Below are 63178 nucleotides of genomic sequence, written 5' to 3'. Positions count from 1 at the left end.
GAACCCACCTGAAGGAGTGGTGGACCAGCACAGAGGGGAATGGGGATGCAGGGAAGCAGCCAGATGTGGGGCTGGGACCTCTCCTTTCGGCAACAGCAAGGTAAAAGATTGTCATAGCTGGTCATTGAACAGCACTCCAAATTGTATTCATTGCTTACTATGCTGTCTGCATTCACACAAAGAAAAGCAGACATGAGGCAGGGCCATTTAAAATACTATGGCTGTATAGCTCTGCACCCAAAAGCAGCTGTTATCATATGGCAGCTATCCTCTTTGCTTTCAACTAAGTGTTTTGTCAATAGGCTGCTTCCTGCGTCCCAAGGCTCGGGGGCTGTGCAGTCAGAGGGGAGAGATGTAGGAAAAACAGCTGGCAAATTTTTTAATAAGCCCTTTTTAAGATTTAGGAAACTTTTTTCTCACTGACTTTTGCACAGCTGCTGATAGGATGCCACAGCTCATCCGTAGCTTTTGGCTTCCCCTCCCAGAGGCTGTATCGCCTCAGTGCTTGAGCAGCAGCTGACGTTTATGGAGTGGCAGGTGAGTACTGTGGCGGGCGAGCGCTGGGTGCTGTCTTGCCAACGTGTTTGGCAGCATGAGCAGGGAAAATTCACAGCTGAGGCAGCCTGCATGACTCTGAGATACATGAGTCCTTGCTTTCTCATTGCATGTACATCCAAGAGAGGACTTGCCTCCTTGTGCTGACTCAGAAGACATTAGCAGCTTTTAGGGTTCAAACTAATGGGTTCTCAGTTGTGGTTTTAGAGATTATAGGATGTGAACAGGAACTGGTTTATGGCTTGAAGGTAAGGTTCAATATGTTTGCAGACTGTGTCTTCAGTGGACACAGTGGAGATTTGTCAGCAATAGACACAGTGCTGATTTAAGTAGGGTGAGCTGAAGAAACTCTCCCAACATCCAGGCTAATAGTCCCTCACCACAGAATTGTTTGTCCTCTGACAGTGTAATTCTTACTATGCTATGAGATCTATCCCCAGCTTCTATCTTTTTAACAGATTTGCCAAATTTTAACTGGGAATTTTGCCATTTCTTATTTTTATACGGTTGAAATTCCATCTGGAAATGTCATGTCAGTTTTGTTTAGAAGTTTGGACTTTTGGAAAGAAGTAAGAGAAGAATACTCAACATAGGCATATAAACAACTGTAATTAACTGTACAAACAACTGCAAATTAAGTCAAAGGAAGCTTGAACTGACTAAACTCATACACACTATGATTTCACTTCCAAAATTTATAGAAGAACCTGTGAATCTCTTCTCTCCCACTTCCTCCTCCCTCATGTTGTTTCTAAATTCTCTGCTGTCTGACTTGTCATGCCAAAGAAGCCAGATGGAGTATAAAGGTCTTGGACATACCAGTTATGAAAGAAGCTGCTATGTTTTTTCATTTAAATGGGATGGAGTGATAGTTCAAGACAGCAGGTTCTGGCATGAAAGGAACAATAACCGCACAACAAAAGACCCAAGCCCTTTATACCACTATATGGGCTGGAATCTGTATTGTTAGCTGTGCATACAAAGAAGCAGTCAGGCAAGACAATTCAGCAGAGCCTCACATGCTCATCATCTGAATATTCCCAAGGGATAACTGCCCATGTTATGAATGAGAATCAGTGGATTAGCTTTACAGAAACTGACCATATTCTGGATAATGCTGGGGCACTGTGCTGCACTTTCTAGATTTTTTAACTTACCTACTGGATGCACGTTCTTCTATTTTTTTAAATAGTTTTGTGGAAAAGTAGGTTTAGGAATAAACTGTTTTTACCTCTCTTCACTTACAAGGAAAGAAAAGTAGGTCCATTAAATATAGCTGCTATTCAGATACTCAAAGAAACTAAAGAACATTTACTGAAAATGAAAAACTTTCCATCTGTCACTGTAAGATAGTATTTTGAGAGTACTGAAACAGAGTCTTAAGTAGGTATTGACCTAAATTCCACACACCTGTATATTTTGCCTGTATATCCACATAGTTTCATTAATTAGTGGAATCTGATCATCCTAGTCCTGTAACATACAGCTGCTGTTCTTATATGAATAAGTTTCTACTTCATCTGGGCATTTAGTCCAGGTTCTGTTGTAAACTGAAAGATAGCATGTAAAGAAAGCATCAGTGGCTGATTTTAATTAAATAGGAATTCAGTTGTTTTTTTTGATGTCCTCTCCATGAGTATTATCAACAATAACAAAGCTGAAATCACTTCCGTACTCTTATTTAGCTGATATGTATAAACAAGTTTCTTAAGCTGCATGTCATTTCCTGGTAACAGTGTCTGACTTCATAGTTTTTTTTTGCGAAGACATGGTCACAAAGAGCTTTGCAGTGCATTGATGTTATATCATTTGTCATCAAACAAGAAGTAGGCCGGAATTCAGAGCCCCAGAATTTCAAAGTTTGCAGGAATTAAACTGGACTACAGACTTTGAAATTTTCACCCCTTACAGAAGTCTTCTTATTTCATAAGTGGCAATATATTGGGGCTACACTGTGAAGTTAGACGTAGCCCTGAGCAATGGGTGAGGCAGGAAGCATTGCGGTTGTGAGACACAATTAATTCACTATTTCCTCTTTATCGTTCTGGCCCCTGCTAGCTTCAGTTTATGTCACTGTCCCAAAATATGAAACGTGGGCATGAGCCCACCTTTCTCACTGAAGAAGAAGGGTCAGTTAAATGCTGAACTGCTCCCCGCTACATTCACAGGCAGAGACCTAAAACTGTGTAATTCCTATTGCATTACAAAATGTATCAAGAAGTTTCCAGATCTCTGGATTGATAGCTAAGGTGATAGTATTTTAGTCTCAAGAACATACAGTGTAGTTTCTTGGTTCTGTAGAACAGAAAACATGTCAACAGTAAATGCTTTTCCCTATGCAACTGAACATCTCATCTCTTCATGGCTGCTTAGACATCGGAGTCATTTAGTTAGACACTTCCATAAACCACAGTTAGTATCATACAGTAAATGTTATACGAGCCTGATTGCAAAGCCATTGAGTATTAAGAAGAGAGGAAGAGTTTAATAACTGAAAGACGCTCCAAACTTCTCTGGAATGCCTTTTGGTGTGGAATAAGAAAAGCCTACAGCTTTGATAATTTGCCAAAGAAGCCCTGAATTAGATATTCAGCCAGCCAAGATGGTATACCCGCTACACAAAGATCAAGAGGCCTCCTTTGGAGGTCTGAACTCTGACACTTTTGAACATCAGCAAGGAAAGCAGGGAAATTCTCTAGAAAACCACCTCTCATTCTACTATTATATTTAACAGTCATCATTTGAAAATTTAGGCAAGCAGCTACTGGCCATTTTGATCTTCAACTCATGTTGCAAGTTGTAGTGTTGGTATCCAATAAAACATCCGCTATCTTTAATGCATGAATCATCCATACGGTCTCTGAATCAATATTTCTTAAGTAGAAAGTCTTCCAGTATACAGATGACTTGTAATGGATGCACCATATTTATTTACTCTAGGTGCAGAGACTAGAAAAGCCATTGCAGATATTGAATAATGAACTTGACCAGTGATTGACACAGTCTTAAGCTCTGTGTGGCTGTGGTGGTAGGGCTCAATTTTTCTTTTGAGGAGAGTATTGTATACAGATAAAGTTGGAATTATGAAGATATCTTCACATTTCCTTGACCCCTTTTTTTGTCTGGTTGTGATCACTACTTTGTGTAGTAATCTACAAAGGCCCTTAAGTAGCTGTCAGTAGATCATGGCCACTAAATATGAGTTTTACCTACCTTTCTTATCTCCTTAGCTGGAGGGCAGCATCGTTTGTGCAACCAACGATTTTTTTTACTTTGAAGGATTGTATTATAGACCATATAGTACTATAGCTCTCCTTCTGTAATAACACCTGTAATAACGTATGTGCGGCCACCAGATGTATTGAAGACATTTTAGGCTTAGGAGTTATTGATATGTATGTGACAGTTGTTCATGTCTGTGTCTTGTCTTTACCACACCTCCCTCCTGCATTGACTCTGACTTCTGAGCCTGTCCCTAGCCAAAGAGGAAGTTGAAGATGGTAGGAAAACAAATAAGACGGTGGAAGATACCATGATCTGGTTAAAGATTTCTGATGTGTCCACCACTGATAAAAAAAATATATATTTTTAATGGCCCATACTTCTGAATCAAATGGCTTCTTTTCTTTCAGATGGTACCGGAATCATGACCCGGTAATAACCACCTGGTGGCCACTCACCTGGTCAGAAATGCCGATGATCACCTGTCGCACACCAGGAGAGGAAGTCCCCTCACAGGTGCGATGACAGCACAACTTAAATGCCATTATTGTTGATATAGTCACCTGTATATCAGGTATGGAACCTGTATATGCATATATATGTGTGTGTGTGTGTGTACATATATATGTATGTATATATATATGTATTTGCTCCCTTGAAAGGTTCCTATGTCTGGCAGTTCGTATGTGGCAGGTGGGATTGTTGGGATTGTAGTTAACTAGAAAGGAATTCACACGCCCTGTCAAGGTCAAACGATTTAACGACAACTGAACAGCGTAACAGCAATGCGAATACTATTATATCTTATTATCCTACTATAGACAATACTCTATATTGTACAGTAAGAAAGGGAGACAATATTCCACAGTAACAAAGTAGTTACAGAAGTACACAGCAAGCTATTATAGTACCCCGATGTTACAATGCATACACAACCAATTCCAGTACACCTTACTACCCCCCGCCTGAAAGGGAGGCGACCCACCCCGTGTGAAAGTGAGGAGGGAGAAAGGAGGGGTGAGTCACCGCCTACCGTCACAAGGCAGAGGTCAGCGCCTCGAGGCCGGCTATGTCACACACCCTTGGGGGGAAAAGAGCCACCAGACCCGGCCACCAACGGCGCGCCGGCCAGGGATACGTCAAGCTAGCACAGGTTGAGGCTGGCACTGGTGAAGCGGGACCGCCGGAGGGGCACCAGCTGGTAAACCCTCAAGGGTGAGTGAAGTCCTGTTGACACGGAGAAGTGGCCATGGCTTAATCCTACCCCTGGTTTTCTGGTGGCTTCTCCGGAGGGTATGCTGGAAATGGCGTCCCACTTCCAGGGGCTTGAGGGTGGCGCTGACGGTCTTGCTCCTGCGCTGCTGGTGGCGGCTGCCCCACAGCTCCTCTCGACAGCATGGTGGTGCTCTTCAGCTGGCTTAGTGACAGCGCTGCCCCACGAGCACGGAGAAGTGCCGCGCTTGACTCTTCTCAGCCAGCTCGTGATTTCATCTCCTCTGTTCCCTCCACAAGTGCCACCCGACTGCTTACAACGTTGCCCTATATGCAGCCCCTCCTAGGTGACGCAGTCATTTTCTGAATGACCGCTGGCCACGCTCACGGGCTTCGCCTCTAGCTGTCTCTCTACTGGTTCCCCCCGACCCCAAGTGCTCCATAGAGGATAACGGGTCTCAGAGACTCAAGCTCCAGCGCTCGGGAGGAGAACTTAATGGAATCCCAGTGCTGGTGCCACTGGGGCCCACGTGGTACTGTCCCACCAATCATTTTTAAACCTCGGTTGGTGGTTGAGAACTCCTGCCTTTATCCCCTCACACTTAGACATCAGACCAACATCATAACAATTACGGGTAAACGCATCGCAACATATACGTTTACTAAGCACAATACTGGCCAACTGGGTTGCCACACCACCGTAGTGTCCTATCTGTTCCAAGCAACCCTACACCTACGAAGAACTCACAGAGCAGAAGGATGTCTTTGCACAAAGTGAGGAAGAGAGAAACCTTTAGATGCTACTACAGGAAGCGCCTAAGCTCATGTCACTGCTCTGTAGCCAAGCAGTTCATCTGCTTTATAGTAACCTTGGCAATTAAGCTGTTCTAAGGCTGTACTTCTTAGACAGTAAGCCACAGCCCATAGGATATTTGCCAAAGGTAAGCAGGATAGCCAAAATTATTGAATATTCATTCTCTGTCTAATAGAAGTAAGATGTAATTTAGTTTAAATTCCCAGAGGAAAAAAAAAAAAGATAAGGCTGGTCAATTTTCCGAAAACACTTTTTTATAGATGCTTCCTACAGTGAAGCTGCTATCCTTATGCATCTGTGGCAATGCTAAGTTAAAAAAAAAGAAAAGATCAGCTTTTCACATTTCTATTAAACCTAGATACCAAGGAAAATGTTTATTCTGAATACCAGTTTAAATAACCAAACAGCAAGGTTAACATTTATTACAGTGCTGTGAAACGCAGTTCCAGGAATGTTTCTTGACTAAACCAAAGGCTGACTTTTAGTAAATACTAAAAATATTAAATTTGAAATTTATATAATTTACATAAAAATTACTTTCAGAATATGTTTCTTGTAGTTAATGGAGACACTCCCCCTCCCTCCCCTTCAATTTTCTCAGGAATACAGATGCAGGCCAGAGCAAAGAAGTGTAAAGCTCTTATTAACAGAGAGCTTTCTGACAGTAGCTTCTTCCAAGTCACCGCTAGCTGTCTACACAAAGGTTACTGCCCTCTCAGAGTTGAGATATTCATATTTTGGTCAAAATAAGTTGGACTATTAAACCCCTATAATGTTAATTGTTTAACCAAACTCAGGTAATTTGCAGGTCGGAGAGGCAACAGCTCTGTTGTATAGCAGAGTAAGCAGTTTAGAGCAAGTTTCTTTACTACCTGGCACTGCTGATAATTGTGCGTGAGCCAACATTGTGTATGCAATCATAAATAAGAGCAGGAATTAGTGTTCAGATGTTAAATCAAATTACATTTTCATGCTGATAGTGTTCTCAAGTAATGTGGCACACATGACTCGGTTGGAAGGGCTCAGCCACTGCTTCATTGACATACAGTGGCCTCCAGCTAATTAAAAAAATACAAGCAGGGCTCATCAGGATGTTGCTTCACTATGGTTTTGTAAGATCTGATCACAATCTTTTATCTCAAAAATCCCTTAGGATGATGCTTCACTTCTTAAAGACCCAGTAAACTGGTCCTAGAGTTGTGAGAAGTAGCTCAGGTGACAGTAGACAGGAGGAAGTGCTTTGGGTAGTCACGGAGTTCTAAAAATGAAGTTATAGGTAACTGCATTAATGAAGTTATAGGCAGCATTATGAACTCATAATGACTGATTTTTCCCTAGATCGTGCATTTACAAGACACAAAGCCTGTTGACACACTTCTACTCTCCCTACAGTAAACACCTCATAACGAAATTATAATAATCTCTAAATCATGCATGCACTTCTTGCACTGGAAGACATTTCGTCAGGTGTACCATGTGCTCTCTTGCAGGGCAAACTAAATAGCCATTCCCCATCCCTGTCTCTCAAGTCCCAGTCACCAAGGAAGACTTACAAAACACCTTTCAAAGATGAGACAGGAACTAAATCATATGTTGGTGCTGAATACCAAAAAACACAATGTCAACAAAAGTATTGGCTTTATGGCACATAATCTCCCTCCTCGTCACTAATCTCTTTACTGTCCATAGGTCATAAATTGTCTTTCCCTTTCCCCTAGATATAACTAGGGAAATTTTTATTTTCTTAGGGAAATTTTTGTTAGCCTTCTCTGTCTCTTAATAGCTTTTCAGCTCCACAGATACAGCTCTCTCTTCTTACAGAGATGTTTAACTGATACACTTGTAAATAAACTGTAAATAAATGATATCGTCTTGTATTTGATTCTGGAGACATTTGCCTCTATATCATACCTGAAGAAAACTTTGAAAGCTCAAAAGTTTTTCTACTTTTTCCAGCTATTTCAGTTTATCTAATAATAAACCTTACTTTTATGTGTGGCATTTAACAAAAGGATACTGAAAACAGAAAAATATAGCAATCATTGGACTCACTTTGATTTGGATTAAAGTATATATAAAGTCCAAAGGGAATAGGTTGTGATCTGTTTTGTACATATTTTGTATCATTTGCTCAGATCATTAGTTGCTGATCTTTGGATTTGTACTGCAAAGTATAAAATCACAATTGCCTCAGGTGAGAGGTGCAATATCCTTTCAGACACCAGTATTCTCAAATTTGTTACACTATGGAGAATTTATATGTTTGTAATATCCAAATTTTGTTCTGTTAGAGTCGAGATGCTGTGTAAAATGGATCATTGGCTCATTCTTCTAACATCTATGCCATATATTCACTTTTCATCTTACCGGAGAATACATAAAATATTTGAGAAGCAATAAGAATGAAACATAAGAGAAAGCAGTATTATTATATTCACACTATATAGAAGAAGAATAGAATAAGGTGAATTATTTATTAGTTGTGCAGGTATTACTGTTAGTCAGGGACATGCAGTAAAATAAGATTAGGGTCATTAAAAAGTTTGATTTCTTTATATTTTCCATCTGAAAAACCTCATTCATATCACATACCAAAACTGTGTAAGAAACAGGTCTGTCTTCCCTTATATACTGGCGAAAACATATGTAGAGATGCGGAAAAGAAAATTCAGAGATATATTCTCAAACACATTCATCTCACTATATCTGAGAACAATTTCTAATACAATATCTAGCAATTATTTTCGTGATTTGTTCAGAGCTTATTTCCAAACAGGTGTTTTGTATTGTTCTTTTCTGAGTCCTGCAGTGAAAATATTTCTTTTCTCCTTTGATGAATATTTGAGAACATATTTACATGTTATTGTGGGGTAAAATTTGGAATAATTTAATGGAAATTACAGACTGATCATTTAATTTAAAATGAGTAAGAATCATGTCTGAATTCCCTTTTACTTTTATAGCAATCTCACTGATGGAAGAGGGAAAAAATTCCCTGAAGTTTTATTGATGCAATAAGGGCTCAACTATGATTTAATTTTAATAACAATCATAGCTGGACAGATGATGAAGGAAATTGCTAGCCGTTTGAGAAATATCATGTAATATGTATTAGTCACTGAATATGTGTTAAAAGTACACACTGTTAAACTGTTATTAGAGAATTTGTCATTCTTTGTCGAGCTTTCTTCTTTTCACGCCTATTCAGAGGCACTGTAATATGCTTGGCATCGCCTTACTTTACTTTCCTCTACCAATAAAGTTTCTCCTTCCTTTAGAAAAAGTACTAGTCAAATATGCTCAGATTTCCCCACATTATATTTTTGCCATTCCAGTCTTTTACACCATTTGTTACCTCATGGATTTAGAAAACAATTTCCTGGTCAAAGCTGACAAAAAAAAGGAAAAAAATTATTTATAACAGATTTTGAAAACACTTGAAGATCAGAGGTTATTTAGAGCTAAGAGCGTTGAAAACAGTCGAGGTTATTTTTTCTCCTGAACTCGGCAATTCTTGATTTCTGGTTTTACACTTTTTTTTTATTTTATTTTCTTTTTTAACAGAATTAGAAGTAAGGCATTAAGTTCTTTTAAGTAAATATTGCTTGTAAAACACATTTGAACGGGAAAAATCTTTTAAACTTTTTTTTCTTAAAACATGGTACGGAAAAGGATATCTAACATTCAGCTAAGTGCACAGAAATGGACGGCCCCAGCCTTTAGAAGAATGAGGTGGTGACACACAAGGCATACACACCCATCCACGATGTTTACCCACGAACACACTTCATACACAGAGCTATGCAGTAAATGTAAACCCAGGCAGACAGATTGTTAATTACTGAGAAAGAATAAAATACAAAGCAGAAACTAGCATCATGTCACAGAATAAATTTCATAATGTGCTTACATCTTTCATGCTGCCTGCAAATGAAGTTTCCTTTCCTCAAAATGGGCGCTAATTTCTATCACTGGAGAAATTCTGGAACTAGTAATCAGAAAAATTGTAAGCTTTTGGAAGAAAACACGAAAAAAGTGTGCAAGTATAACACAATATATAAGTAACACATGTAGCTTTAAAAAAATGTGCCACAGGGAAGTTAAAAAGGTGTTGGACAGATCTACAGAGAAAAATTCATTATCTCCTATTAAACATGATGGTTCAGATGCAGCTTCTTTCCCACAGTGTGCCTAAATCAGAGCTTGCAGATGGTAGGGGAATATAGTACCAGAAGATTCATGTTACGTGTACCCTACTTCTTATATTAATCTGTAGCAGAGTCACTACTGCACACAGTCTGGAGACGAAGCATTAGGCTGGCTAGTTCTTGCTCCCATTCAATATGGCAGTTTTTATATTCTTACCAAGAAGTTTCCTTCCTCTTTATTCATTAACTCTTGATGCATTCGCCTTTTCACACTATTTTTCTTTTCTTCAGGTCTCTATTTGGTAAGAAGGTTAAATATGCTTTTCTTTGGGCTACTCGTCTGAAGTTCAGACTCATTTGAAGAAGGTCACTGGAGAATTATGTGATATATTCTTTTACTGATGCAGTATCCGACTACCAAAATATCAGACCTGAAAATCAACACAGATGAACAAGCACAAAAAATACATGACTAAAACACAACTAAACCAAAAATACGGAAGCTGCTTGCTTTGAAAAAGCTACCTTGTGTGTTCTAGACTTAAATAATCACATCCATCAGAGTAGGGGGAGACAAAAGCTTAAAATGATACTAATGATTTAATCTATAAAGAACTCATAGCTAATGGAGAAAACTTTAACACATTCTGTATGCATGAAGGCAGATTAAGAATAAGAAGGTCTGGACAACTACGATAGCTACTCACGTATGTTGGCTTGGATCCTGCCTATCTCTAATTTTTTCTTTAAAGATATTAATACGATCTCAGGTGGATGCACAGTAGTCCTTGGAGAAGAGATAAAGTACAGGTGAAGGGATTAGAGCGGGAGATTCCTCCACTGCACAAGTAGAACCTGAATGGGGAAGGATACAAAGGGAGGTCTTTGTACCCACAGGCAAACTGCTCTGAAGAACTGGTTAAAGAAGTTGCAGCTATGCCCTTTGTTAGCACTAAAAAGCGAGCACATTAAGGATGAAGCTAGCACTTAAACTACCTCTGCCTGTATAAAGTCAGATATCCAGTTTGTTAATAGCGTCGAGTCCAATTGCTGTCAAGGGAGTGTAAGAGCCACCTGGGAAAGGCAATGCATTAGAGCTATCTTAGGAAACTCCTCTAGGATGGGCTGAGCCAACTCTTGAAGAGTTTCCTCTGTTTCTTCATTGGCTATAGAAGGAGTTTTATATTAAATTTTAAAAGCTGAAGTGAAGTGAGATGAATCCTTCCACAAGGGACAACATTTTGGTGCAGCTGTACAAATAATTCTGCATTTTCCTTTTAATAGAAGAGATAGTGCCAAGAACAACTCTCTACCAGCTTAACTACTGAATCATTATCATGGAGAATGGCAAACAGACGAGAGTATATTCTGCTCGCAAACAGTTTCTGGGGGACTTTATCTGGTAAATTAAAGACAAAAGCTATCTGTTATAGGTACAAGATGCATAGTGCAAATAAAAGGCAAAAACATCATGTGTGATGTCAAACGAAAAGTGCAAAGTGCAACAGGATTTTCATCATCCTATAGCATCTTGTCACTATGGCAAAAAAGAGACGTACTTGGTTAATTTCCTTAGAGAGGTCACTAAGGGAGAAAAAAAATCTCCAGTGTAATAACTAGTACCAAAGTCTGATTGTGGAATTAACCGGTGTGTGCCACTATTTGAATTCTTCGCAGCAGGCATTTCAGGAAAGGATCATTTAACCTAAAACGTATTGTTGGAAAATGAGTTTGATTCAGTAATCCATACCATATTTCTTGAAGCTATTTCTTTCTTAAGAGCATTATAATAGCACATGACTAAGGTGTTTATGGTTTATTTAGCACAGTGATTCAATTAGTAGTATCTGCTTGAGGCTAAGTTCTTCAGCAAAGACTACAGACAAGTATTTGCATTTCCCTGCAACAGTCACGTACCTACTTTCCACACCAGGTAGAACTATTCTAATGGCAACTGAACAAATGCCCAGAAGACACAGGTCTATGGGAATGAGGAAACACAATTAGAATGGTGGAATATTCTGAAAGTCACATATGCTTTAATAAAGAGCTAAGCATTTATCCTTCTTGAGCAGTATCTAAGGCTAGCAGTTATTCCAAGGAATTTCCTTGAACGAATAAATCCAATTACAGCTCCACAGAGTCTGACATCTGATGAGGCTGGTCCCAACAACAATGCAGGCTGGAAGCACAGACCTTACCGGCAGAAATCTATGTTAATTGCTATGTAGATAAATTCTATGCATCTATAGCGAAAGAGTGGTAACAAGCTCCTGGTGACATCTATCCGTAAGAGGACCCAGAACCGTTCTCTCTTCCTGAACTGCATGGTGAGCCTCATGACCTCATGAAACCAAGGTCTCTGTCCCTCCCTGCCCCACAACAGAGCCTTTTCATTTGCGCTGCCGACTAAGCGGCAGCTTTTGGCCGGAGCTGTGCCCTGCACCCTGCCATCAGGGCCCTGAGGGCACCAACAGGCTTTGGTGGCCCTGACCAGCCTCACCCTGGGCCTCCACCCACACCCAGCTGCACACCAAGACCCCATTTCAGCTTGGAGTGGTGGGAGAGAAAAAACTACCATTTGCTTGTCTGTAAATCCGGAGTTACTACCTGTACAAAACTGGCCTGTCTAGGCTATTTCCTTGCATTGCAACAGCAACAGCAAAAGCTGTATGGGAAAGGGAGAGAAAACTGAAAGAGATGGACTACAGTAATGCCTCTCTGGACATCTACCTTTTGTTCTTTCCTTCCCTGTTCTCAACACCAAGCAAGAATTTGGATTCTCTCTCTCTTTTCCCACGCTTTCATATTGTTTGTCTGAGAGCATTGTTGACCACAGAGGCTTCCTGAATCTTTCTGCATCATCAGTTTTTTATGCCCTTAAATGTAATTTAAAAATGTGTACATTGGATATTCACTTATTCAAAACAATTACTTACAAGCAAACATATTGGCTTTTTCATTTTTGTTATTTCACGTTATTTATTTTATACTTTCTCACCAACCCTTATTCATCTTTTTTTCTGTTGCAGAAGATTTCTGAATTTTAAGAACTAAATTTTCTAATTCAGGCTTATCTTTAATTTTTGAATGTAGAAAAAGTTTCAGAATGTATTAGGTGATAGATAGTATCTGAAAACAGGAATCCAAAGACAGGGATAGCAATAACATGACAGAACAACAAGTATAACTGGAACATAAGTACTAAAGTGTGTGTACTGTGGGCAGAGGGAAGAAAAGGAAGGTAAATTAGCCTTAAACATTATGATGCGACAGAACAAAAAGAAATAAGTCACTTCAAAGAATAAGCAATCTATCTGGATCAAAACTATGCTCAGTTAACAAATTGATTGAGATCCATTTGTAATGCTTTTAGAGAAATGAAAACTATAAAAATTGTCATAGAAGAGACTTTAGGAAAGAAATTCATCTGCAGGCTCCAGATGAACGTTGATATTATAGTCAACACAGTGTTCATCAGTAGTCTTTGACCCCATATGAAGTACTGCTATTTTATCTCCGGCTTTGGAAAGTATCAAGGACATTAAAGAAGGACTGAGTGTCCAGAAATATATTCAGTTTATAAGGGTGTAAATAATGATCTTAGTTTCCAATGTGCAAAATTAGGGAACAGATCAGTGAAGTCACCTGGAGTAAAAAGCTGAGGTACTAGAATGAGAGGAGATCTAAATTTCATGTGACACAAGTGTAAAAGCAAATTGGATATCCAAACAAAAAATAAAATCTCTCAGAAAAAGACTTCAGTATATCAGAATATTAATAATTTGATTTAGGAAAAAGCAGAAGGGATACCTACAAGGGAGAGAAAGAGTAGAGTGTAGACACTTGATCGATTTGTCTAGTTTAGGAGAATGGTCATCTTTATTGCAGTCAGGGGAGAGATACAGATATCTTCAGGCAGATGTTCAGATATTAGTGTGCTGAATCACTTTCCAGCAGTGCCCATCTCTCTCCATTGATTATATGGGAAGCACAGAATAACTGTACATCTCAGCATTTCGTTTAGACGACGCCTCAAATTAAGTGAAAAAATGCAGGCATTCAAAGCAGACTGTAATTTGGAGGTTAGGATATGTAGGGGTAAAGTGAAAGCTGTCAAACCAAATTAGACCTTGAAAAGAAAATTAAACAGCAAAAGGCTTGTCAGTCATGTTGAGAGAGAGGGGGGAAAAGAAAGAAAAAAAGAGAGACAGAAGAAATAAAGATGCTCTGTGTAAAGAGTGGTAGAGATTTAAGATATTCTGGATATGGCCTGAAAGCAAAAATTGTCATCTCAGTTTTCAGTTGGAACACTGGCATTGGATGTATGACCAAATACCAGATGAGTAAGAGGATGTGGGCATACAGTGGAAAGCACCATTTTTAAGATGAAACATACTTCTGAGTGAAATGTACGAACTGACAATTCTGAATAAATCAGGCAGCAATGTTTGGAAGAAGTTTACCAAATTGGAGTGGCATAGAATTACTAGAATATAGTATATAAACCATCCATATTTACATACGGTAGAGCAATTGTGCAGAAAAAAGAAAGCCCATTAATCTAACCATAGTAGTATGTAAGGCTTTACGTTAATTTGAAGGTAAGAATAATTAGATCTGGAAGTTAACAAAGTATAAGACAAATACTTCATGAGGTTGCCAAAAAATATGATAAATTAACTTTCTCTAATTAGCTATTTTAATAGACAATGAAAATGCTGCAGATTGCATCTTCCTGGACTCCAGTAAAGCATTTAAGGCGATAGCTAAGTAAAATTAGTTAAAGTGGAGAAGATGATTAGAAGAATTGTATAACAAGCAAAGAGCTAACCATAGGGAAGATAGCTCCACGATATGCTAAAAGAGGAACTGAACGGCTTCAGGGACCAGCTGGGTCTTGGGACTATTTTTCTTTATCAGCTTTATTAAAGGCTTGGGCACAGAAGATTAGCAAAGAGTTAGGAGGCACACTGAATACAATGATGCAGGATGACCTTGAGAGCTGGTGTGAAAGAAAGAGAGTGAAGCTACAAAATTGAAATTATGTATTCAAGATCAAGAGGAAACTGGTATCCATCACTCAGTCATAATCCTTCTAATATCCCTCAGACAGCTTGCCAAAAAGATGCTTTCATTTTCTATCAGTATCCAGATTCCCCAATGCAGTTAAGTGCAGCACCGCACAAAACACGTATTTGAGCTCTAGAAGTCTTCCACATATTGTATTAGGTGCAAGATACCAGCGACGTGTGTCTGTCTCTCTGTCTGGCTTTTCACTCTTGTGAGAATAGAGCTTCTGCTGGACAAGCCAGCTCCACTTAGAGAACACACTTGTTGTCCAGAGAGCCGAATACTTGATATTAAAGGTAAGAATAAAGCAAAGACTGCAATTTACAGAGTTGCAAAAGATAAAATGATAATCCATACCACTCCTTTCTAGCTGATATTTTGAGCCTGTTGCTCACAGTTCTTTCTGAAACCTCAGCTCATTATTTTTTGCCAGAAGCAGAACTGAAGAGAGAATTCAGTATTTTGACAGGCGTCCTGCCAAGTGGTGCTTGTTAGAAGTGATCATTAGCACATTATGTAGCCCCTGATGTGGGTCTGATTCCCACAATGTCCCTCAACTCCTAGGCAAGCATGGAAAAAATGAATAGTGAGGTTTATTATTTATAGATTGGAAAACTTACGGGATATGCATGAGAAAAATGAATTTTGCTTATTAGCTTCAGATAATGTTATTGTCTATTTACCTATGTTAGGATGGGCTGAATGACCTTCTAGAGATATAAATTTTTCTCCCTTAACTACAGAGAAAGCCTGGACAGTTTGACCTTTGCATGACTAAAGTCATCTAGTCCCAGCATAAAGGTATTAAAGCTAGACATCTAAAACGTATGCTGTTTCTAGGGCTATCTCAAACAATGGCCATTGGCATAACTTCAGCTTCTCCTCTCCAGATTAGTCTGACTTCTCACTCATTTGTGCATATGCTGCTAAAAAATTCTAAAACAATTCTGATTTCACTATTTGCTCCCTTTTTATTTTCTTTATTATTTTAGCTTCTTAGAAAGCAAAAAAAGGGAGAAGAAAATGCACAAATTAATTGTAAAATCAAAATTTCAAATAACTTACAAAACTTGAAAAGGTCATTTAATATACCTTTAATGCAGCCACATTCATCAACATTTTATATTTTTCAACTTTACCATGTTACCGAAAATTAAAAAAAAAAAAGATTATTACAGTAAAATGGCAGATATCATATTGCTTGTAATAAAAATGCCTTTTTAAATAGTTGTGCTCACTTGAAACATTAGTATACCTGTCATTTGCTTTTTGATGAGAGCAAGTAATATGAAAGAGTAGATTTCATTCCTTTAAAAGGAAACACTAAGAATCAGGAAACTATTTCAAACCTATATTCAACATCATTTCTGATGTTATTACTTCACATCCCCAGAATGAATTAGTTTCTTCATAACGTGACCTGACAACACTTGCCAGTGCTGGAACAAGGAGGCTTTAAGTGTGGATCTGCTTGCATGCGGAGTGTGTTACCTACCTGGGTGCTAAATCTTGACAGAGCCTAACATATGTATGTGATCATATGTGTGACCTACATATATTTAAAGATCTATATGGGAAACCAGCTGGTTATACTGACAGACTGACTTGTCTTTGACAGGTGGGATTATACTTGTGAGGCAAAATACAAAGGCAGAACGTTAGACAATCAGTAGACTTAAATCAGCCTGGTCTTGGGCTGTGGAACTGTGTGGAGGACTCTGCTCATAACTGCCAATGAAACTTTCTTTGGAAGTTTCCTGCGAGAAATTTGCAGTGATGCAGTGAGTTAATGCTAGCGTTTGAGTAGGGCTGTAACTATGCCCGGGCTCACAGCAGGCGGGCAGGAAGGGGTGAACAGAGGGCAAAGGCAGAGTCTCTGATGCACCACCGTGCTGGAGTCCCAGAAGAGCTGGACCCAGGGCTCTGGGCAGGGACAGCTTGCGGCGACACCAGGGCAGACTGCGGAGAAGGGCCCTGGGTGACGTCTTGGAGCAGCCTGTGCTTAAATACTGTTCAGTGTCTCTGCAAGCCCTTTCTCAGGTAGCAACATGAAGATATAAGGAGTCACCTTGCTGCAGGTGGGATTGGAGCTTACAGTTGGTGATCTTAGTAAGGAAATGAAAGAACAAACAACTATTATTTCCTTTACCTGTGATTTCCTCTAACAATAATTTTTCTTTTAACTGACTCACTTTTACAACTTCATAATAAGCAGTGAAAAAGTACTATTTTTAGTCACAAAAACCATCCTTGATAGAGAATCTATTAACCTTGACAAAATGAGCTCATAAATGGACATCTTTTTATAGCGTTCTACATAGATAAAAGAATAACAGCTGAAGTCTTGACTAAATCCAGTTACAGAAATTAGCTCCATAAGCATCGATAAAATGAAATAAAACTGTACAGTTTAAGTTTTTCTGTATTGACTTGGACTATGAGTGGATATTACTGCAAGCGGACAATTAGTTTGAACTATTACAATGACAATACATTAAATGAACTGACAATACATTCTTAGCTCGTTATATATGGTGTATTATATTATTGCTTATAGTAAGATTTTGAGTGTAACCATCCAAATTCATCCAGATCAAGATTTGCTAGTTTAGACCCTGTCATTATTGCTAATACAAAATACAGGAAATTTATTTGCTGTGGGATGTGTTTACTAGCCACTCCTGTTTTCACTATGCCAATCACTCAGTTTCATCCTACAATTTCTTTTTGTTTCAGATGACAACGTCCTGGCAGATAAACCATTCTCTGACAAAGGAGTTAAGGAGTTGTTGTACTGGCTCGATCTTCATGGAGGAAGATGGTACTGACCCTCTCAATTTCAAGGTTAAAAAACATTAAGTGTCCACAGGACTGGACTGAACCATACATTGTCAAATACTGGGGGGAAAAAAACTGTTTGGTGTTTGAAACTGGTGGTTGTAGGCATTCTCCTGCACTAAGATAAAAAGATATAAGGAAGATCTTTGTTCTTAATACTACATTCAGTTGGCCATGATGGCTTCAGCATTTTCACTCTGCTATGACTGGAGCCTCAACTTGCTGAAAAGGATACACACAAAAAGTGTGCTGAGAGAAAAAACTCTGTGGACCAAGGGAGACGATTAGACAGAATGTGCTTCTCATATGGGGGAAGCTCCCATATGAAGCAAAGAGGCAGTAAGAATGAAAACTAGCCAGAGTTCCTTACATGACATAAATCAGAGTTAGCTTATTAAATGGAGCAATTCTAAGAATCACAGAATCACAGAATGGCCAAGGTTGGAAGGGACCTCTGGAGATCATCTAGTCCAACCTCCCTGCTCAAGCAGGGTCCTCTAGAGCATGTTGCCTAGGATCACATCCAGACGGGTTTTGAATGTCTCCAGCGAAGGAGACTCCACCACCTCTCTGGGCAACCGGTTCCAGTGCTCTGTCACCCTCACAGGAAAGACGTTTTTTCTCAGGTTTAGGTGGAACTGCCTGTGGTTCAGTTTGTGCCCATTGCCTCTTGTCAGGCTATATCCCATTTTGCATAATACAGAAGAAGTATCTTAATATGTTTTCCTTTTTAGAGCATTCATCCACCTCCAGTGACAAGCGAAGCTTTCCCTTTTCTTGACGCATTTGACCATAAAATTATCCTTTTTTTTTGTGGTAAAGGTGAAAAATGTTTTATTCACATAACACATAGTGCCAATATGATATAAACTGTAAGAGGCTTACTTCACCTCTTCCCATTTATTTAAAAAACTTTTAATGTGTTAACACTGTAAGGACAGAGTTCATGCTGCATTGGTATTGTCTGTTCTCTGAACAAGTGTATAAAGCCAGCCAAAATCCACATAAATTCTGTATTGTCTGCTCTAGCTTATACACTAGAAATGTGATTGTGTGTCTGTTTCTAATCTGGACATAATCTGTAGTATTGGGCAACCTGGTATTCCACCACTGTGGTATTAACGATCATAGAACCCTTGACCTGTCAGGTTAGCCACTGAACAGAAATAGCAGTTAATTAAGCAGCTCTATTCAAACTATTCTCATAAGGAAACTATACAGAACTCACAGTGATATACCTGAGGAAGGTGGAGGGTTAACCTACCTTCTGGAGGTATATGCTTAACAGTCCAGCCAACCTATGCATATAGAAACTAAATGCCAAACCATTGGGTTCTCCCCCAGATCAAAAAATAATCACTATAAACCAATTCATTCTTTAACCAAAGTAATTTCTGTCTTTCTGAAAGAGTACTCTATTAATTAGTATTCATTAATTAATCAGTCCTACTTTTGAGTCATTTCTTAAAGCTCACATTAAAATTAGGTGCATGATGTTTCAGCTACTTGGCTTCAAGTGAACCCTCATTCAATCAATACAAAGAAGAGAAATGAAGTTCATTCAGAATTGGTTACGTGGACAGAACATGTACTCATTACTAATAAAAAAGTAATTACTCCAGTCTGCTGTCTTTGCCATTTCTGTCTGTTGAGTATGAAAAAGGAATTTTGCAGTTTGCCCTGTAGTTCTGCGACACACACTGCTTTGTTTATTTCTATTATATATGTAGCTTATTTTTTCATTTTTCTGTAACATCCAAGAAGCATTTCCTCCGGTCTACTGAAGAAAATCTCAATGTACATGCATGTTATTCTCCGGATTTGTACTTTCTCTTACAGCCCTGAAGGCTCTCCTGTACCTTGCTTCACTGCATAACACCTCTTTTGCAATTTTACATTCTAAGAAACAAATCCCTTCAGTTCCATTCTGCCACCACATATTACAACCTCTTCTTTGCTAGATGATTTGGAACCAAGACTGTAACTGAGAAATGTTTGGTAAAGTCCCAGGACACTTGTAGAATATCTCCTTACCTGCAGGGCGCATTCCAGGGAATAATACTTGAATTCTAGGCCCTTTGGAACTGAATGGCAAGAATGATTTTAAGGCATCAGGGCTGTCTTCAAGCAAGAGAAGAGTAAAATGGGATGCCTGCTTTGTATTGTTTATATGACAGCAGAGCTCAGGGGTTCTAATCACAGCTGGGGTCCTGCTTGCTTGAATGATATTCAAATGCAGACACTGCAACAAAAGTCTCACATAAATACATTTGCATGATGTGAAGTAGAGTTGTTTTTTCAACACTGATCTGTACACTCTTACTCCTCATGCGAGTTCTAGCAAGTAATGTTTCCTGTTACATAACATACTACTAGCCTTGTGCGTTTGTTCTTTGGCTGGGAGCAGAAAGGCCCTCAAGGTCTTAGCCGTTTACTCCACTCAAGCATGAAAATGTGTGCAGCTGAGAAGGCTGGCCTATTTTCTCTCTATCTTACTCCAGAGCTCTCTAAACGGAAACTTAAAGGAGGTCATTAGAAAGAAGAGTGGCTGATTTACAGTCCATCTGAAGCAATTACGGCTGACAGAAAATTACAAGATTTGTAGGCTAACGTAGGGACCTGAGAACTGAAGGAAAATCGAATCAGTGCAAGCTGCTTGATGGAAATATCTAATGATTGAAAATGAGGAAGTAGACTAGTCAACAGGATCATTCTGGACAAGTATTACACCCACATATTAAAACTAGCATATTCCTAAAAGAAAAAGCAACAACATCCATTTATGATGATCTCCAGCATCAGAAATAACCAGAAAGACTACCTGAGCACCGTATAGCGAAGAGTCACTTTGTCAGACCTCCCCAGAAAAACTGTTTGCATTTGGATAAGTTCAGGACAACTAAGAAAGGGGCCACAGTCCCCTGCTGTCAGATGGTTTCCCTAAACCCAGGCACAATATCACTGTCTTCTGTCAAGCTGAATGAATATTTGGTTATTTAAACAAGAAAAAGCTCCAGTGGAAGGGCTCAAGTACATCTCTGTATAAGAAGCTCAATAATCTAGATTCTCAGGAAGCAGACAGCAGGTGTTCAGATCTCTTAGGAAAAGAGGATTCTGGATCTGGATCTCTTGTATTCTACATAAGTGATCTAACAAAAATCAGGTGAGCTAAATAGTTCTGCCCTCTCACCAGCCTTGAAGGGTTTTTATGAGGATAGACTTGCTTAGACCACAACTAATACATAAGGTGACCAAGACAGAACAGGTTGAAGAATGTGGAGCTTAGTTGCTGTGCTTTAATTTCATGACGTTTATTAAGCTTGTTGTAAGTCTAAGCTCTTACTCCATTCTGTCCATGTTCAGGATCAGAAATGTCAGGTGCCTTATGAACTCATGGAGTTAGCTGGAAGTTTTGCAAATGCAGCTGACGTTTAATTGTGTAACTAGAGCACTAAAAGAGTCACTCAGCTGTGTAAGTGCCACTTAAACCCAGTCACAAGTGCTTAAGAAATGCAGAATTTCTGTGTTAATAAAAGTTGTGGGAGTAACTGAAGCGATTCAGCCTGTGAACACACATCCTTGGCAGCAGCATTCTACTGCTGAGTTACGTACTCTTTCCTTGGTCACCGTTGTAACAGGAAGGAGTGAAGACAATGTGGCAGCCCAGAGCTGCTTCTTAGTTAATCCTACAGAAAAGTTTCCTTAGCGTTATTTGTGTCGAATAGCAACAGAAAGATTGAGGGAAAGATAGGTCATTGTAAACTTAGCAAGAAGTTCCGTTAAATATCTTCTTTTGTTAAGATGGGTAATGCAGGATTTGGTAAACCAACTCGTAGAAAATGTTTGCTATTTACATAGAACAAACCATCCTTCCTCCTCTGAATCTTCACCCAGGAGTGGGTCAGCTTTATTCAGAAAAACACTCTGAGAGAGTAACAGGCAGACTTGGAAATCTTTTCTCTGGTGCTGGAGATAAGCCTGCTATCTTCTTAACAAAAGATCCGGTAGACCTTACCCTACTGAAAAAGCTCTGTTAACAAGCACTTTAACATGAAAATTTGAAGATATAGTGTTGAATGTGACCTATTTAATGTGACCTATAAGAAAATCAGGGCACTCAAGCATCTCCCCTATATCTAAGCAAAGGGTTGCAGGAGCACGTCTCAGCATGTAGGCCTGAGTGTGTTCCCTGGATATGCCTCTCTTGGCTCCAGGGGTGGTATCAGGACCCATATTTTCTCCCACACAGTTAGATTTCCGTAGAACAGAAACTGGGGCTGCAAAGGATCGGCTGCAGTGTTTCCCCATTGCAGATGACAGGGTGACCAGGCTGTGTGACAGCATTTACCAGCCCTGCGGTCCAGATGTAGTCACTGAGTCACAGAATGGTTGGGGCTGGAGGGGACCTCTGGAGATCATCTGGTCCAATTCCCCCATTCAAGCAGCGTCACCTAGAACAGATTTTCCTGGGCCACATCCAGATGGCTTTGGAATATCCCCAAGACTAGAGACTCTGCAGCCTCCCTGGGCTACCCGTTCCTCAGTCACCCTCACAGTCTTAGTCTCAGTCTTAGCTAATCATCCCACTTATCCTACTCATCACTCCCCTCCTTCTCTCACTCCCTCCCCTTTCTTGCTCCCTTTACAGCTCCTCTTTTTGATGGTCATTCTTTCTTTCTTTGTCATTCTGTGTAGTTAATTCTCTAGCCAACAGAATGTCATCCAAAAGTGGGTAAAGTAAATGAGCCATGGAAGCACTCTTTCTCCGGCATGCTATGGCTCTGCTCACACTGTATTGTGGGTTATACCTGCAAGCTCTCTGTGTATTATATCTATTTGGAGTATAAGCTATTTGGCTGAAGAATTGAATCTTATCCCAGATTGGAGTTATGAATACTGCTCTTATGTGGTCCACAGGCACCATTGCAAGAAGCGGCACGCCTCTGCTAGGGCCGAAAGCGTTTCACCTTGTGTTCTTCGGGCTCTAAAGCCTGCCTGTGTCCCTGTCCCAGTATGTCAGAAAAAGCAGCAAACCCTTTTGGTCATTGTCGACGTAAGTCATTAACAATACAGTAATTCTCATACCATATAGGCTTTTCTCTTACGTCTTGATTAGAAAGACATGGAGTTTGTTATTGTTTAGTCATCAGACACAGAGGAAGTAAGGCTAATTATGTCATTGATATTTTAAAAAATAGATACTTTACATGTGCACTATATTCAGTAACAAATTACATTTCTGGAAATACTGGGGATAGTTTTCATTACATCATCATACCAAAACCTAAGTGCAATTCAGAGCCTAAGCACATTTGGGCCACTTAAAGAGCTGTGGTTGTTGTAAGGTAGGGGCGAGGGTGGCAGAGTTGCACCTCACTAACCTTGTAGCCTGATCTACAGGGCAATGATAACTGATTTAACCTGCCTGTGAATTTCCTCATAGTATCAGATCTTGGAGTTTCACATATTTGTCAAGGCTCGGCATTTCTTCCTCCTAAGAGTTTTGCTTTTATACGTCCTCCCATTTAAGGATAATAGCAATGTCTCATTGATTAATTGGTAATTTTAAACTTCCCATTTTTCCTGATGCCACAATTTGTTCCTATGCTGCACCCCAAAGTATGATTAGCACAACAAACTGAGCTGTAAGTACCCTGACAGGGGTTTATTTATAGTGGGATACATTTAGGGAAGTCATAGTTTTATACAAGTCCCTGACTTTGTCTAAAGCTAATATCTATCTATTACCTCAATTCTGAGCGGTTCCATTATAATAGGATGGCTGTGCTTTTTTTGTGACTCTTTACTGGCGGATAGCATTGACCACATTGACCCTTACTAAGGGTCTATGTTGATCCATGCTGACTCCTGGGGCATGTATAACTCAGGACGTGTCAGCTTCCTGTTGAAACTCCTGAAAAATGCTGCGGAGCCAAGAAGAAGGAATATCCTCCTTTACAGCAAAGTGAATAGGGCAATCAGCTACGAAAGAAAGTCCTTGTATCCTGGCCATGTTCTGCTAGGTGGTCAATGAATAAAAAACAAAAATTGTCCTTGAAATAGAAAGCAGTGCATTCTTTCCATGACCTGTATAAAAAGTCTCCTAAATTTGAGACTTTTCATTTCTCCCAGAGACTTAAGTGCTGTTTAGATATTGCAATACCCTTTATTAAAGGTTATATACTCAAAAGTATATAACCTTTGCTGATATTTTAGTTTTCCTCTTAGCAAGAATGAGATCTTGCTAAAGATGGCTGATGATCTCTGAAGTATTTAAATTCAGAGAACTCAGACAATTACAATCTGGATCCACTGTTATTTGTGGATAAAAATCATTTGCAAAATTTAGTTAAGATATATAAATCAAAATTGTCTTAAAAAATGCATTAAAATGTTTAGATGTATTCAGAGTTATTATTTAAGCAAATTCATCTTCTGGAACACGAGTTCTGGATGCCGTTAGAGCTTTTGCCATGAAAGAAGCGGTATTCCATCATTACTACCCAAAGCAGCTGTAAATAGAATTTTTGAGAACTAATTTTTCTGCTGACAAATTGTGATTTGATTCATCCTTTTGCCATCCGCTTTAAAATTTGATGATTAGTGTTTCAGTTAAGCTTGTGATTTTTTCCATTTAGTTGCTATCTCTTCAAACGGATTACATAAATCTCTGACCTTTAATAAACACAAAGTTAATGGTAAATAGCAGATAAATAATCACTGAAATAATACAAAGCATGTTCCTGGCTCTTACTTATTTGTCTGTTATTTTGGATGAATTCGTAAGTTTGTCTTTCCTTGGCTTATTTTTCCTCATTAGGTGGTATCTCCGATAACAGCGGTTAAAATAAACCTCTTAAAATGTAGCTGTCTATGAGCAATAAGGTTACAAAGTATAGAGAAAGAGATTGATGATAATATTAGAAACATAAGACCTGATTCACTCTGACCTGAATAGTGTGTCTAATTCTGGTCACATAGTCTTAACAAGTAGATAGCAAGAATAAAAGTCAAAACTGTTACGAAAATCACAAAATATTGTTCACATCAGGTGGCAGAAAATTGTCCCATTAATTCTACTTTTAAAACAAATAACATTAGACACACTTACAGAAAGAAGGTGGTCTTATTTGTTCTGTTTCTTAACGGAAGAACAATGACACATTCAATGAAATAGGACATTAATTTAAAAATAGATAATAGGGAAGTACTCTTTCAAAAAGAGCACAAAAATCTGGGGAGTTTACTGTATCATTTTAAATCTGGGATTCATGTAAGAGTGTGAATATCAAGGACACTGGTATTTATGCAGGACAGAAATAAAGAAAAAATAATGAAAAATCAGCAAACAGAATCTGAGGATATATTTTACTTGATGCAACATGATGCATCAAGCCATTGCTTGGATTGCCATGAAAAATCCCATGCAGAGAGCTGTGAAAGGAGCAAGACAATGCTTGGAGATTATAACAAATAAAATTTCCGGTGTTTATTTAAGGGTGCATGAACAGTACCGTGTGCGTTTCGGCCTGAGCTTTCAACAAGTATTTTTTCTCTGCAGTCGAGGCTTTTGCAGCCTCACATGGGGATAGTAAGCCCACTTCCGATATTTACTTTGTGCATCAAGTGACTCATTTTCAGAGTGTGTAACTCATACTCTAAGTCCTAGGAACATAACGCTGAAAATTCCCGAATGCGAAGTTGCGAGCTGTGTGCTTCCTGGTTGGCACCCATAAGAAAGCTACTAAAGTCCTTCTGCTTTCATCTGCTTGAACACCACGCTGGCAGAGCCAGGTGCTCTTCCAGCAGCATGCGCATATGTTGACAGCATTTTCTCACAAGTTATTAGTAAATTTGAGACTGCCTACATGTAACAAATAAGTATCCCAAGTAGAGTCAGCAAAACAGCTACTTTCTGGGCAATTACTGCCTGAATTAAAGTCAATTTCTGTTATTATTTCTGTTATTTTGAATGATTTTGGGACAAACCCTGGAAGGTCTCCTCACTGATTATTTCTTTCTCAGTTCTCACACTTCACATGCTCATAGCAGTGATAATAGTTAATTAACTGGAAATAAACTAGTGTATTTTCCACCACATCCTGATTACAATATCTCCCTGTTATATTGCTACCTCGTCATCCACTGCTTTGTGTTACTGGAGTTGGAGCTGGGTGTATTTTGTTTCCAGAAAATCCTGAGATCCCGTCACTTCCTTATGACTGACATGAATTTGCATCAGGATTTCCAATAAAAGGGTAGTTAGGACACTTCTGTGGTATAAATGACAGCCTCATTTAATTTTTGTTCCTCTTAATCTGGAATTGGCCTCAGTCGGAAATCTCTACTCTGGATTCTCATATACCAGTTAATTTTTACACTGCTGAATTTTTGGAGCTTCTTTCCCCTTGTTTTGGAGCAGAACCCCCATGTTGGAACTATAAAAATGTTTTGTCGAAAGCAATTTCTGCAAGATTATTAGTGCAGCACATCAATATTTTCCATGAGGAAGATTCCACTGAATATTCCTGGAAACTACCGCTGGACTCACTTGTTTTTGGAATTAAAAAAGTGAAAAGTATTGAGTTCAGTAAAGCAGGAAAAACTCACTGCCATGACAGGACACCAGCTTGTGGCTAAGAAACCTACATTCTTTTTCTTGCTTTATCATGCATATCATGGATTATTTGAGTCAAATCCCTGAAGACTAAAGCCATGGAGGCACCTAAATTGAACATCAAACTGAGTTTCTTAAAGCTTTCAGTGCCCTAGTTAAAATTTAAGCCTGTTTATTCCTTGCCCAGCCATCAGCTAAGTTTCTGCTACTAAAATCCTAAGTGGCTGCAAACCAGCTTACCACCTTATGTCTAGACCTGACAATCATAAAACTACAGATTTGCTTTACTGCTCTGCCTGCAGGGTCTAACCTAATAGACTGAAACTAATATACCAAAGCATGTAGCTGAAAGGAGAGCACGCATTTTACCAAGGAGTTAGTTCAGTTATTCCAGTTACCTCGCCACATCCTTACTGCGCTGGTCAGTCGCCTTGTAGGGTTGCCCCTTGTTGAAGCTGCACTCCACAGCACTGCAGGCATCTTCTGATTGTCCTGGGATACCCATACAGCAGTCTATCTTAGCAGCCTTCAAATATGACATATTACCCCATGGCTCCTTGCAGCTTCCCATGGCCAAATTCTTCTGGCATTTGTCTTGGCCTGACTTCCCCGCACCACTGATGTCTTTTGACCACACTGAGAGTCATTTACTTGTCATTATTCACTCATTTGCTATAGCGAAAAGATACCTTCTATGGCTAGGACAGTCTTAGGCTAGAACCTGGAGGCCCACCCAGGATTAGACATCTGGGTTTGGCCTCTGTGAGTGGTGACACCTTCTCTTCCCCAGTACTCTGTGGCCAACGCTTAACAGCATGACCGAAGAATTCTGTATTTCTTACACCTGTTCAAGGGCCTGCATATCATCTTCTATCATCTTCTACTGAGGTACCCTACAGGCCCAGGCCAGAGTCAAATGATATCAAGAGTATCCCGAGCCACGGCCAGTGGTAAATGTGTGGTGAGAGATAATTCTCCAGACCATGCAAGTGGAGAAGAACTTTTGCAGCTAAGGCTCTTCCCTATATCCATAGTCATAAAACTAGGAGCATGCCCAGTGGCATGATCTCAGCCCTGATAACAACAAATCTGTACTGCTAATGTCCACGTTAAAATGCTACTGCTCTTCATGTGAGTAAAGAATAAGACCTCAGCCAGCCCCCTAAGGAACAGCACTTCCTGCACCTTCATGTCTTGGACAGCAGAGACATGAAGGTCAGAGACATGTGTTCAGAGAGGACTTGAACTCCTGATCCACCTTTGAAAACTCTGGAATCATGTGTTTAGCGTACGCAGAATCCACTTCAATTAACGTTGTCCCTCCACCAACAGCAGTGAATCCACTAACCAAAGCTACACTTCTCCAAAACTGTGGGCTGTCTGCATAGACCCTTCAGAGGACACCAACAAACAATATAAGGAAGAGCACTTCCTAAACGGACCCCTCTTCCCAGCTGTACCCACTCTCAAGCCCTCCTTAATGCTAGCTAGGTTAGATCAGGCTACTGTTCTTGCCTAGCAGTCATTTACAATACTTGAACTCTTTATTCCTCTCAGGATAGGGCCTAACAGTGGCCATAACTCTGGAGACAGCCTAAGCCAGATCTGCAGAGGAGGTTTGTTATACAGACGTGTGGTAGGGACACTGTGAACTCCAGCTGGTTCCAGATAGACTCAGATTCCTCTTGGGAGGATGAGTGCTTAGGAGGGCTAGATCATTTTACATTGCTGTGAAGATTATAATGTGTAAAAAGGAATGTTTCTTGCTCTCTTCCTGGGGTGGCGGCCCATGCAGTGATGAATTTGCAGAACACCATAACAGTGTCTTACGGGCTGGATAAAACAATATTGACCCTGTAGATGGCACATCTGTCTCTTTTAAGAAGAATTGAACAAAATCACATGTGATCCAGAAGACACTATGCAGTATGGATATGACCTTTCTCAGGACACTACTCCTAAGCAAAGTGGATGTGAGCCAGTCCTGTCAAATGGTAATAGGACTCTGGTGTAGTCCATGAGAAAAGTAAAGATACAACTTGAATGGCTTGCTCAGATACACACAGAACTGCATCATATTTTGTTGTTATGGCAATAGAAAATTTATTATATAACAAATAAATAAGATGCATGATTCTTTGCTGCCTGGAAAGATTTTTCTCAGAGGAAAATGTTGCCTCATCCATTTTCTATGTGGAAGACAGACTGCCAATTCACTGAGACAGAGTGTGGAGGTGATAACGGCATAAGACATTGTCAGGATAGCTGAACTGAATGCTAGAGATATTCCTAATACACTAACTGGAAATTTGAACTGCATCATGTAGTTGAAAGGCTGTGACTAAAAAGGATGTGTCCACCGCATGAAGGTTAGGCAGAAAAGGTGAAGATTCTTGACCCGATTGAAATCTCTGTGGGCTCAGTAACTTCTGCAGAACTGGTGGAGTCTCTTCTGAAAATGCCATTTTTTCATCAGAAAAAGCAGAATCATCACAACCGAAAAACAGTGTACACCCACATTGCATGTAGACGCATCACTTTGTACAAAAAAATGAATCATGACTGGCACAAAGACATGATCCTGCACCCCAAATGGGCTTACTGATTAGTGGGCAGTCAGTCTTTCTTTGACTACTGATTATTTGTGTTTGCGCAAAAAAGAAACATCTTTGGCAGAATGGATGGAAAGATATTCACCATAAAATAAGTGATTAGTCAGTTCATTCATCTAAAAGGTAAGAGACTGTCTGGACCCTCTTCAAAACTAGGCTGAGCAAAAAACTCAGATGGCATACTCTTTCCCCCAAAATGCAATAAGTATCCTAATTAACAATATGGCTACAGACAATCCCAGAGGACAAACGCTAGAGTCTTCTTATGTTTCCTTTCCTTAAATTAAAAGTTTCCAAGTTTCTTAACTATTTTTTTATTGCAAACAGAAAGCATGTTTGAAAGTTTCAAAAATATTTCCAGGATAGGGAAATCATTCTATGCCTAGACACAAATCCTCAGTATTCTTACTGATCTTGGCAGTATCAGGGATTCAAAGATCAAGGTCACATTCTCCATCTGTTATGTATTCACAAAACTGGAAATGCTAGCAGAGAATAACTGAGAAAGCCTCTCTCTAAATTGTCCTTTGCGCTTCTGAGCAGATGTGGTCTAATACTTGATACTATAGACAATTTTGGTTGTATTTGTACTGTTTTACTTGGGTTCTTTGAAAACTGAAAAGTTTTTCTCTCCTTTTGCCTTACTTTCATATTGTCATTTTTACATTTTTATCCTTCTTGGAAATACAGGTTCGTAGCCACGTGGCTAAGGAGTTGGAATATGTGCTTGTGCCTTTGTGTGTTTTTCCAGTGAATGAAGTTCAGCTAAGAGATCATGCTATTCCTAAGGCTATCCATGAAATATAGTGTTTCAGGTGCATGGCATCGACGCTGAAGAAAAAAAACCTGCCAATAGACTGAAAAATTATTGGCCTGGAAGCGAATGTGTATAAGAGAAGTTCCCTAAACATGTTAGTATCCTAACTTATTTCTCAGAGATCCACATTTCAACATAATATAGTCATTAAAGTCTACTTATTAGTGCTGTTTGTAATATAATGTAATGTATGTATGTAATGTAATGCATGTAATGTAATGTAATGTGTGTATCATGTAGTGTAAGACTTAATTTGCTATCAACTATTATTTGCTAACGATATTTGCTGCAGTTTTCTCACCCACAGAATCATATTTTGGTCCTGCTGTCTCTGGCTGAGGGTTTCTGTGCAGGTCCTCCGAGGAACAGAGCTGTCACTGCCATCTAGTGACCCCAGAGCAGTTTCTGGTGCTTATATAAAGAAGAAACTAGCTGCATATTAAAACTAACTTTTTTCTCCAGTTTTTCTCCAGCACACCTGCTATAGCTCACATTATCTCTTACAGTGCTTGTTGTCTTTCCAATATACTATTGAATTTAGAGCCGTCTAGTTACTCCCTTTAATTAAATGAAAGTTTGAATATGTTTGCTCATTTCCATCTCTCTCCTGAACATTTATATGCACCTTCTCTTTTCTGTTTGGTCAGGCTCATGTAAGAGGAGTTTCTGCGCAGCACAGAAACTGCTCCTGCAGAAGCACCTTACCGATTCCGTTTCTGTGTTGATCCCTCTGCCCGTGCCGAATAAGCTCTCTTAGTAGAACTCAAAATAGATATAAAAGGCATATCAGTTCACGATAGTTCATGTACTATCGGGTGGAGAACCACACAAAACTGGCAGCCTTCTGGGAATTTATTAATTCTGCGTGTATGGCAAACCACACAAAACTGGCCGCCTTCTGGGAATTTATTAATTCTGCGTGTATGGCACCGTGGGACACAGCTGTCCCAGCCTCTCACGGTTGTTTCCTGACTCACAGTGCCTCAGACAAAGCAGTCACTTCAGTTCCTGTCTCAAGAAAGTCACTCTTGTTTCTTTTCAGTACTTGATAGTCTTGGGTGAGACCTCTTATGACCATGGGAGATTGTCTGTAGGCAGTCACTGCTCTCATCACAGACTCGTACAATGCAATTCGCATGTGATGGTAGCAGCTCCCAAGGCACCAAATCTCACGGAGAGTTTTTCTTTCCATCCTGCTGGCTGCATGGCTCCAGGGTCCTTCTGGCCCTGACCTCAGCCTTCCACAGCACAAGCATTTTTGTTTTCCATTTTTTACGGCACAAAATTCCAGTAACTGACAACCTTGGTACTTTTCTAAACTTAAACAGTGCTGACTGCAGAGCAGTTTCTGTCTCTCATTGGAGATGCAGAGGCACAAGCTGGAGCCTTGCTTGCACTGGAGCCAAAGGCTGCTTCCAGCCAGCCAAGTGGCAAGCAGGAATGTGACTGTTTGGGCTGGGGAGCAGCTGGATATGATCACATTGAAGCCTCTCAAAGACGCAGCTTCCTATGTAGTACTCTATCAGATGTTCAGTGTTAACAGAAACTCAAATAAATATGAAAGACATTAATGAGCATCTCCTTGCTAGCCTGTGCACCCTGGCATTCCCCACCCCAGTTAGGTAAAAGATAGACCTTTGAAATTCAGAGCAGTCAGAATCAGTTGTCCTTTACGCTAGACTCTCTATTATTCCGACACAATTTTCTGCCAAGCCGCTATACTGAGAGTAATGAGGACTAGGGTTACATGTCCAGACCCTTATTTCACTGCAAAGTGATTGAACTAAAATGCAGCCCAATATCAAGTATTATTTCGTCAGGTATCATCCTTTCAGGAAATGCTTTCAAATATAAATGAGCTGTGGGCTGTTTATTATGAGCATATAATCATACAGACTTTTTTTCTAACATGATATGATCGATATTATTTCATTATATGACAGAATTTTGATTTTACCGTGTTCTGAGTTTTTCCATTTGTAAGGTTTTTCTTCAGCTCTTTTTTCCTCGCATTTCCTATTCTTTTTTCCTTGCCTTTCCTTTAAATATTTTAAGGTCTGGTGTTCATTAATTCACAGTTTTACAGTCAGAATTGGCCATTACTGCTATGTTACCTCATCTGACCATTGTGTTGCATAAGACACAGAATTAAACTCACCGAGTGCATTTTTAGGGAAGCTTGGCAATTTATGCCTGTTTAAAGGCATTCAGCGTTAATGTTTTTTGCCTGGCAAGCTGGCTGAGTGATAGACTGGAGTTTGATCTTTTCTGAGGGGAAGGAGGACAGGATAGTTAGTTTCAGTTAATTATTTAATGTTTACCATTAAAACTAATGTGGAACTGAATTTCATAGAAATTCTTAATCATTTCTGATATTTTATATAATAATAAAGACTAATTCCTACTTAGTTCTTAGTTTTCTGTCCCTCTCTCCCATCTTTCCCTCCTTCCTTCCTTCCTTCCTTTCATGCTTCCTTCCTTCCACTTCCCACTCCCCCCCCCCCCCCCAAAATAAAAGAACATATTTTCAATTAGAGGTACAAATTCTAATGAATAAAACGCACAGGTTAAGGTTCCTGATTTCTTTCGTTCCATATCTCTGTCTTGCTTTTATGACATGCAGTGTAGGATATTTTAATGAAGTAATTTCATAATGTTATTTTTTTCTTCCAATTTATTTAATATTATTTTAAACTAAGAAATAATCACAGTCTTGCATCATTTGCATTAATTGAAAAAATAGCAACTTACATGGCATGGAAACAGGTGAAGTAGGTATTGAAAGGGTGACAAACATAAAAAAAGGTATTATTCCAATTATTTTGAATTGACTGTTCAATTTCTCTTCTATAACCTCTATAAATGTCATTTAAACTGCTTCAGTTTACTCCAGCTTAAAGCTGAGCCGTGTTAATGGATTTAGATTCATACCAAGTTGCACTCTGGTTGATCCCCATTCAAATGAGGATATATTCAAATGCCTTTGCATTCTCTAACTTCAGTGGGATAACCAGATGCTGTCCTACTCAGGGCGTCAACACGCAGTCCTGACTCCTTTTTCACATCTGAATTCCCAGTGCTTTAATGGAAATTTTACAAAGAATTTAAGGGTTAGTTTAAAAAGATAAAGCTCCCGGGCTTATGAGCTCTACTATTTGGGAGATGCTGAGAGATCCTGGAAAGATATTAGAATGCACAGATTACTGGGAATTAATAGTGCTTGTGATCATGTAGGATGCATTCAGCATCTCACAGAGGAATCCAGCTTTAATGCTAGATGAACTTTAAATGGTGTAATGCCCCTTGAAATGCTAATCATTTCTCTTTTCCTTTCCTATTAAGTTAATTCAGTTCCAGACTGACATACAGATATATAGTTCCATATATACAGTATACATTTGGTGGTTGTTAGCCAGTGCTTATTCACAGAACCTTCTTTTCCTCTAATAAACCTCTGTTTCCATATTGTCATCTCCATGTACTACAAGCCGCTCCACAGCCTATAACATGGCCCTCAAGGGTAATTAGCACCAAAATATGGAATTAGTATGCAGGACACGGACAATTCTTTTGCTCCAGATGCTGTATTCAAACTGCAATGGTCCATTGAAAAAGTAGAGATAACCTAAGGAAAAAGAGAATTAAAATGAATTAACCCTGAGAAATCTGTCTCCAAAAAATGTTATCCTGTTTTGATTTTTGAAAGACTCTGCTAAATGCAATATTTAAGTTTTTAAAATGCCGAGCTAAACTTTCAAAGGTCCTCATTCCATTTGGCAACTCTGGATCAGTGTTTTAAAACAACCAATATTTTGATCCGGTGTCAGTCTCTCCATTATATGTATCATTTGCTTAGGAAAATCCAGAGTTTGCCTGTTAATATTTAATTCTCTGACTTGGAAATATTGGATAGGATAAGCTGGACTCTGTTGAAGAGTTGGAAAGGAAGAGTCTAGATTTGAAGGAAAGGATGCATGGTAATACTCCTACATTAACTATACCACTTTAGTTGTCTAAGCAAGGCGGCAGATCTCCACTGGCTTCTCATTTCTTTACAGTTTATAAAGAAAGACTTTGCCAGAAGGCAATTAAGATTAGAAACTCGGTTCAGTCAAGAGTGCTGTTGTCACACAAATCAAAATTAAAAATGACAGAACGTCCCACAGAACATTAATCCCAAGTTTTGGGCATAGTTAATGGTAATAAAGCATCATTATCAGATTATATACCGTTTCTTTGATAGACTGCATCCACTCTGTCACCAATTCCTGGGAATTCTTCCTCTATCAGTCTGGGGTAGCCCGTTTCCATAACCTCTTTCTCTTCATCATAACTACATTAAACATAAAAAAGAAAATGTAAATTCAGAGGATTTAACACCCTGGAGGTTTCAGTTTGTGCCCTTTGTATGCTCTGTTTAAAGTTACCCATGTGAGGAGTAGGCAGCAGCCATTAGGTATCTTATGTCTAGGGCAATAATGAATCTCAAGTCAATAAGCAGGGCACCTTTACATCAAAAATACAGCCTCAGTAAACACAAACCCAATAAAGGTATGTTTTCAAAATTGAGCTATAAACTATGTCTTATATGGAGATGATTGTACTTGGACGTGTTGGCACTGCAAGCGTACCCTGAGGGTATTTGGCACAGAGGTACTGGGAAGGGATCGCAGCATCTTTCTTAATGATGTATCTCTGACCTGACTGTAAGTCCACTCACGGCTGGTAAAAAACAGCCATCATAGGGTAGTATGAAGTTTTTGCTCTCACAGACCAGCTGTGATAATGCATTTTGTGCCACACAACCAGCTGAAGGAAGCAAGGAGGGAACTCTGTCTGGCATACATGCCCATGTTACAAACTCTCCTGGAATAGAGCGATTTGTTGTCCTTTCCTTTCTGTCACACTTATGTTTAAAAAAGTCTTGCTAAAAATGTCTTTATAACATATTCTGCAGAGCTGTATCATCTATGAACTCCTTGGACCGACAAAGTGTGACCCATGACTAAGTGTCAAATTTGAAACAACAGAAATATAAAAGAAGCACTAGTCTGTCTCTGTCTTACCTCCAGTACTTATTTCCGGTAAAAAAGAGAGTCTTGCCAGTGTCTTTAATATGGACAGCTGCATCTATTCTTTTCATTTCTTTAGGGAACCCCATTTCATATACCTTTTTAGGAAAGCCTTCAATTATATCATAGCCATTCATAGCCCAGACTTTCTTTCCTGAAAATAAGAACAAAGTATGCATTAGTATTTTGTGAAAGCTCAGCTGTGATGATAGAGCAAAATGAGGATGCCATAATCTTTATTTTCATGTAGCTAACGGATTCTTAGGCCGTATTCTCAGCTAATATTTAACAACTTACACTAACTGCGATTCTACACATCTGAACTTAATTGTATACCTCCTAACACACTGAAATTTTGTAGGTTTGCATGGGGTGAAACCAAAATAAGTTGTTTTTTAAGCAAGGAAGGAAGGATTTTATGTTCTTCTATTGAATGTCTTTCCATTGCTACGTGAGCTTGACTAAATACGTGACTTTTTTCTGCCAACAACAAAATAAAAGACTTACCCTTAAACATGAACACAAGATCTTTGATGGGGTTTTCATAAGCTGCATCAATTTTATTTGGAAGCTCTGGCCAAAATGATTTAAGTAGTACCAGTTCTGCATCAACCATCTGAGGGTGCAGTCGCCAGAAAAACCTAGTTTAGAAAAAGTAAATATATTGTGTGCTCCTTATCATGCTACAGAATGGCAGTATCTCTGATGTGTTATATTAATGAATAGCTAATGGCGAATGACCCCTTTTTCATAATGGACAATATTTTCAGTATACAGTGCCACTGGTAGGCTTGTCCTTTCCTTCTCGTGTAGCACTGAGCTGCAGACCACTTCTGTCCCTCACACTGTGATCATCTTAAAAGACAAGTTTGAATCTTTTGTTCATTTAGCCTAAGAAGAGAAACACTGCTGCCTTTTGTAAGCTTCTGAATGAAGTACAACTTCATTCAAAGAAGTGTTAGTAGAGTTCTGCATAATGAAGAAAGCCTTGTGAAATGAAAAAGGTATACAGATGGGGTCAGAGTATTCAGCCGCTTCAGCTTTACTTCATATTTCAGGATAGTCAAGTGTGTAGTTGTATTATAAATCCTGCCTAAAAAGATATACAGTGCAGCCTCTTAAAGACATCCATACGACTTCTGATCTATTTTATTTATGAGGACTAAAGTCTTGAGTAAAACAGTGAAATGATGTTCTTTCTTGTTTGAATGTTATGCGGTATTTTCTGGACAGGTACTTCTTTCATTTACCTGAGTCAGGTACTGTAAGCACCCAGCACATTCCACATACCATCCACCATTTGCTTCTCTTTACCTGTCTTTGAAGATCAGCATTTCTCCACGAAGCTCTGTTATTGCATCCAGAGACAATTCTGCATCACATTTCTCTGGTGTTTTTGGATGTTTGGGGTTTGGATCTCTGTCTCCAGCACCTGCAACCATATACCGTGATTCAGGTTTAAAACCTTTAATTCTCTTTCTATGAGTTATAATACTGAATAGGCTGTGGAAGAGTTTCCAAGCACCAGGATGACTACAAGCATAATGAACAAATCGTTTGTACTGGGGAAAGACTGTTCTTCCTTTCTGCCTTTCCTTTAGCCTAGATATGTTCTTGGACTTTGTGGTTCAGCTGTGCTGCAAAGATGTTAAGTGCACTTGCTCCCTGTACTCTTAAGTTTTCAATGTCTCCAAAATTTTCTTCTTTGCAGGATGAAACTTTGAAACCTGAACATTCCTCTTTCTCCCACTAGGTTCTGTTTTACCTCCTTTTTTGAAGCAAGTCAAAAAGCCTCAGATTTCTTTCCAGCCCCACCCTCCCGAAGGAGACAGCACAGCTATCAGCTGCTCTTTGCAATGTTGCTTTCAATTTTTTTTTCTCTGAACTATTAAATCTCTGTTCCTGAAATGTTTGCCGAGAATCTTGTGATTTGATCTTAATCAGTTGTGATTGTTGCTATTGATCATCTGCAGCTCTTTGACAACTGTATAGTGTATCTCCAGCAGGTTATAATGACAAAGGAAGTATATACCACATATTATACAGACTTACCATAGAGTTCTTGGATCCCTTGTACATCATCATCAGGAAGCACAAAACCAGTTTTCCCAGTATATGTGTAAATAGGAAACATCAGAGCTCCAGGGTCTCTGGAGTGTTCAAGCCCCAGTGAATGGCCAAATTCATGGGCAGCAACAAGAAACAAGTTATACCCTGTAAGAGATCATAGTAAAAGTGAATGTCAATGAAGTGGACTTGGACTAATGTGTCAAGGAAGTGGACTTGGACTAGCTAATCCTAACACTGTGCCTTAACATGTGGAACATAAAGGAGAGAAATGGAGAAATGGAAAAACAATGTGTAATTGCTTGTTTTGTTTCAAGCTAATGTGAATTTTGCTTTAATAAGGGCCTAATCCTTTCAGCATCTCATAGCAGGTGTTCAAGATAAGTCTTATTTGACAATATCCCTCTGTAGCCAGCTGCAGATTCCCTGAAATTTAACAACACTGGAAAGCTCTAGCGTGAAGTCTTAGTCCCACTCAAATCAAGAGAAGTTTTGTTGGGAATGTATCTCCAGTGGACAGCCCATATTGTCTGCAGCATTACATCAGTCAGATGTGATGCCAGGAGGGTGAAATAGCATCGTACCGAAAGTGCAGTGGTTTTGTTCCCTTAAAACTCTTTCTTGGATACGCAAGGTGAAGAATTTTCATATTAGATATAAGAAGCTGATTTGCAGCAGAGGTAAATGGATGTATTTCCTATTGGCTTCAGTAAATCCATTCCCATCAGTGTTATCAGAACTAGCTGCCCTTGAGCTCGGTGAAATGCCAAGATGATAGAGCTCCAGGCTCCCAGATTGCCTTGTTTGACAAGTTTTTTTAATCACCTCTACTTAGGAAGTGTGTATCTTAAAATTTATGCTAGGTAGGTGTTACACTCCTATTTATGACTGGGGATTAAAAACAGCCTCTTAAAAATAGACAGTGAACTTAATTATTTATGAGTTCATAAATAATAAATAAATTATTTATTTATTTTATTTATTTTCTTGTCTATGAAATAGACAAGATAACCTGTTTGTAAACATCAAACAGGTAGGAAATTTTCCCTCTAACACCATTTCAAACAGTCACTGGAACTTATGTTACCTTTAGAATCATCTGACCAAGTTTCATCATCATCAAAATGGGCATCTCCTCCATAGTCTGGACCAGGAGGGAAAGCATGTGCCAGTAAGCCAGAAGGTCCATCAAAAGGGTAAAAGTCACCATGTTCTATAAAACAGCAATCATAACAATGAAATCAATTATATCTCATCTTATTAAATTAGCAATGATATAACTGTAATATATAAAAAAAAGTTTCTGTTACCTTTAGTCCCGAAGGAGATCATGATATCAGCAGTTCCACTCCGTATTCTAGTAAAGTTAAGCGGTGTCACATCAGACCAAACTTTGAAGGCTTTTTTGAAAGCTCTGTCTACTTCAGCGCGGCTCAGATCTGGAGTGTAATTCATAATTCTAACAAACAGATTAATATCTCCAGTTAAGTTGTGTAGATTGAAGCAACTTTGTAATACACTTTTATGAGACTCTACACCTAATTAACAAGTTGTTGCTTGTTTCCTCATGTTCTTATCTAAAAATAAAGATTTGGGCAGCTGTATGTAACATTCCAAAAGATGAAATAACCATTTCAATTTTCATCAAAGTCACTCAGAGACATCTGAAATGAACCAACAGCTTTTTATAGTTTCTTTTATATACACCAGAGGATATAGAAAATCACAAATGTATTCTGCATTAAATCAAACTATATCAGTAAATTAGAAAGGTTCTTTATGCCATATAAAATATCTCATGACCCTGAATCCCTGGAAAGGCAAAACATGACCCAAAGAGCTTTTGGTGGGCATAGAATTATTGGGATAAAAGCAATATTTATTACCAGCTGCTGGACTGATATCTCAAAAAGAGTTTAGTGAGTTTATATTTGCAATGTGCTAAAGAAATTCAGGTAGGAAATGGTCAAATGCCCTGTCAATGATCTTAGGGAGAAGGAGCTAGCATGTGGCCTTTCAGCACCATAGCCTCCTAGCACTAACTGCCTGAGGACATAGTGCGGGGATTTGTGCGACCCACTTAAATGGGACCTACATGGCAAGTAGTCACCCAGACCCCTTTTAGTCAATGGAGAGAAACAGGCACATTCAGGACACGTTCATCCTAAAACAAATGTCTCAAATGTCAGTCCAGCTGCTCCCTAGAAAAAGCACGTCTCTTTCCACCACCTGTGAAAGGAGTTAGGGTGGCCAAGGTCAGATTTAAAATGAGATAACTACCACCCTCTTGGTGACTACTGCGAGGGCCTGACCAGACTGGAGCTCAGAGGAGTGCCAAAGTGCCCTGAGGGCACCCTGCAGCAGTGGTGCTCCCACTGCAGCCGAAGAGCCTGGGTCTGTACCATGAAACGAAAAATGGACAAGGGTCAGTCCCTGGTCTCACAGCCATGCTGCGCAGACTGGTTTGCATCTACACTGCTTTTGGATAAGCCCCTCTACAGCAGATGTGTTGTGGACAGACTTCACCAAAATACACACAAAACAAAGCCATGGAGCCACCTAAGATTAAGCAGTGTGAGGAGAAGTAGTGAGGTGCACGAGCTCCATCCGCACTCCTCTTTCATTTAGCACCATAGATGTACCCAGAGTGTCCACAGGTGGGCCAGACTGGGAGTGAGTAGCATGCTGTGCATCTACACCAGCTTTCCCACATAGACAAATTGCGATGGAAAAGTATGTAATTATTTCCTTAAGCTTTGTTTTGGGATCATAAAGATTTTAAGCTCTAACATGAATCTTACAAGCTTGAATACGCCCTTCTCCCATCAGCATCATATACTGAGCTGCCTCCTAGACAAGGTACTTGAATAGAAGGAACAGTAATAACACTCAAAATGCCGTGCTTTTACCTGTATGTCAAATTAGTTTTTGACCACTTGAGTTTTCTAGGGAAAAAGTTATATTCCCCCACATCTGGGACACCACATCTTGGTTGCTGCATCAGCTCATATGTTTCTTCATTTAATTTTCCTGTCACCTCCAGGCCAAAAAAAGCTTGCATTTCTCGAAGTTTAGATGCCACGGTGTTGGCACTCTTTCTCATTACGCGAGCAGGATTTGGACGGAGATCATAGTGAGTCCTGAGATAGCGCTAAGAAGGCAAAAAGAAGCAAAAACCCTGGTTTCCAATGAACAATTGTAACTATACAACTTACTATAAAATATGCAAATTAATTATTATATACTGTACCTCTGCAAACTGAAGATCTTCCTCTGTGAATTCATGGCTATCTTCAAGGGGAATAGGAATTGTCACACAAAATGACAAACCCAGTGAGAAAAAGAAAATAGCTGAGAATCTTAATTGCATCGTGCTGGATTTCTGAAGTTCTGATGTTTTAGAGAGCAGTTACCTTTACTTTTATAGTCCTAAGTCAGTGAGTCATCACTGAGGGACAAGTTAGAACTTCTTTGTCATTGAAAGTAAACATGCTTAGACGGCTACTTTTTCTTTCCCTCCACAATGTGGTTAGGCATCTGTTGTCCCACTGAGGGATCTGAAACTGTATCTTCATATAAACATGGTCTTAGAATATTTATATAGGTTGTGGGAAGAAATGGATAGAAACAAACTGCTCTTTTTGATTATTTTGCAATAACTTACACTAGCTTATTTCTTTTCTTCTCTGCTAGAATAATTGCTTTTCTATTATTTGATAGGCAACAAAAATATGTAACAAGATTTATGACTTCTTAAAGTAAAATAAGGCAACTTTTCTATAATTACACTAATTCAACAATAATCTTTACCGGTAATAATAGTTCAAAAATACTTCAGCCATTAATAAGTGTCGCCTGGCTGGTAAAAAATAACATTATGGAGTATATAATAGGATATTACATTTCCTAGTTTCTGTAAAGAAATAGAACTGTAAAGCTTTAACATAAATTTTACTTCAAGGACTTCCTACCTACACGTCAGAATAGATTACAGCTTGAGATGTGCTTAAAACCAGAAATGTTAAAAATCAGGAAATATTTTTGAAAATGATCCATTTAAAAATGTCTTTGATATTAGTAAACCAGGTCATGTAAAGTGACCAGCTGATACATTTGTTCTTCCTTTAAAAATGAGAATTTAAGTTGCTTTATGGTGGGAGCATAGCCATAGATCAATGAGATAGCTACTAGTGTGAGAGGGGCACTCTAACAACTATAGGTAGACAATGAATCTGTGTGTATTGAAAGGCAGAAATACGTGATTTTGATTTATGAGGTGGAGAATGAATGCCATAAATCCAGCATTATGACAGGTAGGGATGTTGTTAAAGCTCAAAGTTGATTTCTGTCTCCCCAAGGTCACTCCAATCTCAGCTGCTGCTAAGTTTTGTGTCACATTACATGCCTACAAGTGCAAATGTCAAGGGGAAGTGCTATTTCAGCTGAATCGACCTTTCGTTTTGTGGAGACCACTCTTGTTTGGAAAACCTCACCTGGCTTTCTGGTACACACCACACTGCAGTGGGCATCACCTTGTTGACAAAACAGGAAGCAGACAAGAATCAATGAAGCTCAATGAGTAAAAGCTCAATTTGTTATTCAAACAACATTAGCCTTCTATCTTATGATGACAAATAGCAAAAGCAAATAAAGCTGGGAGGAATTTGGTATTTAGGTTATTTCTACCTCACTGCCTGTCCCAGCCAGTGCTAAATATGGGGTTATACCAGTTAGGGCTAGACAACATCTGTTAAGACATCTGGAAATTATCTTCTACGTTATCCATTGCCAGCTCTGGTACCTTCTGTATGCATTCAGCGATGGTGTCATAAAGCCTGTTAATTATCCTCTCTTCTTAAAAAGCACTGTACACCCCTGAGGTGTGTGGGAAGAACACTGCATCCACATTGCTAATACTCCTGCTAAACTGCACTACTTGCTAGTGCAGATAGAGCCATTCGTATTAGTGCAACACTGATAATTATGCATACATCTTATTTCTTTCCTTCCAATGTTTCTTTATGGATATTTGCAACATTGCTTTCATTAGTATTGAGTATTAGGTTATGTGGTAAGGAGAGATTACAACAAATTTTGCTTGCTTTGTGTGGAGCTAAGAACCAGTGGCTCTGCCTCATCATGCTTTTAGTGGTTGTAAAAAACACTTTCCTGAGATCTTTTCTCCTTCATAACTGTGAAGCTATGAGTTTCACTGCTCTGCAGAACAGCAGCAGATGTGTCTCAGCAATCTGGCACAATGAATAGTTTAAACTTCCACAAGAAAAATTCCTGTGAATTCTAAATTTTCTGAAATTAGCTTTCTCATGACTAAGGGAAAATAATTGTATACCACCATTTGTATAACACTGCAGTCTTCCAGGTTTAACTAAAAGTGTTTTATTCTGTCTGGCCTTTATACCACTACTCTTTTGCAGCTCTGATGTTGATGTCTTTACTTTTGAAATAAAAGAATCTAATTTTCTAATCAATTTTTCCTGCAAAAATATGATCGGTCCATTGATGTTTATGACAGAATTATCCCAAATTATTCCTAAACGATTGCAGGGTTGTTATTAGAGATATACCTTAGCTATCTTATAGTTAAAGGTTAGCTCAAATAATCAGACGCAATATTTGAATGATATAAATGTAAAACAGAAAGTATTTATTTAGTTAGGCACAAAAGTGACATTGTAGAGGGGTGTTAGACTGTAGAATAGTACCCCAAAAGCATGTGGAGCCCCATTCTTCAAAACATTTAAAGCTAGACTAGTCAAAGAAGTAGTAAATAGAATTGTCTTGCTCTAATAGAATGATAGATTAGACAGTGAAGCATGATTTTTCACTTTTTATTTTCTGTGATTTTTTGATAGGGAGGCTCTTAAGTCCTTTGAAGTCTGTAATGAAAATTCTTTTGAAAACTTTGCCCTTTATAGAATTATTTTAGGGCATTTCCAAGGAATATCTCAATAGTTGGACAACGTAGTTATAGGGGAAAAATTACAATGGGAGCAGCTTTTCTCCAAACATCTTATTGGATTTGTGTAAGAAGAGGGGTGTGCAAAGATGGGCCTTTTTCTATTATAAGACAACAAAACAAATGAACAAGTGAAAAGACAGTCTAGTGTTTCAAACAAATTCTGTATGTGAGTAGAAAAACATACAAAGAGAAGAAAGGAAGGATGTTTGTAATTATTTTGTCATAGGTAGTAAATAAAAACGCTAAAATAGAATTGATTTCTGAAAGACTGTGTAATGACCCATTCAAGAGTGGACTATGGCTGAATCTTGTGCTTTCTGCACATTCAATTGATTCTTTTGAGAGCTGTGGCCATGCAAATATACATAATCCAACATGTTTTATTATACAGGCTCAAGGGATGCAACTATGTGAATTTTAGAAAGGGGTTAAAAGTTGGGAAGACAGATGTAAACGAAGCTAAAAGCAGTCAGCAGTGGTTCATAGGCCTTGTGCTGACCCCATTGCAAACAAGCAAGCATGAAATGTTACATTTCATAAGCATGCAAACCCACAAAACTGCTGAATAGTAAAATTTCAACAAGCACTGCAAATTTTCTGCAATTCTGGCATCTTGTGGGTATGGGTAAAGTTAGCTGGATTTATGGTAATTTTCACAGGCACATACAAGGCTGGAACAACCATGCTGCTTTTTCCCTGAAGGAGAAACCAGTGAAGAAAGATGAGACAAGTGATGAGAAGTAATGAAGTGCTCCAAATCAGCATTTAAGTACTAATTATTTGAAAACAAGAATCATGCCAACCATATGGTTTCAACATACATTTCATTACCACAAATAATTGAAAGGTGTCATGTTTTGATTTATGCACTCGGTTTGGTGCTCAGAATAGAATTGTACAGTGAATATAGTAAATGCTCTGTGACATGGAGACAGCAGACACTTCACTTAAAAAAATAAACAAAAGTCAATAGGTCAATTTGTTAATTTTTTTATGGCAAGTTATATTTCAATCTGGAACGTGTTTGGTGCCTAGGGCAATGCCATCGTATTTAGATCAGCTTCCTCTGGGGAGAAGGAAGGTATTCTAAGGCCCATTGTGCAGATGGATAAATGGAGTCCAGAGTGGTTAAAAACATACCCTCTTTATGGCGCTATATTGAGCTCCTTGCAGCTGGGATCATTGACTGCAATGACTGGGTAACCACTGACTGTGACGAGCACTTAGCCAGCTAGTGCATATATAGGCACTTCAATTTAGGTGACTTATTCTAGAGCTGAGGCCTGAACAAATGAGGAGCCACCACATCACACAGAGGTTCACTATGCTGCTGTGTGAGGTGGCAGCTCCACAGCACGAAGGTAGTTGGGAACTAGGGCAGCTGACGGCCAACTAATGCTGACAGCCAAACTCCGTGAGAGAAGTTGCCTCAAAGAGATGCAGAAATCTAAGTTTTCTCTGTCCAAACAGCTCCTAGCCAGGCAGAAACTTAGAAGATGTGGGAAATCCACCCCAGAGAAGTGAGCTCTCCCCCACCTGCTGCTCCATGCAAGACAGCGGCTACTAACTCGTGCTGGGTTCAAACCACCTTGAATGTTCCCCAGGAGCCCTGTGTTCCAGTTGTGGTCTAACCATAGTATAGGAGCTATCCACAACTTTTTCTGCTTTAGGATAAATGCAGGATGCTAAACTATCAGTTATTACTTGGCAGTTGTTGCCTTTTTAATGATATTTTTTGTACATATGTGGTGGTATGTCACTAGACAGTAATATCCTCAAGACCTGGCTCATTTGTTATGCTACTGACTATAGTCAGGATAGCGCTACTGTACACAGTCTGAATTACAGTCTGAGGAAGATATCTATAGCATTTGCTGTCACTGAGTTTTATTGATTCATGAAATAGATAATGGAACCTGCAAAAAAGATAATTATTTGAAGAATGACTGTAGTCACTGTGTTTTGAGATTGTAGAAGTATTTTATTTTTTCATTCTGGTTACTTTAGTACTTTGCAAGATGTGATACCCAGTTGCCAGTCCAATACTCTCTGACCAGGTTCTTTTAGATATACCATACAGGTTACCTATTTGAAATTACTTATTTGAAGTTTACTTATTTAAAGTTAGTTGAAGTTACACAGGATTTTGTATTAGTGCAGTGATGCAGCAGTGCACTGAAATTCCAAATTACACTGAATAACAATTGCAATATACATTTACCTCTATTGCTAGCTAGGAAAACAATCAGCTTGTGTCTAGCCAACCTCATTTTGAACAGCTGAACAGCTCATCCTGGAGGTCTTCACTAAGCATGTGGAGGACAAGAAGGTGATCAGGAGTAGTCAGCGTGCATTCACCAAAGGGAAATCATGCTTGACCAACCTGATAGCCTTCTCTGACGGAATGACTGGCTGGGGAGATGAGGGGAGAGCAGTGGATGTTGTTTCCCTGGACTTCAGCAAGGCTTTTGACACTGTCTCCCATCACATCCTCATAGGTAAACTCAGGAAGTGTGGGCTAGATGAGTGGACAGTGAGGTGGATTGAGAACTGGCTGGATGTCCGAGCTCAGAGGGTTGCGGTCAGTGGCGCAGTCTAGTTGGAGGCCTGTAGCTAGCAGTGTCCCCCAGGGGGCAGTCCTGGGTCCAGTCTTGTTCAATATATTCATCGATGACCTGGAGGAAGGCACAGAGTGCACTCTCAGCAAGCTTGCTGATGCTACTGAACTGGGGGGAGTGGCTGACACACCGGAAGGCTGTGCCGTCGTTTAGAAAGACCTGGACAGGCTGGAGAGTTGGGTGGAGAGGAACCTCCTGAAGTTCAACAAAGGCAAGTGCAGGGTCCTGCACCTGGGCAGGAATAACTCCATGCAGCAGTACAGGCTGGGGGCTGACCTGCTGGGAAGCAGCTCTGCAGAGACAGACCTGGGAGTGCTGGTGGACAACGAGTTAAGCATGAGGCAGCAGTGTGCCCTTGTGGCCAAGAAGGCCAATGGTCTCCTGTTTTGCATTAGGCAGAGTGTTGCCAGCAGGTGGAGGGAGGGGGTCCTGCCTCTCTCCTCAGCCCTAGGGAGGCCTCCCCAGTACAAGAGAGACATGACGCTCCTGGAGAGAGTCCAGTGGAAGGCTACCAAGATGATTAGGGGACTGGAGCATCTCTCCTATGAGGAAAGGCTGAGAGAGCTGGGCCTGTTTAGCCTGGAGAAAAGAAGACTGAGAGGCGATCTGATCAATGTCTACAAATACCTGAAAGGAGGGTGTCAAGAGGATGAGGCCAGCCTCTTCTCTGTGGTGCCCAGTGACGGGACAAGAGGCAATGGGCACAAACTGAACCACAGGCAGTTCCACCTAAACCTGAGAAAAAACGTCTTTCCTGTGAGGGTGACAGAGCACTGGCACAGGTTGCTGTGGAGAGAGGCTGTGGAGTCTCCTTCGCTGGAGACATTCAAAACCCGTCTGGGTGTGATCCTGGGCAATATGCTCTAGAGGACCCTGCTTGAGCAGGGAGGTTGGACTAGATGATCTCCAGAGGTCCCTTCCAACCTTGGCCATTCTGTGATTCTGTGATTTTGCTCCTAAATGGGAAGGAGCTGGTTAACAATATAAAAATAGAAAATGAAAACCCAGGAATTCAGTTCAAAGGTAACAAGTTAATTTTCTATATTTGCTTTTTGAGATATCCAACACCTTACATTTCTATTTTTTAAACGTTAGTATTTACATTTACACTCACAAAAATCTATTTAAACACTACCTCAGTAGCACTGTGGCTCTTTAGCACTTATAATTAGATCCTGGTATGTTTTGATGCATTTTATTCCTCATGTCAACCCAGAAATACGCATAATGTGTTTTTAAAAGGTTGCAATTTTAGTTCTTCCATCATAGCAAAATATTTTCCCTGTCTGTAAATTTGCCACTTAAGTAATACGCTATGCCAATTTTATTGTTAATTCTTAAGAAAATTTCCAGTATGAATGGAGAGCCATAGTTCATAGAAAGACATAATTCAGTGTAGGTGTAATAAAAATCAGTATTAGGAAGAAATAAATATTACTGAATGATTTATTTATATAGCAATTCAATATTTAATTCAAAAAATTTGGGCAGCTTTTGGGTTTAAATAAATTTTCTGGACAAAACAGAAATTTTGCCTGTTAAATGCCTAATTGGAGTTTGAACTCCAAGTTCTCTCTGAAAGTTTCTGGTTCAGAGTATTTATTGTTTGTGAAAATTAGATCTAGCAGCCTGACAGAAACACACAGATCCTTCTCCTTCATCCACATGCCCTTTTCCCTAATGTATGTTGTCATATTTATTATTAGTAATGAGGATTCTTCATAATTTCTGAGTTAAATTTCTCCTTGATCACCATTTAAGAATACCATACCTTCCATGCTTCTTGAATAATAACAAATCAGAACAACTATTAGCATGACTGAATCCAAATATTTCAAAATAGAGCAGCCTGTAGTACTTAACCCCATGAAAATTTTTGTCATTTGAGATTCTGTAAGAACAGCTCCAGCACGAGAAGAGGGCAGGTTATATGGATTTTGAGGTGAGATCAATCCTTTCCAATGTAGCACTGAAGAATGTGGGAGTTGTAACAGCTGCTCACAAAATAATGACCTACATCAGACAAGGCATTGCCAGATACTTTCCATGTGTCAACGATTACAAGTACAGCCTAATTAAATCATACTCCTGATGCCTTTTTTTCTTCTAAGTCAATGTCCATTGGGATTTCTACGGTTGTCAACTCTAGATTTGTTTACAGATTCAAAGCCTCCCATATATGCACTAAGACACAAATAATTCTGGGTAATGTCAAATGAATCAAAAAAATTGCATTAAAACTACCAAAAAGAGATGGCATCACAAACTCTAAGGACAAGCACTTGTCCTTCACAGAAACGTTTGAAGGAAAGACTCTCCGGAAGTGAAGTTTACTGTAAATTTTTGATTTGTAAGCACTTTAAGGGATAAAAACATACATTTTTATAACACTGAGGAAAGGAAGTATGACTTTTAAAGCCCTGGCTTTTGCTTGTCAACCACATTCACGTTGTTTATACAGCTGGGCTTTTTCAAAAAAAAAGAAAACAGTTTCTCAACTCTATTGCAAAAGCTCTTGAAAAGAAGGAGGAAAAACTAGATGTCTGATGCATAAAGTTTCATAGGAAGTGTTACAAGCAAGTGGTAAGCTTAAATTTAAGGTTTGAGTTACTGGTAATATCACTAAAAGTGATATCAAAAATTTCCTACTGTTATCTAGCAGAGTGCATGTTTTCAGCTATAAAGGTGGGTGGCATAGAAGTCAACATACCATCTTTTTTATTACAAAGAAATAAAATATAAAGTTTTCTGTACTTTTAATTCAAAAACTCAGTCCCTCACATGAAGCAAGAGGGACCACCAAGATGGCTGGGGCTGGAGCACTTAATCTGTGAGGAGAGGCTGGGGGAGCTGGGCTTGTCCAACCTGGAGCAGAAGAAGCTTCAGGGCAGGGGCACCTAATAGCAGCCCCAGTGCCCATGGGGAAGTCAATGAGGAGACAGAGCTGGGACCTTCATAGCGATGCATAGTGGGAGGATGAGAGACAATAGGAATAAATTGAGACAAGAGAGGTTCAGATTGGTTATAAGAAAAACTTCCCCATGAGGACAGTCAGGCAGTGGCACAGCTTACCCAGAGAGGTTGTGCAGTGTCTTTTCCCTGGAAGTTTTCAAGACCTGGATGAATATGGTCCTGAGCAACCTGGGCTGATCTCACATCTAACCCAGCTTTGAGCAACAGGTCTAGAGGACTAGAGACCTCCTAGGTCTGAATTATTCTGTGATTCTATGTTTCTGTGCCTTAGTATCAATAATAAGTATCAAAATCAGGTATTTTGAAAACAGTTTGGTGAGTATGCTTATGTGTAACACTGAAGAAATATTCAAGTTCCATACATTATAGATTCTGCGTATGAATGGTGGTTTGTTTGATGGATTGCTGCATCTGAAGTATAGAAAGACTAAATTTGAACAAAACCTAGTTTTCCAAATGTTGGCTGTCTACTTGGAATCTATCTTTAGTGGATTCTTATGTGTTTACCTTGCATTTTCTGACTCATGTCCAAATTTGCTGATGAATATCCTCACGTTATTAGCAGATCTTCCGTTACTGTGAAATATTGATCAGAAAAAGAAACAGAAAAAATAACTGGCAAAAAAAATATGGTTTGCAAATGCAAATGAAATTTTATGTGATTCAGATTTATTAAGTTCTCAAAATAGGCAGTTTCAATGTGTTGAACACATCTTCTTATTCGTTCATCTAATACCATAATATATCATGCACGCTAACAGAACTGTACTCTATGCAAATAACATTAATAGAGAATTTTCAGTAATAACTATGGATTTCCTTATTTCCTTTTCTGCCGCTCTTTGTCATTCTCTTTACACTCAACCTAACTTCTCCTCCATATACCCTTCTGTATTTCCATCTTCTTTTTCACAAGACTTACAGATGCAGTAATACAAGCACGTGATGTTCAGCTCTCAATTGAAATAAACGGGATGGGGAAAAGATGAGGAAATTTTCTCCTAGAGTCCCCTGTAAAGCGTACTCAGTCTTCCCTTTCATGCAGCTTTAAACACTAATGAACACAATAGTTATGGGATAAAGTGAAAATGACAGGGGGAAATTTCTGCAGCATTTTTACAAGTCATTAAAAATTAATTTCTCAGCATGTAACTCTGTTACGACATCTGCTGAAAAGTTTGGATCCTGTTTTTCCTGCCCTTGGCATTCACAGTTTACTTTTCTGGACTAGCAAATACCAAGGAGTGTCATTTTTGACTTACTTGTTCCTCTTTCCTCACCAGGCAGTATGCTCTGATTCATTGCAGTGATAAAGACCATCTGCTAGTAATTCAGATTGGTTAGTGAGGTTAAAGTATTATAGAAATAAAAGATTCGAAATGCTCTTGGTTAACAGGAGAAGAGTTGCTAATCTTGTGACCTCTGTTAGATATGCAAGTTCATCTTCATGCTGAAATACTGAGCTTCAACATCATCTCTAGAGAGATTAGTATTCCTCATGTCAGTGTTACGCTATATATGGGCTCCAAACAGCCAAATTGATAAAAGCAATGAAATGGGAGCTGCAAAATTGTAAAGGCAATTGAATTAGGGAAAGTAACTCTGCTTATGTTTGTGACTGGGCAAAGATGCACCTTTAGCACCTTAACCTGGTACTCTCCTCTTCTGGCACTTCCACCTCCCCTTCCTCAAGATCCCTCCTGTTTCACTATTGTTTCAGCCTTATGGTCCTTTTTCCTGGCCAGCAGCAGTAGCAGCAGTAGTCATTGAAATGCTTGGGGTGGGTATTTCCCCACTCTTCGTATGGTTTTGGGTCCAATCCTCCTCTCAAAACACATCTACACTCACGCTGAAAGGCATCCATCCTTTATAATAGTTCTCTTAATGGCATAAAGACTGTTTTGCTTCTGGAAGAGGTATCGCCAGCCTTCCCTCTTAGGGAGGGGGCTGTAGACATCTGACCAGATGTATTTACGGTATATCTCTTTTATATCTTCCTCAATCTGTTTCTGCAATCTCAGAACATTGAGATTGTCCATCAATGCCCTAAACCAACCGACCTAACAAAAGAGAAGGGTACAAGAGCAGAAAGCAGAGGCCATTGAGATGTTTAGGGCAACTGGAGTCAAAAACATACTTCTTAGTTCAACTACTAGTGTATGGTTTTATGAAAGGTTGTATACTTAATTGGTCTAATTCTTACTTTAGCAAGGCTGTAGAAAGGCAGAATACATGCCTTTTGTATATGAATCACTGTTTCCTATTGGATGAGTTCAGCACTTCTCAAATATACACACAATTTTGCACTAACTTTTTGTCTAGATCAGATATGCCATCTGTATGAAGCACTGTAGCAAAGGGCATGTGATGTTACATTGCTTTGCAAAATCTCCCTCCAAATTCTCTGGTATCAGAAGAGATGCAAACTGAAAGCTAGGATTTGGACGTTTTCCTGGTAAGCTCTCTTCTCAGAATGGAGATCAGATGGGGAATGGACAACAATCCTTTGGCATAAAGACTTCTCATCTGATCTGTCATAGGGCAGGCCATAAGATAGAGAGGTGAGTTTGTGGGATGCCTCCCTCCCTATTGCCAGTCTCCTTATGGAGTTTACTATTTCACAGTGTTCAAGTATTCTCTAAGTGATATTAACGAATCTTCTCTCTCTCTGTCTCTCTCTCTCTGCTTTTTAGAACTCCTGCCAAATGTCCCAATAAAAGTAGTTCCTTTTTATTGTCAATAGATGCTGAAAAACAACATATTAACCTAGAGTTAATTCTCACCTAGGTGCCCGTTGAAATCTGCACTTTCCCAAGAGGTAGGCTAACCATTATGTGTTGTGGAGTACCCATAGACCCAATAAAACAAACAAGTACTTCTCCTGCTAAAGACCATCAGAGGAAAAAGTCAGTTATTGGTCAATGTCTGAGTAAGGAAACATCCAGGAGTTGATATATGTGAAACATACGTAAGGAAAATACAGGTGAAAAGTCACTGCTTCAGCTAGAGTATTTAAAACATCACAACAACAAAAAAATTCCTTGTTACAGATATTTGATTCTTGCTCAGTCATCTTCTGCAGCCCATTGTTGTTGATACATGTACAAACTTTAGCTGTCTGAAGACTGCATATAGTGGCTTACTGAGTTTATTTCATTACTCTAATAAATATTGCGTAAAGGCAGTCCTACCTATTCACTAAAATCCCTGCTAGATCAAGTGGAAGGTTTTGGAAGATACACTGCTTCAAATCCAATGCTCATCTCTGTAGCTAACTGTTTTCAGGTATTTCATAAGCACTAGGCACATAAAACAGCTGCTGCAAATCAGCATCGTTCTGCTAACTGTATAATGAATCTTGAAAGGGGCTTGCCATTCCATGACTGATGCCAGCGATTAACCTTCCATTAAAAGATCAAGATTGTTTAATCACCCTAACTTTCCTACTGTCTCTCTTGGCAATTGAAGGTGCACTACAAGCCAGTGGGAGTCATTAGCACATACTTTCTTCCAGGTGAGGAAACCAGATTCAGGTTATTGGAAGGCGTATAGGAAAAGAAAAAAAATGTAATATTTGTCACAGAAAAAACCACATAAAATGCAAGATATGCTTCTATATGTGATAAATTAGACTCGCCATGTGATGCTTCATACTTCACTTTGATTCATAATCTTTAAAGTTCTCACCAGAATGACACAGGTCTAAATCAAAATAGACTTTATACCTGAGTATTTTGGTAAGACTCAGGTATGGTAAGAGCATCTTCTTTTAGCCGCTTTGTATGCTAGTAGTGATCGTGAAGTCAGTAAGGCCACTGGACAGTCAGCAAAGGGAAGATTTCAAGTCACATCATCCTAAAGCTTCAGTGCCTTCCAGACTGTTCAGTCCACTTTCATTGCTTAGATCTGAAGGGTGATTTATCATATGCATAAGTTAGAAAATATCTGTCCATATTTGTGATAGAATATTTCAGATTAATAAAACACTTGTCCTCTGGTTCCCTTGGTATATAAAATGGAAATTCCTGAAAGAAAGTAACCCATGGCAAATATTTACTGGAAGTTTCACAGAGCTCATGCATTAAGCTTAGCTATTTGTTTACTTCTTTCCACTGCAAAATAACTTATAAAGCATGTTCTAAGCTGTCATGGAAAGCTCTGACTATGCAAAATAACTCTGTTATGATCAAATAACAAGACTATTAAAATTCCAAGCTTAGATAAATGGTTAGAAAAAAAGGTTTGCAGATTTTTGTTTTGATTTAGTACTGGAGGAGGAAAGATGAACTGTGAAGCAATGTATTTTAGCTTTGTTTAAAAAAATTAACAAAATATTATGGTACATCATTTTCTGTGAAGGTTTCTTTTCTATAAAGAATAATTTGAAATTAACCAAATAATTCTGAATTAAACATTTTTGACCAGTTCTTGTCAGGAAACATTACATGCATCAATCTCTGACTTGCACTTGGATAAGAGTTGTTTCTGTGTAGTATTAAGCCACTTGTTTTCCAGAAACTGAAACCCTTCAAACTGACGAGGAATTCACAGCATGAGAGATCTACTTCTGGTTATTAGAGAATTAGAGAATTTGGCTAGAAGACACAATATCAAATTTGTACAACCAGCAAAGTAAGGAGCTGAGTCTAGGTTCACTGATGCCCCGGATGAATGCTCTTATCCCTCTGCTAAAGGGCAGACAGTTCCTCCTGCATGAGAAATTATTAATATAGTTTTGAATCATAACTCCTGGAGTACCTAACTCAAGGAGCACAAAGCCCTGGTTGAACTATTAAGTACAGGTTTTTCCATTTTCATTTAATTTTGCTTAATTGCTTCTCCACATAACATACAAATACCTATATGACCCATCTAGCTCAGGGTTCTGTCTCTTAGCAATGCTGGTAGGAGGTGATATCTAGGGAGGGCACATCAGTCTGGTGAGTTTTTGACTGATAGTGTCTGCTTTCACAGCCTTTTGTAGTAGCAAGTTCCAGATATTCATGTCTCGTTCTGCAAGAAAAGTTTTCATTTGTCTGTTTTAAACCAATCTCCTACTAGTTTCATTCAATGCTCTAGTTCTAACATTGTAGGATTTGGGAAATACCAGCTTACATTCAACTTATCCACAGCCTTCATGATTTTGCAAACTTAGTTACACCAATTTCTTAATCTTCTTTTCTTCAAACTCCTCATTTGGTAGCTACTCCATTCCCTTAATCATTTTAATTTCCCTTCTGTGTCACTACATCCTTTCTCAGATCTGGAGAACCAAACTGCTGAAGGTACTCAAGAAGTAGACACAGGAAGGTCTTATATAGTGGCAACACAATGCCCTCCACCTTGTTCTCAACACTGATCCTGATGATGCCTGGCATTTTGTTGGCTTTTTTTGGCTGCCACAGCATATTGAGCCTAACATTTCAGAGGATTTCATTTAAAAATTTTATAACTACTTCTTTTCTTGGTGAGAAATTGATCCAGGCTATATGTAAGTAGTTTAAATCTCCCATAACTATTTGCCCTTTAAATCTGGGTAAATACAAACAAGGATGGGATAATGAGTGTGAAGCACATTCACTTTTAGCGCTATTAAAAATCTCCAGGTTGCATTACTGATGTGTCGTGCACACTTAATCAGGGTTAGCCTGAATATCCGATGTGGGGATGCACTGGAATGGCAGGCCAGACTTGCAGACGCCACAGGGCTGTGTTGTACTCTGTAGTGTGAGGCATCAGCAGCTTACTATTATTACCCGGCACTTTTACTTTAACAAGTCCTCTGCTATTACCAGATGGAGACAGGCAGAGCCTTCCAGTACTACTTTTTTAACTACACAGCAGTAACATTGCTGGCTGTGGTGCAGTAAAAAGAAATGCAAGCCAGATTTCAGCAGGCTAGCTCAGGTAATGATCGTGGCCTAGCCCTGGCAGCATAGTTCACTGCAGTCTAATTTACACTGTCAAGAAGTCACTTTTGTGATAGCAGTGAAGACAGCAGTGAAGATTTATTCTTATAGACTATATTATTGTTCTTATACAATATGTTGTTTACCTTCCAAATCCAAAAGCAGAAAGTTAACTGACGCACATGAACAGATCTTACATGATCATGCATTTTTCCTAATGCTGTTCCAGTAGTAGCAAAAAAACAACTTTGGAAGTGCATACTGTTCTCTAACACTATCAAAGCATAAGGATTGTTTTGCCCTATTGTGCAATTTTAGCAGCACTACTTCATTATCATTTACAGGAAAAGAATAAATAACAGGAAGAAAAGATTGATTTCCCATTCAAGGCTGACGTGAAGAAAAAAAAAACATATGGCAAAATAAACTGTAAGTGACTTAAATTATAGGATATATGATTTGCTGTGCACCAGATAAATGTGTGGTTTTTACAAAAGCTGTGTGAATAACTGATTTTTTTGGTTAAGTGGGAACAAGACAATTTGAAAAAAACATTGATTTGATCTGAACTAAAGTCTTTCGAGTTTGTCTTTGTTATCAAAGAGGACCCTTCCAATTTAAATTAATCTACGATTCTGTGATTCTTTGAAAAATGGCTGATTTTCATCCAGTAGGTCTTTCAGAAAGAACCTAATTAGCCTAAGATGTGGGCTGCTGAGGAAGAACATATAGCACACTGCCCTCATTTTGCTGATTTTTGTGGATCTAGTCTGAAAATTATATTCTTTCAGCCCAGTTCAGATTTGTTAATATGTTCAAGTGCACAGAAACTGCATTTTTCAGTGAACAAAATATTTGTCAAAAATTTTATTTAGCTGAATTTTCTCAGAATTCACAGTAACTAATTGGTAATTGAAATTCTCAAAATTAGTCTTCCAGCTTCTAAATGTTTCGCAAGCATTAGTTAATTTGTCCTCATAGATATATGTTACCTAACTAAGCAATTTTTCTTACAGAGTATATAGTAAAACTGAGAAAGACTAGTCCCGAATTTAAAAGTTGTCTGCCATTTTGGATGCATTAATTTCCGGCAGTTTGTTAAGTACCTCAAATTAGTCCTCAAATCTGTGATACTGAAAATTTATTGGTGTCTATTTAAAAGAGGAACCTAAAAATATCAGTGAAATCATCACTAAATATTAATTTACACACCAATAATATCACCAAACTCATTAAAGACAGTCGCAGATTTGAAAGTGCAAATATTTTTCAACAGTTCTAGTGTAATACGCTCAAGTGAAGTTTGCAGATTAACTCTTGAGCCAATAAATCTGACAAAAGAGTATCCACTGCAAATGGCCTCCTAGTGCCTAATACCAGCACTGTGTGATCTAGTGCCCAGATCACACAGTGCTGGTATTCCAGCTCCAACCAAATATCATCAATAGGACAACCCCAAATCCCTACAATCACCAGTTAAGTTTTTTCCTTTAAATCCTATGCCACTAATCACTGTCTTCATTCATAGTTTTAGCACATTCATTCAAAAAGAAAAAAGAATCAATAAACTGATTGGCTAAAAATGTCTTCAAAATGTTACCTACAAAAGGGCTTTGCTGGACGATCAAGTGTTCCAAAAGGACTGTCCCTACTTTTTACATTATGAAATTTAGAAGTGTGAGTGAGCATCATGCCAATGAGAATTACAAAATGCCTGAGAACCTAAAATGAGTAGTCAGGTTGCCAAAACTAATGTGCAGATGTACAGGATTAGTTATTGTAGTGCCCACTTTAACCTCAGAGAATTGAAACTAATCTCCTGCCATTTGATAAATGTGGTTGATGGTTATTTGAGTCATTTAAAGCTATGAGTTAAGTCTGAGTCTGAAGCTCAGACGGTATTTTTAGATTATTAAAATATGGAGAGACAACTGAGGCAGGGAATTTCCAGGTCCTGTGCACCTAAGGAATAAAGAGTAAAGTGTTTCACTGACATTTGAAAGAATAGTTTTTTTCAGTGAGTCACCAGTGGATTTTCCACAGCTACTAATAAATGATAAGTAGAAGCACAATAGCAAACGGCAGAACTTTTAAATGAGCTGCATGCTAAAGAAGGTTCAAAATACTAAGTCTTTCTGTTTGAAGCAAGACAGGGCCAAACTTTGCCCAGGCACAATAACGTATTGACATTTTCTCATCTGGTTTAGCCACATGATCCATTTGACTTGATGTTGCTTTATGCTAGAATTCTCTTTTTCAGATCTCTAGCTATAGAAAACTACTACCCCAAAGAACTTCAAAATCTCCTTGCAAAGACTCTACAAACTATGTTAAAAATTTCTGAAAGATGTAGTTCATTTATTCACATTAGTATCTCCAATAACCTATATTGGATATATATTATAATGCAACCAGCTTTTTCACTATTTATCAGAATTTCTGTAGGATACCAGGACTCTGCTAAGTAGAAGAATTTTCTGATAAAATAAAAAAAGGTATGTTTTTCAACATAGTCCTATGTGGAGAGCAACACTAATGTGATTAGTCATTCATTCACTCATTAACTATCTTGTTAAGAACTTGAGTACTTCTCCATGTCATTGGACTAAACTATGTAGACTTTGAAAATGTGTCGTGGGGAAAATCCTGCTCAGTTAGTCCAAAATAACCTCTTCCCTTGAAACGTTTTATTTTCAATAAACATTTTCTGTTACTACAACAGCTTCTTAGCTGTTCTTAGCTTCTTAGCCAGTGATTGAGTCCAGAGATTATTGATCACAGAAGCTGCAGAGCATCTAATCAGCAGGTGAGACCAAAAGAATTAACATTTTTTGCTGATAGCAATGAAGCTGTCAGAGATGTTGATTTCTCTGAGTAGCTGTTAGGTATTGGGAGTTCTTTAAATGTTACAAAAATCTGAGTATTGTCTGACTCAGACTGAAACCAAATCAAACCAAACCAAACAAAGTCTTCATAAGTGGTAACCCTACTTGTCAGCCAGCTTTATAGAGTAGGTGGTTAAATTCCAATGTAATGACCCACATCTTGATTACCGTAAGGATAGACTTCCACTGGCAAAATGTTGAATCTCTACAGCTCCATGCTAAATCCCAAACTTGAGATGCCAAAACAGATCCACCTATTTTTAGACTGGGCATGGCACAGAGGAGGATGCGTAACGTACCCTAATATGATTTACTTTCCTCAATCTGAGTTCATTCAGTTTTCAACAGCAGTATCAGAGACAGAGCTCAGTCTTGCTTTCTTCTTAACAAAAAAAACCCCAAGTAATGCAATAGATGCCTGGTGGAAATGGTCATGACAATTACATTAAAACTGGAGGCTAAACTTGTACTGTAAGATTAAATAAATGTGTTGGAGTGTTCCCTTCAGTATCTATCTGCAGTGATCATTGTAGACACGGTCTTTATCCTGCCTGTAAATCACTTGATCTTCAGGACTTCTAATAAGAATGATGTATTTTTACTGTCAAGACACTCTGTAATTCCCCCCTCCATATTTATTACCTAAAATATGTTCCTAACTCAAATCAGCCCCTACTTCAAATCAGCCTACTATTGCTGTCAGTTCTCTATGGCCCAGCACAAAAATGAAAACTTTCATGCCTTCTCTATACCACCCCTAATGATCATGAAAAATCTTCCTATCTGTATCAAAGCTGCCTCAGTGTTTACTTTCACACTCACCTTTGCTATGGTGCTGAGGTAGAGAAAGACAACAATTAGGTCATTAATTGGTCTGTTGCAAGTAATACTCACCAGGATTGCCATTTTCTTACTTGAATTCTTATGCTTGCTTGTCCATTTTTGACTTTGCTTTTATATGAAAATAGTAAGACCTTTGAGGAGGGACTCACTGCCTTTTAGTCCATGGTTCCACTGCCTATATATTACTGGGTTGAAAATTTTATGGATACAGTTGAAGAAGAGCTTTTGAACCTAGTTCTTATTTCATTCCTGCTGGTATTTTACCCCGGTATAATTCCACAAAGTGAATGGTTTTATATTTTTTTAATCATACTGTAAATGGAATTAGAATGTGCTCCATTTTCTTGGCTTCTTGGAAATAACTGCCGTGCTTTTAAAATCTAAAAAGAAATGAGAAATAGAAAGTGTCCTGACTTTTAATAAGTATGGCTAGAGTTTTCATTCAGTGCATTCCTGGGCTCCTGTACCATGCATTAGCCACCTGAAGTACATTGCAAACATTGCCATTTTTCTGGAAACAAGGCACTTGTGTGGTGTGTGTGCCTGGAAATTTTTTTCATTGTAGTTCTTCTGACAAACTGTCTTCATTACCTAAGATGTATTCCTTCTCTAGAATATGGAAAACCATAAAAAATTAAACATAGACTACCTACTAGCTCATTTGGAATGTCAGTTTAGTACGGAAGCATTCCCAGTAGTCTAATTGCAGGTTATTTGCTCTGAAAAGCTTCAGTACAGTCAGATAATGGATCACCACTGTTTCCCTGACAGACCAAACCCAGTTAGAGTCACTGTGAGGAAATCTTCATCTGGTATTAAATTAAACTGACCCTGCATTCCTCTCCTTCGTATGTTGAACACTGAAACTAAGAACTAAAAGATTAAAATCAGAAGGCAAATTAAAACAGACCACCCTTCAATCTCAGCATTATAAAGTAAATCTTATGATTCTGTGGGATCTGACTCCTGACTATGGTATGTTTGTGTCAGCAACGCTGCCAAGCTCCCTAAAAGTGCACTGCACTTTGTGAGACTCTGGATCTTAGAAAAGTCTGATCTGTGCCATCGCCACTGAGATCTGAATGACTGACAGGTGTCCAAGGATCACACTTTTTATCAGCTTGCTCTGGGCAGAACAACAAAGCAGACTTTCTTCCAATCAGTCATTATGTGCTTTGCCATCAGAATCATAACAGAAACAAATTCCTGCATCCTAAGATTATTTCTACTGCTGCCAGTACCACAGGATCACCGCAAAGGCTCATATCTTTTCTAATGACAGGGTAGATTATTTGTTCTTCCTCTCATATCGTGAGAAGAGAGCAGAGGTGGCACCAGCATGGATCAAGCAGCTGGTTTTGTTATTTATATTAGTTCCTTACACCTAGTAAAAGAAATACCCTTTCAATAGTCCTAGACTGTATAATGAGGTCTTAGGTGGATGATCAGGACTCACATTCTATCTTCAGCTCTGGATGTACTTTCTCTGGCCAATTTGTTCCTGGTTTTGAATGGATTTCCTCTGTATAGATCCCTGTGCTGAAGGAAGTAGCCTCAGATGAAGGAAAGGAAGGGCTTGTGTAGATCTTGCTTATAATGTGCATATAAGGGAGTTGCCATAAGAGGGGCTTCAATGATGAGAGTATTCTGTGTCTAACAGTAGACTGAGACCAATATAATACTTCCATTTTTTGTCCTAATGCTTTTAATTCAACTCATTTTCGATTTTCCACAGAAAACAACTACCAAGGAAGTTGTGGGACCGTGCAGAGGAGGTGGGTGTGCAGAAACAGGGCAGTGAGAAACTACTTTTCCCACCTGGAAAAACCCCAAACAACACCATGAGATAGTGAAACAAAGTTAAAGCCAGCATTTGAATAGCTAGTCACTAAAACAAAGAGACTGAGCCACTAACTACAAGCAAGGCTACTCATATAAATAAAATTATTCAGAATGCAAGCATTTATAAAGCAGAGTCCTTAGACTGTAAGGTGTGATTAAATGATTAGTTGAAGAGACAAGGAGCTTTTCTAATATATATTCATCCACTTTCCACACCAGATTATAAATATACAAAATCCTCCAATATGAGACCAAATTTTCAAGATTACTACATTTTACATGAGCTAGAGTACTGGACAGACCTGGGTTCTGAAAAATGTACAGAGATACAACTGGAGAGAGCTTTTTTACGAACTGGAGAGTATCCTAGGATCTGGGCATTAAGTGCATAGAGCATCCAGATGAAACCATAAATAAAAGATAAGAGAATAGTGTATTCCATAGTGCATTCCAAGATTAATTCCTCTGTGAGGATGACTGTCATAACAGGTGGAAAGATTGAAAGAAATTAATTCTTTATCCTCCCCATGTTAATTCTTCCCAGGAAAGCTCCTAGACTTAAGGAGAGTTAATCAAACAGCAATCTTGCTAGTGGACATATTCATTTTTAGGGCAACAAGGCCACTCAGAAGGTAAGTGGATTTATGGCTTTTCCCCCACATAATCATGTTTTTCCCTCTTTGTTTCTCTTGAAGGAGTGGTCCTAGTTATATAAAATTTAGTGTGTTCTAGTTGTAACTCACACTGGAGGATCATGTTAAAACTGAGTTTCTTTGAGAAGGATAGGACTCAAGATTAATATTCCTTGCTTAGATGTATTGGGCTAGATTTATAATCAACTAATTCTTGGCAAAAATAACTCAGAAAATACAGGTAAATAAAATAATCATAACAAAATACAGTGTAATTGTGTTTTATATTTGAAGCTTCTATCAAGAACAATTAACAGGCAAAGATTAACAGTGTGAAAGAGTTAAAATCAAAGAGGAAGCAAAGTGAAGGATGGAAGGAGACTACAGCCTAAAGTTCAGAAGGGTGATATATATGCAATCCTAGGTGCCTAGGAGCTGTCTGTATTGTCATATCCCAAAATGAAATAAAAAGTCTGGTAAACACAACATGTGATTCATATCCTGGTAACGAACTCAAAACAGCACCTAGAAATGCGTAGCATAAACAAAAATATTTAATGAAATGCCAGACCCTGCTTTCTGAGGTATCTTGAACTTGCTTTATTTTGTCCTAAATTGGAATGAGTTTTCACATTCCAAGAAGGAAGTATTTTCTGCCTATTAGAAAACAAAGATATCAAAAAATTGAATATGAAACTCCCATATCTCACATACAGAATTAGTCATCCCAAATTAATGATAAACAAAGGAAGTATAATAGCCAATTTTAGAGCAGCACATCAGCTGTTACACACTGCACAGCAATTTATCCGTTCACCAGCTAGAGATGTACTTACCTGACCGTGTGTTACAAGCAGTTGTAAGCCAAGGAAGTGCTCTCTTCAGGTCTATAGCTTATGAAGAATTTTGAAAACCAGCAGAACTGGGGCTTCTAGTTTAGTATATAGGGCCCATAGTTAAAATCTAAGTGTGCAAGATTAAAGGGCAGTTGAAAACAACTTACCTATAAATATAGGGATTTGAGGAGCATAAACACTCACAGCAAAGATGAGCTTTTGTGGCAAAAGGGAATGTAAAAACTACTGACTCAGGGTAAGTATACTGTCCTCAGCCTGTGGTAACTGGGCCACAAATACGAGTTAATCATCCCACAGTAGTTTTAGCTAACATAAGTGGACATTTTAGCCAAGTCAGAAGTTCTTGCCTGAGGTAACAAATGTTCCAGGATCAATCCTCCTGGCCATTTACCCACTCAAAGATAAGGTATTTCAAACATCTGCTCTGTAATACAGAGGCTGAAATTTGATGGAGCTGAAAATTTGCATTATACAGTAATAACTATCATAATGTTTTAAAACGAATGATATCAGCAATAATAGAAAATTTGAATTATTTTTTCCTATTTGATTACCAGATATTTATTTGAAACATTTATTTTTAAAATGAAAATTATTCTTATGTTTTGAGCCTTTAAGGAATAATAAGTGATGGTTATAAAGGACATCTAATTAGTCCAGATACAAAAGGTAATATTTCTTCTCAGCAAAATATAATACCTGCACATAATATTACCAATATCTGTGCTATTTTAAATCAGTCATGAATGGAAGAAGCCTATAAAGAGTTTTAAACATTCAGGGTTAATGCTGATGCCCCTACAGATCTGAGCTACAGGGCAAGGTCGTGGGTGATTTCAACAGATGTCATTAAAACTTGAAAGCAGAAAAAGATAATAGTCTGGAAGATGCAAAGGATTTTTCAGTGGAATGAAATTCTACACAGAATTAGGATCAACAGCTGCACAAGAGGGTCTTTGTTGAGTATTAAATATTGCCTCTTCAGATCACTATTTTGCCTGTTGAACATCAATAGAGATTTTTTTATACACAAATATACCTATATTTGTGTCACACCACAATGAACTACTATAAGGAATTCACACAGAGTTGTTAGAGACATATAAACTTCTTTGACTGATATAGTTCATCAGTCTTTTTCTCTTTAATTTCCATTGTACAATTACAATATTTGAAATGGGATTGAGAACTACATTTTTGCAACTCTATCTTGGAAAAGACAGTAAAAAGAATAGATGATTTACAAACCTGTTTTTGTAAACTGTTGAAGTAGAATAATTCCATAAATCTGTAATTACAGAAATTTATTTGTAAGAACTACTCTGGAATCATATCAGAATAATGTCTTCCCCATTCCATACTGAGGACTTATTCTTCTAGAAAAACAGGAAAGACCATGATCATAAGGCCTGAACAAAGAGATCATAAGATTTTTAGGGCACATCAAGTCCTACTGTAATTCTACTGGTTGCTCTTGGTTGCACAGCTGTGGATTTCGTCCTGTCTATTGATTTTCTTGCTACGTGTAATCGTGGAGTGTTTTAAGAATGAGAAGCGGTTTTCAGGACTTTCCATTAGTTCAGTCTTCATTT

At 38.7% G+C, this 63178-nt stretch overlaps 1 protein-coding gene across 1 annotated transcript; it reads right to left on the bottom strand.

Annotated features, from left to right (window-relative positions):
* Window positions 1-32597: 32597 nt before the first annotated feature.
* LOC104151758 (collagenase 3) lies at window positions 32598-40447 on the bottom strand. The gene is made up of 10 exons (XM_009686761.2): window positions 40298-40447; window positions 39957-40198; window positions 38358-38506; window positions 38135-38260; window positions 37033-37194; window positions 36295-36412; window positions 35488-35621; window positions 34975-35134; window positions 34138-34241; window positions 32598-33533 (listed from the first exon to the last, which is right to left on the bottom strand). Exons 1-10 carry the CDS (start codon window positions 40415-40417, stop codon window positions 33433-33435), a joined length of 1416 nt encoding a protein of 471 aa, XP_009685056.2. The 5' UTR covers window positions 40418-40447; the 3' UTR covers window positions 32598-33432.
* Window positions 40448-63178: the final 22731 nt, after the last annotated feature.

This window comes from Struthio camelus, chromosome 1, assembly GCF_040807025.1.
Source record: "Struthio camelus isolate bStrCam1 chromosome 1, bStrCam1.hap1, whole genome shotgun sequence".
NCBI lineage: Eukaryota > Metazoa > Chordata > Aves > Struthioniformes > Struthionidae > Struthio > Struthio camelus.
This window is presented reverse-complemented; position numbering and strand designations above follow the sequence as displayed.

Coding starts and splice junctions, on each gene's coding strand:
- LOC104151758 (XM_009686761.2), bottom strand. CDS start 40,417: ATGCAATTAAGATTCTCAGCTATTTTCTTTTTCTCACTGGGTTTGTCA. Junction 38,261..38,357: donor GATCTCCTTCGGGACTAAAG/GTAACAGAAACT, acceptor GCTGTTTTATAG/AACATGGTGACTTTTACCCT. Junction 35,622..36,294: donor ATGCTGATCTTCAAAGACAG/GTAAAGAGAAGC, acceptor TTTCTAAACTAG/GTTTTTCTGGCGACTGCACC.